The 71,777-nt window shown below is 46.3% G+C and overlaps 1 protein-coding gene and 1 pseudogene across 1 annotated transcript; both read left to right on the top strand.

Annotated features, from left to right (window-relative positions):
* Positions 1 to 23,403: 23,403 nt before the first annotated feature.
* LOC122676249 lies at positions 23,404 to 23,530 on the top strand (annotated as a pseudogene).
* A 10,333-nt stretch (positions 23,531 to 33,863) lies between these two features.
* ETS2 (ETS proto-oncogene 2, transcription factor) lies at positions 33,864 to 53,640 on the top strand. Its single transcript, XM_043873967.1, has 10 exons — positions 33,864 to 34,181; positions 38,669 to 38,740; positions 41,977 to 42,088; positions 43,321 to 43,440; positions 43,764 to 43,964; positions 45,779 to 45,862; positions 47,042 to 47,266; positions 48,308 to 48,571; positions 50,215 to 50,333; positions 51,483 to 53,640. The coding sequence occupies exons 2-10, from the start codon at positions 38,669 to 38,671 to the stop codon at positions 51,696 to 51,698; spliced, it is 1,413 nt and encodes a 470-aa protein (XP_043729902.1). The 5' UTR covers positions 33,864 to 34,181; the 3' UTR covers positions 51,699 to 53,640.
* Positions 53,641 to 71,777: the final 18,137 nt, after the last annotated feature.

Here is a 71,777-nt window from a genome sequence, read left to right as displayed (position 1 = left end):
CTTGGCTCTAGGACTCATTTATCCACTAGGCATCTGGAGCTTGAACATTTAGCCCATAACTTTTACAGGGGCCTGTGAAAATGTTTGAAAGCCTGGATGAGAAATTAGGAAATCAAAATGTCTTTGTTGAACGACTGCAAACTGTAATCTATCTCAATTCACCAATTGTTGAATTTTAAATAGGTACAAATTCCACTATGTTTAAAACAATTTGTAAGGTTGATTTTCTCAGTTTACCAGAATTCTTAGGTATGCACAATAGATTAAATTAGCTACTTGTAGCCAACTCATTTTGAAAGTAGTGTTATTTTTAAAAATTCTTCTCAAGTTATTTTACATTCAAGAAACATTTAAGATGGGAAATAGGTGCATTTTAATGCATGTGATATAATGCACTGCAGTTTCTTCAAAAGGGAGGGAGACTGTTAAAACAGGTCTGCTGGTAGATAAACAAGGACCTACTGTGTGGCACAGGGAACTATATTCAATACCTTATAATAGCCTATAATGGAAAAGAATCTGAAAAAGAATATACGTATGAATACATACATATATGTTGTGTGTATGTATGTGTATGTAACTAAATCACTTTGCTGAGCACCTGAAAATCAAGTATACTTTAATAAAAAATAAAGATAAATGAAAAAGAAAACAAAAAAAAAAGATCTGTTAGTTATGGGGCAGAAAGGAATAACAGCATGGCTGACAGAATAAGCACTTGTAATAATAACTGTGATTATTAATAATAATCACCACTTATCATGTACCGCCAATTCCTTTCATCTTTAAAAAAAGTGACTTGATATTTATATAACATACATTAGCCATTTTAGTCTACAACACAGTGGCATTGAATACATTCACTAAATGTTGAGCTACCACCACCTGTCTCTAGTTTCAAGTCTTTTTCATCACCCCAGAAAAATACCTCATCAAATGATAACTCCCCCTTCACCCTTCCCCCCACCACCCAGTAACCACTGATTGCTCTCTTTCTCTCTGCACTCGCCACTTCTAGACATTTCATAGGAATGAAATCATACAATATGTGACCTTTTGTGTCTGGCTTCTTTTTTTACAATAAAAACAACACGGGTTTGAACTGTGCAGGTCCAATTATACCAGAAGTTTTTTTTCCAACCATAAATACAAGAGTGCCACAGATCCTTGGTCAATTGAATCCATGGATGTAGAAATGTGGGTAACAGGGAAACATAGATACAAACAACATCATATACAGAAGGCCAACTATAAATTACACTTTAATTTTCAGGTCCACAGGGGGTCAGCCCCTTTAATCTCCACATTGTTCAATGGTCAACTGTATTTTCATCACCTCAGCAAAACTTGGTTCCTATTATTTATCACCTCATTATCCCTCCAGTCCCCCCAGTCTTAAGCAACCACTAGTCTATATTCTGCCTCTATACAATTGCCTATTCTGGACATTTCATATAAATAAAATCATGCAATATGGGATCTTTTGTAACGGGTTCTTTCACTTAACATAATATTTCCAAGGTTCATCTACTTTGTAGTGCTTCATTCCTTTTTATGACTGAATGATGTTCCATTGTGTGTATACATCACAATCTGTTTATCATCTGTTAATGGACATTTGGGTTGTTTTCATCTTCTGACTATGATGAGTAAATTTGCTATAAACGTTCATGTTCATGTCTCTGTGTGGACGTACATTTTCATTTCTCTGGGTCCATGCCTAGGAGTGGAATTGCTGGTTAATACAGTAACTCTTTACTTAACCATTTGAAGAATGATTCCTTTCATCTACACAATAGTAATATGCTGCTGCTGCTGCTAAGTCACGTCAGTCATGTCTGACTCTGTGAGACCCCATAGATGGCAGCCCACCAGGCTCCCCCGTCCCTGGGATTCTCCAGGCAAGAACACTGGAGTGGGTTGCCATTTCCTTCCCCAATGCATGAAAGTAAAAGTGAAAGTGAAGTCGCTCGGTCGTGTCTGACTCTTAGCGACCCCATGGACTGTAGCCTACCAGGCTCCTCCGTCCACAGGATTTTCCAGGCAAGAGTACTGGAGTGGGTCACCAGTGCCTTCTCCAAATGGCAATATGAAGAACTGGAAATAGGTATGATCACGTGCCCAAGGTGACACACCAGTAAGACGTAAGGCCATAATTTAAAATTGGATCAGCCTGAGTCTAAGGCCCCTGCCCTTCCACTCCCCTGAGACTCTTTCTTATCAGTACAAAGAGATAGATTACCGTGGGAGGAACTCATGAGTCATGCACAGGGCAGGACTGGAAGGAAAAACTGGCAAGTATTTGAGCTGCCCAGGTGTGTCCTGAATGCAGCAGGCAAATATGGATGGGGGGCAGATCCTGGAGTATGCTCAAAGTCAGGATGGTAGTCAAAGCCAGGTAGCCAGGGTTAGATGAGTTTTAAGGACAACATGGCCAACACATTAGGGTCCTTTAGGGACTTGGGTAATAGTGGTGGCCAAGAAGGGCCAGGTTCAAGAACCCATACTGGGGAACAGACCTGAGAAAAATGAGCAGCCCCATGGGCTTCCTACATTACTTTAATGATTAGATTAACAGTCTTACTGCAAAAGATACATGAATAAAACAGAGACAAATATAAAAGAAGCAACAGTAACCCCCATAGTCACAGCCACAGTGGCTGCAGCAATTAAGAAAACTAAATAAAGTTGAAAAATCTGTGTGACCAGCCAGAGAAAATTGTGAACCTGTTGAGATATGTGGACTCTCTCCCATGTGCACACAAAATTTTGCAATGTCAGGGGTCCCACTGATTTCTTTGAAGATCTAACCTGCCAACTGGGATCCTAAGTTTATTTATGTTGCTGTTTTTCCTCTTGTATATTAAGATAGATATTTAATTCATTCATTTTCAGCCTTTTCCCCCTTCAAATATGAGCATCCAAAGCTATGACTGTGCTTCTAACTTCTGCTTTAGCTGCATCCCCAATGTTTTAATATTTAGTATATTCCTCATCATTCAGTTGCAAATCATTATATTTCCTCTCATGAGTTTGTGGGTCATGAATTTGGGCAACTTTCAGCTAGATGACTCTTTTGCTCCCCTAAGTGTTGACTGAGGTAACTGGTAATATTCAGGTGGTAAACGGACTTATCTGGAGGGTCCAAGACAGCCTCCCTCACATGTTTTGCATCTTGAGAGGCCTTTGTAGGCTCAGGGTGAGACTGGTGTGTCCACATGTGGCGTCTGTCACACAGTACTCTTGGGATGTCTGGACTAATTCAAGTGGGCTCAGGGTTCCTAGAAAGAATGATCCAGGAGGAGGAAAGCTGCCAGTCTAAGATTCAGACCTGGAATCTGGCACAGCACCACCTCAGCCATATTCTGTGGCTCAAAGCAGCCCCAGAGACCTCCCAGATTCACTGGAAGGGACACAGACCCTGACTCTGGTTGGGAGAAATGGCAAGGAATTTCTGGTCATCTCTCTGGGCTGAATTGTGTCCCTCTAAATTCATATGTTGAAACCCTAACCTCTAGTACCTCATTTTGGAGATAGATTCTTTAAAGAGGTAATTGGGTTAAAATAGGGTCATATTTTTTAAAAGACCCTGATGCTGGGAAAGATTGAAGGCAGGAGGAGAAGGGGACAACAGAGGATGAGGTGGTTGGATGGCATCACCGACTTGATGGACATTCACCAACTTGAGTTTGAGTTAAGTCTGGGAGTTGCTGATGGACAGGGAGGCCTGGCGTGCTGCAGTCTACGGGGTCGCAGAGAGTTGGAGGTTCAAGAGGGAGGGGGTGTATGTATCCTCATAGCTGATTCACACTGTTGTACAGCAGAAACAAACTATTACACAACACTGTAAAGCAATTATCCTCCAATTGAAAATAAAGTTAAAAATAGGGTCAATAGGGTGGTCCTTAATTCAATTTGGCCGGTGTCCTTTTTCCTTCTTAACTTAGTTCGCAAGTTTAATGCATGTTTACAAGAACAGAATTTCTAAGTAGGTCAACCAAACCTTACGGTACGGCTGACTTACAATTATCCTGGGAAAAGTTGTCCAGACAGATCACACTATACTGCTTGTTACTTTACACAGAAAGTGTATAACGTATAAAATCTATATTTTATATAGTGTAATTTTTTTGGCTGATGCCCTTTTAAGAACAGGGGATTAGTACACAGACACATAGCTGAAAAGGTGACCAGGTGAAGATACAGAAAGAAGACAACTATTTCCCAGCCAAGGAGAGCAACCTCAGGAAACACCAAACTTGCCAACACGTTGATGTTGGACTTCTGGCCTTCAGAATTGTTAGAAAACAAATTATTGCTGTTGTTTGGGTTTCTTTTTTTTTTTTTTTAAGAAACCTAAGGAACTGCTAGAAATAACACCGGAACAACACTAACAGGAAAAGTAATACCAATTATACAGAAAGCAGTTCTAGCAACAGGAATCATCCTATTAATAAACTGTGACATTCTGAAGCAGAATTCCCCTCCCATCAAGTTCTAACAAATAGAGTTATGACAACTGATACAAAGAGAATAGCTAACAAAGATGGCAGCATCAGGCTGAAGCCCATAGGGGAAGTTTAAAAAGAACCGGCAACAAGCGTAGGAAGACAAGGACTTTTTCCCCATGTATTCAAATATATTCAGGATTTTGACTCAGTAGGAGCAATGACTAACTGCTTTGTTTTTCTTGAGAATTAGATCATAACAAGAGGGTTACATGATCTAGCTTCTAGGAAGAAAAGTTGTGAATTCCTCAAATTAATGCCAGGAGATGTCATCTCTCCTTTCTGGCAATTCTGAAGGAAAGTACAGACAGCTATTTTTGTTGATACTCAACATGAAATCTAGCTTAGAATCATGGTGCTCATTCTACATAATAATAATTATTCCTCTGCTGTTTTGAACTACAGCTCCCTTTAAAGACATAAGGAAGGATCTTCCATATACTTATATGTGTTATCTAATTTAATCTTCTCAACATGTTTACATTTTGTTTTTATTATTGTACTTCTTATGAGAAACGTAAAGCTCAGAAAGGCTAAGTTCCTTAGCAACCCTAAATATTCATTGGAAGGACTAATGTTGAAGCTGAAGCTCCAGTACTTTGGCCACCTGATGCGAAGAGTCGACTCTTTGGAAAAGACCCTGATGTTGGGAAAGATTGAGGGCAAGAGGGGAAGGGGACAACAGAGGGTGAGATGGTTGGATGGCATCACCGACTCAGGGGACATGAGTCTGAGCAAACTCTGGGAGATGGTGAAGGACAGGGAAGCCTGGCATGCTGCAGTTCATGGGGTTGCAGAGTCGGGCACTTAGCGACTGAACAATGGGGTCATCTGCCTATTAAGTGGTCGAGCAGAGGGGAAAGTCTAAGTTAGTTGAAATTCCAGGATTGTCAGTAGCAAAATCAACTCTGAGTACCTCAAGCAAAATAATACATGTAGTAGTCAGGGTTTTCTGGAGAAACAAAACCATTAGGATATACAGTTATAAGTTATAAGAGGAGATCTCTTACGGGAATTGACTCACACAATTCTTATATTCCCAATTCATATGGGCTGAGGAGTCCCACAATATATCATCTGCAAGCTGACAAACCAGAAAAGCCCGTGGTATAATTTGGTCTGAAGTCCAGAAGTTCTGATGTCCAAGGATAGGAGAGATAGATGTGCCAGCTCAAGAAGAGAGAATTTCCCTTCCCTCTGTTCTATTAGGGCCCTTAGTGGATTGGATGATGCCTGCCCATATTGGTGAAGGAGAACCTCAGTCACTCTACTGAATCAATGCTAATCTCTTCCAGAAACACCCTCACAGACACACTCAGAAATAATGTTTTATCAGCTATCTAGGCATTCCTTTGCCCAGTCAAGTTGACCCACAAGATTATGTATATAAATAAAAGAAAATGCATATTGATTAAACTAACTATCCAGTGGAAGGGTGTAGGAAAGGATAAATTTTTGATGCTTAAGCCACTGAGTTTGTGGTGAAAACCATAGCAGATAAGAATACCATCTTTGATCTTAGGATTGTTAGTCACTCAGTTGTGTTTGACCCTTTGTGACCCCAAGGACCGTAGTCCTCCAGGATCCTCCATCCATGGGATTTCCCAGGCAAGAATACTGGAGTGGGTTCCCATTTCCTTCTCCAGGGGATCTTCCTGACCTAGGGAGGTAACCCAGGTCTCCTGCATTGCAGGCAGCTTCTTTTCCATCTGAGCCACCTCTGGGCATCTATAAATTACGTGTAACTATGTTTCTTCAACTCCAATTATCCAGCCTGTAAAAGTAACCACGCCATATTTCAAGGCTGCACTTGCCTTCTGAGATGGCCCACACTCTGTTTGTGGAGTGTGTCTCTGTCTAAATAAATCCACTTCTTAGCTATCACTTTGTCTCTCACTGAATTCTTTCTGTGATGAGACATCAAGAAACCAAGCTTCATTAAGTCCTGAGACCAGGTGTGTGATCTCAGTTGGAAGACCGTGGGTTTTGGCTGGGTTTGAGTCCTGGCAACGTGGGTTCAAGTCCCAGTCTGAGGGGAATGGTTTCAGGTTTGTGGTCCTTCTATACCTGCAGGGTCAGGCAAAGGGACTCAAGAGAGGCCAACTCCCTTGTTACTGCCAGCTAGAAATAGTCTTTGCTTTTCTCACTCCGACAGTTTTTGTTTATTTTCCACACACATTTAGCTGTTTTGGTTATTTTAATCACCAACTTTCAGTTGTTTTTTAACATGTAATGTAGTCTGCTATTTCTCAACAGATGGTTTTTTCCCTCACCAATTTCCACAATGAAGAATTCGCTCTCAACATGGACTCAGCAAAACTTCTTTGCATCTCCACTCCCCTTACCTCACAGCCCTTTTCTAACTTGGCTTCCTGACAACAGGCATCCCCCCTTCACCTGTTCTCTATATAGTGGCCACAAAGATGCTCCTAGAATGAGAATTTGCTCACCTCACTGCCTTGACCCACCACCTCCAACCCAGTCCCCACCTTTGAACCTCTTATTGTGTACTTAGGAGACAACAGCTAAGTCTACACGGATTTCATTGTGTTGTGTATAAATCTGTGTTAATTCCCCTGAGAAAGGTGAGAGCTTCATAAAGGTAAAATTGACAGGATCATGGCTGTTTCTGCATAATAGCTGATGGTACCATCTGAAGCCAGGAATGGAGCACTGAGCCAAGTGCTGGCGTTCAGATTCGCCTCCCTGGCTCCCAAAATCTGACACGATGGGAACTCGAAGAAAGATGTCACAGTGTAACCAAAGTCAGACCTCCCTGGGAGGGTGGCCTGTCAATGGGCATTGCTCATGCTTCTGGGGAAAAGGCCAGGATGAAGAATCTGCCTGTAGGAAATGGAACTAATATTCCGGTGGCGCTTACACCGGTTAGGGGAGGAATGGGGATGGAGCAAGGTGGCCTTGAAATTTGCGAAAAGTTCCTTTCTGCTGTTGTAGCTACCCTGAGCATATCTTTCATCACCCACTGCCAGAAGCCTTCCTGGGTCACTTTGCTCAGAATGGAACCTTGTGAGGTCAGGGGGCTTCCTAGCTGGCACCAGGGGTAAAGAACTTGCCTGCCAATGCAGGAGACATAAGAGATGAAGGTTTGATCCCTGGGTCGGGAAGATCCCCTGGAGGAGGGCATGGCAACCCACTCCAGTATTCTTGCCTGGAGAATCCCACGGACAGAGGAGCCTGGCGGGCTACAGTCCATATGGTAGCAGAAGAGTCAGACATGACTGAGGTGACTTAGCACACACTCGCTGAGGTCAGGAAGGTCCTTTCTGTGAGGTGACACTAAGGATGAGACCTGCAGGAAGGGTCCTGGTTAGAAAGGAAAACTTTTGTCCAGGATTTCCAGCTTTACTGACTGAATGGCTGCAGGGTTCTGGTCTACCACTTCCTGTCTGAAATCGTAGATAGAAAACGTTTAAATGTAAGGGATTAATTTGGCATATTAACTTGAGTGTGCGTTAGTCAAATTTGGTTCTCCAGGAAAAAGACAGAGGAACTTCTCTCTGGAAGTTATCAGCCCAATCAAGTCCTTAGAGAGGAAGGCTTTCAGGACTGTAATTCATTTTCACCCCGTGGCTTACATTGGGCATGCCAGAAACATCACTCATTGCTAACCAAGCAGCAGGTTAAATCAAAATAGTTTCTATTTACACAACTTCAAGAACGCCTTCCGAGAAGGATGAAACAGGCTTTGTTCAAAGTATTCGCTCCAGCTGGCTCTGTGCAAACATTGTCTGATTAATCTTCCCCAGGACAGTAAAGGGAACTCAGAGTTGCTTTTTATAAGTGAGAAACAGGCTGAGTGCCGGAGTGGCTACCCATAGCCTGGGGGCTGTAATCTCTCACTTAAAACAGTAGGTTGATTCACACCATTGTCTAATACAATTAAAGTGAACACTTAAAAAATCATTTCTGAGTAGGACAGAACAAAGACCAGAAAAGAATACTTTATGGTTTCTTCTCAGTTTCCCATGTTTATTATGTCCTACTAGATTCTCAAATTTCTGTCAATCTAATAGGTTCTCAAGTTAGAGAAGTAAACAGTCCTACAAAAGCATAAAATCCTACAAGAGCATAAAATCGCAATGAGGTATCATGTCCCTCAACAAGAAAAAAAGTCCTCCATCTTCAAAAAGTCTACAAATGATAAATGCTGGAAATGGTGTGGAGATAAAAGAGCCCTCTTATCATTGGTGGAAATGTAAATTGGTGCAACCACTACAGAGAACAGTATAGAAGTTCCTTAAGGCACTAAAAGTAGGGTTCCCGAATGATCCTACCATCATTGGGCACATATCTGGAGAAAACCACAATTTGGAAAGATGCATGCACCCCAATGTTCATTGCAGCATTATTTACAATACCCAGGACATGGAAGCAACCTAAATGTCCATCAACACGAACAGATAAAGATGTGGGACATGTATACAATGGAATATTACTCAACCACAAAAAAGAATGAAATAGCGCCGTTTGCAGCAACACGAATGGACCTAGAGATGATCAAAGTGAAGTGAGTCACACAGGTTACACCGAGCAGGACCCTGGGGGGCCCCTGGGCACAGAAGCCTTCCTGCGTCTCCCATTCCTGGTTTGTAGGGAACAGATTCCAGCCTCCATGACCTTCCCTGAGTTCTGAAGGGCAGATTTCAACAGCTGCTCATCAGGGAAGGGAAGGAAGGGAGAAGCAACCAAGAGCCAACAGTGCAGACTCGGGGCAGGTCCTGGCTCTACCCCATGGGGTACACATAATGCTATCTTTGAGGTATTTACATATCTAAACCCCCCAGCAAATGACAGATGTAGCATTCTTCGTTCCAGAGAAGAGCACCTGAAGTCAGAGTAGAGGAACTAGAGAAACTCATCAAGGGATTATTTGAGGCCAGATTAAGGAGTGCAGGTCCTGTACACACCCTAATCTTACCAACAACCTTGAACCATCGCTGCAAAACGGGTCACCAAATCCTCCCAGGTAGGATACACGGTTTAGAGGGGCACAAGCCTGTTGTGTTCCCCTTTGTCTTGCAAAGCATCAAAGCTATTCTTCTCTACTTCACCTAACACTCTGTCTCCGAGATTCTATTTGGCACCAATGCACAGAGGCTGAGTTTTTGGCATCAAGGAGAAACACAAACATCATATGATATTGCTTATATGTGGAATATTTTGTTTTGAAAAAAATAGACAAATGTAATTATTTACAAAACAGAAAAAGGCTCATAGACATAGAACACAAACACAGTTACCAAAGGAGAAGGTTGAAGTGGTAGGGGTAAATTAGGAGTTTGGGATTAATGTATACACACGTCTAGACATAAAACAGGTAACCAATAAGAACATACTGTATAGCACAAGCAACTATACTTAATATTTTATAATAACCTATAAGTGAAAAGAATCTGGAAAAAAATAGATGTTTGTATCAATATATTTATCACTCAATCACTGAGCTGGTGACACTAACATATAGTAAATCAACTGTGTGTGTGTGTGTGTGTGTGTGTGTGAGTCACTCAGTCATGTTTGACTGTTTGCGACCCCCATGGACTGTAGCCCCCCAGGCTCCTCTGTCCATCGAATTCTCCAGGCAAGAATACTAGAGTGGGTTGCTCTGCCCTCCTCCAGGGGATCTTCCCGATCCAGGGATCAAACCCAGATCTCCCATATTGCAGACAGACTCCTTATCATCTGAGCCACCAAGGAACTCCCAACTATACTTCAATTAAAAAGACAGGGAGAGAAAGGGAGAAAAGCATAAAATCAAATCATTTGTAGATGCAGTGCAATCAGTGAAAGCATTTGTGTTTCCTGCACAGATTGGGCCAAAACACTGTAGCCTGGTCTATAGACTTGGTGATAGATAGGTAGGTGGATAGATGATAGATATCAATAGTCAGGGTGGCTACCACCCCGGACAACACTGCTGAGGCGGGTGCTATGATCTCCATGTTACAGCTAAGACCCAGAGACGGTCAGCACCTAGCCTAAGTTCACACATTAGGAAACGACAGAGCTAAGATCTGATCCATGGCAGGATCTAATCCACGCTGTCCAGCTGCCTCTCAAGATAGACCCAAAACAGAACTCAAGCTCCGTATCACGGGAACAGGGACTGGGTTGCTACCGAACTGAACCGCACTCTAGTGCACTGCAGACTAAAATATCCACTCTCAAAAAATAAATCAATACATATTAAAAAGTAAGCCAGCCTTTGGCGTATTAATCTAAAAGTGGCTGTTCTGGGGCCACAACTATTTCTTTTAAAGCTAGGTCCTAAAATTCAGTTTTTATCGGTCTCAAATCCCACATGTGGCAGTTTAAGCCTGCTCAATTAATGAGTTAAACAAGGAGGCCATCAGCCTGATACAGCTTCATGAAATGGCAGCTTCATAAGTAAACTAGAACCTCAGCCTGTAGATGCCTCAAGGTTCTGAAATCTAAAGCTAAGGACAACCAGTCAGAGACAGTCAGCGTTGCCTCTACCTACAACCAACCAGTGGTTCCCCATCTCTGCCTCCACAGGTACCCTCTATGTACGTATCTTTCTTCTCTGGGGCCTGTGGGTGAAGGGCTGCTAACCGTTTCCAGTTGGGTCCTGCCCAATTTGAATAGATTTTTGCTTAAAGAAACTCAAAAAAATTTAATGTGCCTTATTTCATCTTTCAACGTATATCCCAAAGGTATATGTTAAAAAAAGATTAAAGAGACGATTTTGGAGGAAGATGTGGGAGGAATTGGGAGATTGGGATTGACATATATACACTATAGATGCTCATGCTCAGTGGCTTCAGCTGTGTCTAACTCTTTGTGACTCTGTGGACTGTAGCCCACCAGGCTCCTCTGTCCATGGGATTTCCCAGGCAAAAATACTGGAGTGGGTCACCATTTCCTACTCCAGGGAGTCTTCCCCACCCAGGAATCGAACTGGTGTCTCCTACGTTGGTAGGCGGAGTCTTTACTGCCGAGACAACAGGGAAGGTCATACACTACCAATATTATGTATAAAATAGATAACTAATGAGAAAGGGAAGTCGCTCAGTCGTGTCTGACTTTTTGTGACCCCATGGACTGTAGCCTACCAGGCTTCTCCATCCATGGGATTTTCCAGGCAAGTGTACTGGAGTGGGTTGCCATTGGTACTGGAGTATAGCTCAGGAAACTCTACTCAATGCTCTGCAGTGAGCTAAATGGGAAGGAAATTCAGCAAAAGAGGGGATATATGTATACACCTATAGCTGATTCACTTTGCTGTGTGGCAGAAACGAACACAACAATGTAAAGCCGCTATACTCCTATGAAATTAAAAAAAAGGGAAAGAAGATAACTTAGATGATACAAGCACATTTATTTAACACTTTGTGAAGCGGACAGTCTCCATTAGGAAAATGACAAAATGGGACAAAAGGCAGGAGGCTTGTACATAAGAACAAATGCAAGCCAAGGACCTGAGTGTAGAACCCAGTGTGGGCTTGGCGCTGGGGAGTGGCTGACTTGAGACACCGTGTTTCTGGTCAAGCAGTGCATTTACAAGGCCACCAGGCTTATCTGTTTCCACGTGCTGACATGGTCCCCACCACACCCCCCACGGCCACAGCATCTCCATCTGGGGCCTGGTTATTTCAACAATTCCGAAAGCTACAGAGTTCAGCAGTCAGCTTGGGCCTCCCGGCGAGGGGTTTGGAGGTTCCAGTGGGACTCACGTTATCTTCCCCTGTGAGGGCCAAGCCAGATGCCTGGGAGCACAGCCGGGTTATGGTCTCTGCGTAACTTTCCTGAAGTTTTTCCTGAAATTCCTGCTCATCCTTTTATCAAGATGGGAATTTTCTTATAAACTTTATAGGTTAGTGACTTTGTAATACATTTATTTTTTCTACTGCAATCTGTCCCTGACATTCATTCAGTAATTATTTATGTGTATGTATGTATGTGCTCAGTCGCGCAGTGTTTTCCAACTCTTTGCGACCTAGTGGACTACAGCCCGGCAGACTTCTCTGTCCACGGAGTTTTCCAGGCAAGAATACTGGAGTGGGTTGCCACTTACTGCTGACCCAGATCTTCCTGAACCAGATATTGAACCCGCGTCTCTTCCTTTTCTTGCATTGGCAGGCAGATTCTTAGTGCCCCCTGGGAAGACCGAGAGTAAATACTTACTGACCATCTCCTACCTGCTGTGGAGAAGGAAGTGATAACTCACTCCAATATTCTTGCCTGGAGAATCCCACAGACAGAGGAGCCTGACGGGCTACAGTCCATGGGGTTGAAAAGAGTCAGAAACAACTAAAGTGATTCAGCACGCACGCATCTGATGGGTGAATTGATGCAGGGAGAAATAGGAACAAGCATCATTAAGAAGCCTACATGTTCTCATTCACCGTATTATACCACTGGGAAAAACCTAGTGTATCTGACTTGGTATATCTAGAGTGTTCTTATGAAAATGCTAAATTCAGTAAGGGGTCTGAGCCCTTAGGATGCATAGAAGATGGGCATTAACTTTGTCAAACAAAAACAAAAGCAAAGCTTCTCATCTTACATATCCCCACAATACTGAACCAATGCAGGAAGCTTGATGTCAGGGTATTAGATGAGTGTCTCCAATCATAGGTGATACAGATGAATGAATGTCACCTATGAGAATGTCCAGTTCTTGGGGACTTCCTTGGTTGTCCAGTGGTTAAGAATCTGCCATCCAATGCAGTGGATGCTGGTTCAATTTCTGGTCAAAGAGCTAAGATCCCACGTTCAGTGGGGCAGCTAAGCCTAGGCGTCACAACTATTGAACCCATGGGCTCTGGAGCCCATTAACCACAGCAGGTGGTTGAGCCACAACTAGAGAAAGCCCAGAGCTACAGTGAAGACCCAACACAGCCCAAAACAAGTCTAGAGACATAAGCATATTTAAAGGCCATGTCAATAGAAATAAGCCAATGGCTCTTTAAACCACTAATATTTAACATTAGCATTAAACATAGTGTAAAATTAGTTATATATTCTAACTTTCAGCTAGGTCATTTCTCTAGTTTATAGCAATGACTTTTTTTTTTAAGTTGTTATTCATATCGAGTCCTCTCATAAGACAGTAATTACAGGCCCAGATTTTCTCCATCTATGCTTAATTATAGTACAGCTTTAAAAGCACGCTTCCCTGATGGCTCAGTGGGTAAGGAATCCGCCTGCAATGACAGGAGACACAGGAGATTCAGGTTCGATCCCTGGGTTGGGAAGATTCCCTGGAGGAGGAAATGACAACCCACTCTAGTATTCTTGCCTGGAGAATCCTGAGCAGAGGAGTCTGGAGGGCTACAGTCCACAGGGTCACAAAGAGTCAGACACGACTGAGAGACTGAATTTAGTTTTTTCAGTTTAATCTTTTACAAGCAAAGTGCTGAAAATTTGAAAAGGGAAACGTGAAAATGAGTTATTTTGTAGAGTACAGTGCATTAAATGTCACCCTAAACTTACTCCAAAGTCTCAGTCAACATGGTAAATATTTACCAATTCAAATTTATGATGGCTGTAAAAGTCTTATCAACCAAATTATTTTATGATATCAAAAAATGTCCAAAGAAAAACAAGGAAGTCAAATCTTAAAATGTAGGTCCTTAGTCAAAGCTGTTTGTTGAAAGAATAAACTTCAAATCTCTGGAGCTGCTCTTCCTAATTCTAATAACAACTCATCTCTTTCTCTTGCAGTGCCCCCTTCCCCCGTCCCCAGAAGCCCCTCTACCTTGTCCCCATGTGGCTGATTTTATGTTTTACAGTCTAAAAGGGGGAAAGACCACCCTGAGAGACCAGAGAGGTCATGGATGAACATAACAGGTCTTGTGCACCAGCTTAGAGATCCAATTCCCTGGACCCCAATCAGCTGGTGCAGGGGTCAGGGGGCTACAGGGACACCACCTTCCCTCCAGGTGGTGAAGTCTTTGCTTGCACAATCCCTGGTGGGCTCATCGAGTGAAGGACACCATATGGACTTTTCTGTTTCATTTCTGTTTGTGTCATCCGTCTTTGATGGAGTTCAGTGACTCACTCCCAACGCAGTCAGGACTTTCTACATCTTGATAACACCTAGATGACTAATGCCTGCAACACTAGGGGAACTCAGAGAAGTCACTCTTTGTTCAGACCACACTCAGTCCAAGGGCCTGTCCTTCCAGGAATCGAAATCAAATGGTGACAATTAGCAGCTATGTCCCCACAGTCCCTGAATGAGAGGAGCTGACCCATTCACACTAGCTAGCTGTGATTAAGCTGACTTGGGGCCTCCTGGGACTGATGTTGAGGTGTGTCAAATGCACCTGTCCAGGACAAAGATGCCCTTCTAAGTGTGACCAGCTGACACAGAGCAGCTCATTACCTCTCCTCCTTCCATCAAGATTCGGCTTAAACCACCTCTGTTCCACTCATCAAAGGGAATAATTACTGTTAATGTAATGACTCTTCTTATTGTACACAAGTCTACACCTAAAATACACAAGCCTTTCAGAAAGCACAAAGGGACATTGTGCAAACCAGGGCCCAGTGAGATGGATGGACTAGTAAACATGCCCTTGACAGCTGCTCTCCGAGGGCCTGTATGGCTGACCTTGGGCTGTGGGTGGCATTGCATTGGTACTGTATTTATTTCAAAAGTGTGTCTTCATTTTGAGAGTGATTAAGTACCTAGACATTTGCATTGCGTTAAAATGACCAAGCAACAAATAAACCTTCTGCTGGGAGAGAATCTCGGACTCAGGTAAGAAGTTGTGCATCCCGTCCTCAGTAAGAGCTACTGATCAGCTGTGAGACCTCAGAAACTCACACTGGGACCCTGTTTTCTCATCTGAAATGAGACTGGAAGACACCTGAGGGGTGGTTCTCAAAGTGTGTTCCAGGGTGGCTATGGGTCCCTGAGCCTTTTTCCTGGCATCTGTGAAGTCAAAATTTATGTAAATAGTTGTTTATTTCACTCTCAATCTTTCACAATTGTCTAGTAGAGCTTTTCAAAGGCTTCATGATATGTGATATCGTAAGGGATTGAATTCAGAAGCAGATGAGGAAGTCCAACTGTCTTCTGTTAAGCCAGACATTAAGAAGATTCTCAAAAATATAAAACAATTATGTGTTTCACACTAGTTTTTTGTTGCTTTAGAACATAGAGCCATCTTTTATTAAGAAATGTGATTCAAATGATCATATAATAGGTTTGCTGTCATTTTAAAATAAATACGTACTTTAACACTTTTCCACTTTGATTTTTAATATGCTAAAAATGTATAGGACCCACATAAATGAGAAATTTTAGAATGTAAAGGTGTCCTGAGACAAGATTTGACACCCAATGCACTAGATCTAAGTGGTCCTTTGTCTCTCACAATTCGGGTTTCCTTGCCTCTCTGTCCTTTCTTTTCTCTTTACCCATCATGCACTTATCGTCATTTTATTTATTTGTATATTTTTTTGCTGCCCCACATGTGGGATCTCAGTTCTCTGACCAGGGATCAAACCTGCACCCCCTGCATTGGAAGCCCAAGAGTCTTAACCAGTGGGCCATCAGGGAAGTGCTGCACTTAAGGTCATTTTAATTACTAAACACTTCACTTCCTTGTTATGCTTCTTATTTGTCATGTGTATTCCCTTGCTGTTACATAAACTTCATGAGGACCGAGATATTTGTCAATTTTGTTCATTAGTGTATCCCTAGTTGGGGATCCCTAAAACTGGGGCTAGCACATGTCAAGCATCTGACAAACATTTCTGGATGGGAAGAAGAGGGGAGGGAAAGAAGACAGGGGTAATAACCCTTCCAGTGTCTGTGAAGTTGATGAGGCAGGTGGCACTATCTCTGTTTTATGGGAGAAACTTGGGCATCAGAAGTGAAGGGCCCCTACTAAAGACACCATGGTGGTTGGCAAAGCCCAAACTTCTTATCATCACTTCTTCTGTCCCAGGGCTCTATAATCTGATCCTGGAAAGCAGCTCCTTCCCCAGTAGAACCCAGGGGTATCTGAGCCCCCTGGAGTTGGTATTCACAGAGAGCCTGGGTCCCACTGACCCTGAAAGATGCTCGGGTCCCCAGGAGAGAACTCAGAGCCTTTTGGAAGAGGTCAGCAGGAAGGCTTGGATCCACGCAGTGTGAATGGATCCAGGCCCTGAAATCTACCGCGAGCCTTCGAGTTCAGGGCAGTGATACTGGCCAGGCCCCATTCACCAGCCCTGGCATGTTTCCAGTTATGCAGAATATGCCCTCTGAGGACCACCTGTGGCTTTGGTTCCTAGTAAGTCCATGACTCAGTAACCACAGCCACAGACCAGGCCTGGTTGCCTCTTCTGGAAACCTCTGGGAAGGAAGGGGTGGTCTTGCAACCAGCCAGCCAGGATCCTGATACCCACTGAACTGGTGGAGCCCATTTCAACCTCAGCCTCTCCAGCCTGCAAGTGCCTGCCTGTGACCCCTGTAAAAGATCCTGGTGCTCCCTTCACCCAAGGAGGCTCGGTGGAAGGGGACTCTCCGGGAACGTAAGGAAGTTTAGTGTCTCTGGGGAGAACCATTGGCAAACCAATGGCAAAACTGACCATTACAGCCCAGGAAATAAGATCCAGGAGTCGTCTCAGAGATCCAGTGAGGCTACTATAAGGACTGTGTGCAAAATAGCAGAGCTCTCATGACCCAATTACTTCCTAAGTTGCCCACCTCCAAATACTATCTCACGGGGGACTGGGTTATGAATCTGGGGGCCACACAAACACTCAGACCATAGCGATGATGATTCAGAAAGCCCTCAGTGCATTTCAGTTTACTCCCCTCTGTCTTTCCCTACTCTTGGCTGGACCTTGAGTCTCATGGGGTAGGTGGGAGGGTTAGTGGGAGAGGAGGCTGGCAGTGCAAACGAAAGTCATGCCAAGCTGTTTAGGTTTTATTTCAAGAGCAGTGCTCCAATACTTTGGCCACCTAATGTGAAGAGTTGACTCATCGGAAAAGACTGGGAAAGACTGAGGGCAGAAGGAGAAGAGGCAGGCAGAGGATGAGATAGTTGGATGGCATCACCAACTCAACAGACATGAGTCTGAGCAAACTCCAGGAGATGGTGAAAGACAGGCAAGGCGGGTGTGCTGCAGTCCACGGGGTCGAAAAGAGTCAGACACGACTTTGTGACTGAGCAGCAATAAAAGCAGTGCATATCATACATTAGCACACCTATATGGAATCTTGGGAAATGGTATAGATTAACTTATTTGCAAAGCAGAAATAGAGACACAGACATAGAAAACAAACGTCTGGCTCTCAAGGGGGTAGGAGCTACCTTGGTGACTCAATGGTAAAGAAGCTGCCTGCAATGCAGGAGATGAGGGCTCAAGATGTGGGTTCCATCCCTGGGTCTGGAAGATCCCCTGGAGGACGAAAGGGCAACCCGCTCCAGTATTCTTGCCTAGAAAATCCCATGGGTAGAGAAGCCTTGGAAGCTACTGTCCCTGGGGTTGCAAGAGTTGGACACGACTTAACAAACCCACCACCACCAAGGGTGGGGACACGGGGGAGGCAGGGATTGGGAGACTGGTATTGGCTTGTATATCCTAGGTATAAAATAGATAACCAATGAGAACCGACTGTAGAGCTCAAGGGACTCCACTCAATGCTCTGTGGTAACCTGAATGGGGAGAAAATAAAAAAAAATGAAAGGATATATGTATACGTACAATGGATTCACTTTGCTGTATGGAAGAAACTAAAATAACATTGGAAAGCAACTATACTAAAATAAAGCCAAGAGAGAGAGCAGAGCAGGGGAACAACATAATCAGACCAACAGGTTAGGAAGCACATCACTTTGGGCTGCCTGGTGTAGTACTGGCCGAGACGAAGGAATCAGAGGGAGGGCACCTGATTGGGAATGATCTGGCTGATGCTATGGTGCTCATCCCTGTTAGATCAGTAAAAATCAGAAGAAGAGACAGAGCGTTAGGGAAATTTCAGAGCTAGAATCCACAGTTTCAGTTGCAGATTGATTTGGAGAGAGCAAGAGATAGAAGAGGTTGAGGAATATCCCTGGGCAGCTGGAAAATAGCCTGGGGGAGGGACATATCTCAGGATTTATTGACAGTTGAGCCTAAGTCCCAACATCACTGAGCCATCAAAACCACCTTGGACCACCTTCCCTGAGTGTTTTGCCAGGGAAGAGTACATTGCTATCTCATTTTAACTCCTGTATTTGTTGTATCATGCTTCTGACACATTTAAGTGTCCTCATATGTAAAAGAAGAGAGTGAAAAAGCCAGCTTAAAACTCAGTATTCAAAAAACCTAAGATCATGGCATCCAGTCCCATCACTTCACAGCAAATAGATCGGGAAACAATGAAAAAAACTGAGAGACTTTATTTTTCGGGGGCTCCAAAATCACTGCAGATGGTGATTGCAGGCATGAAATTAAAAGACGCTTGCTCCTTGGAAGGAAAGCTATGGCAAACCTAAGCAGCATAATAAACAGCAGAGACATTACTTTGCTGACAAAGGTGCTTATGGTCAAAGCTATGGCTTTTGCAGTAGTCATGTATGGATGTGAGAGTTGGACCATAAAAAAGGGCTGAGCTCTGAAGAATTGATGTTTTCGAACTGTGGTGTTGGAAGACTCTTGAGAGTCCCTTCGACAGAAAGGAGATCACACCAGTCAATCCTAAAGAAAGTCACTTCTGAATATTCATTGGAAGGACTGATGCTGAAGCTGAAGCTCCAATACTTCCGCAACCTGATGTGAAGAGCCGACACATTTGAAAAACCCTGATGCTGGAAAAGATTGAAGGCAGGAGGAGAAGGGGACAATAGAGGATGAGATGGTTGGATGGCAACATTGACTCAATGGATGTGAGTTTTGAGCAAACTCTGGTGGATTCTTTACCACTGAGCAGCTAGAATTTCATAAAAGCAGGTTACATTGGTGGGAACTAGTGGACTTATTCAGTTCAGTTCAGTCGCTCAGTCGTGTCCTACTCTGCGACCCCGTGGACTGTAGCACACCAGGCCTTCCTGTCCATCACCAACTCTGGGAGTCCACCCAAATTCATGTCCACTGAGTCGGTGATGCCATCCAACCATCTCATCCTGTTGTCCCCTTCTCCTCCCGCCTTCAATCTTTCCCAGCATCAGGGTCTTTTCAAATAAGTCAGTTCTTCACATCACGTGGCCAAAGTGTTGGAGTTTCAGCTTCAACATCAGTCCTTCCAATGAACATTCAGGACTGATCTCCTTTAGGATGGACTGGTTGGATCTCCTTGCAGTCCAAGGGACTCTCAAGAGTCTTCTCCAACACCACACTTCAAAAGCATCAATTCTTCATTGCTCAGCTTTCTTTATAGTCCTACTCTCACATCCATACATGACCACTGGAAAAACCATAGCCGTGACTAGATGAACCTTTGTTGGCAAAGTAATGTCTCTGCTTTTTAATATGCTATCTAGGTTGGTCATAACTTTCCTTCTAAGGAGTAAGCGTCTTTTAATTTCATGGCTGCACTCACCATCTGCAGTGATTTGGAGCCCAAAAAAATAAAGTCTGACACTGTTTCCACAGTTTCCCCATCTATTTCCGATGAAGTGAAGGGACCACATGCCATGATCTTAGTTTTCTGAATGTTGAGCTTTAAGCCAACTTTTTCACTCTCCTCTTTCACTTTCATCAAGAGGCTCTTTAGTTCTTCTTCACTTTCTGCCATAAGGGTGGTGTCATCTGCATGTCTGAGGTTATTGATATTTCTCCCAGCAATCTTGATTCCAGCTTACCGGAAAAGCAGAAAAGGCAAGTGTGACAGATCTTATTTGTTCTTCAGTAGGATATTTCACCCAATGTCTTAGATCTTCCCAGGCAGTTATACAAAAAAAGTTAATCATCCCTAGGTTATTGTCACCTAAGGGGAGAGTCCTAGTGACATACCTAGTGACTCTTAGTCACTATTTGTTCAAGGACTTCCTTATCAAGGTAATAGGTGACTCAAAGTTGTTAGTAATGGAAGATACTTTGGATGGGAAGGCTTGGGAGTCATAAAGATCTGAGACAGGAATGGTGCCCTGAATTCAGCCAGATTCAGTCATTGATTCATGCACTGATTTATTCATTCATTCACTGAAGGCATATTCATCAACACTTAGAACACATCAGAGGTTGTCAAAGGTGTTGGGATATAGCAATAAGCAAAACAGAAAAGGGTTCTGCTCTCCCTGAGCTTGTGTTTCAGTTTACAGCAGAAGCTCTGTTCTGGAGACCAGAGGTGAAGGAAGGAGGGGAGTCTGGCGCAGAGAAGGACAGGGACCAGGAATGTCTCAGGACCCAGCAGTGACCCTGGCCAATCTCCACCAGACCATGGGGCTCCCTGTTGGTGTATCTTTAGCTCCTGTCCAGAAGTCTATGGGGCCAGACCAGTTCTCTTCCTGACTCAGGAACAGGGACTGGATCGGATTCTGAAGCTGAGGGGCTCAGAGACCCCAACAAGGAGAAATTAAGAACAGGGGAACCAATGAAAACCTTCTGGTTTTCTTCTAATCTTTGGGCCATTGACCCCTTCACGCCATTATCAACTTGTAATTGATCTGAATTCTAAGCTCTTATTCTTTTTATTTTGATGATTTTTTCCACATGAATAGGAGATGGTGCCTCACCTCTAAGACTGTACTTAAGATTTCAACATGTAGTTATCACCATAAATGCACATTGGCCCCACTGGCTGGAGTGTTCAAGAAAGCAGTTTCATGAGCCTCCTTTTCTCGTTTTCTTGTAGAGAAGGTCAGAGACACAAGTCACTGCCTAATTGAACTTTTTTTACTCTTTATCCTATGTTTTCAATGCACTCAAAACTTCCTTACTCCTACTGAGACCCTTCACTTTCTTAGAAAGATTCCCATCCCTTAACTTCAGCCCTGGTGGCTTATTTCTCTTCTTTCAGCATCTTGTCTCAGAAAAAAAGGTTGCATGAGTTTCCTGTGGCTTCTGTACCACAAACTCAGTGGCTTGAAAAAGTAAACATTAATTCTCTGACAGGTCTGGTGGCCAGAAGTCCAAGATCAAGGTGTCAGCAACTTCTGTGACTTGGAGCAAGTCATTTAAACTGGAAATAGTACTGCTATCCAAAATAAGTAATTTCATAGGAAGTAAGCCTAGGAAAATCATAAAGTAGTATGTAAACACAAGGTCTGCCACTATTCTGGTTTTCATTGTTTCAGCAGTGTACTATAAATGGCCACTGAACAACTAAAAATTGGGCTAACATATGACCCAACAATCCTGCTCCCGGGCATATACTGGACAAAATTCTAATTCAAATAATACATGCACCCTAATGTTCATTGCAGCACTATTTACAATAGCCAAGACAAGGAAGCAGCCTAAATGTCTATCAATACAGGAATGGTTAAAGAAGAGTGGTATATATGCAATGGAATACTACTCAGTCATGAAGAAGAATAAAATAATGCCATTTGCGGCAACATGGATGAACCTAGAGATTACCATACTAAATGAAGTCAGACAGAGAAAGAAGACTATTCACTTTCTATGTGAAATCTTAAAAATGATATAAGTGAACTTAATTTACATAACAGAAACAGACTTGCAGGCTGCAAAAAGGAACTTACGGTTAGCAACAGAGGAAAGATGGGGCATGGGAAAGATAAATTAGAAGTTTGTGATTAATGCCTACACACTACTGTATTTACAATAGATAACCAACAATGGCCTACTCTATAGCACAAGGAGGTCTACTCAATAATCTGTAATAATGTAAATGCTAAAAAATTTGAAAAAGAACAGATATATGTATATGTATTAATATCAATATAAATGAATCAATTTGCTGTTACACCTGAAACTAACTCAACACTGTAAATCAACTAAACTCCAATATAAAATAAAATTTAAAAACATGAACAATTTCACATAATGTATTTATTCCTTTTTATTGGTAAAACTTTTAACAACTGTATCCTTACGTACAAACTAACGTTATACTTGTTCCTCAAAAAGGTGACAAAATTTCCCTGGAATTCCCTGGAATTCATGAGTGTCGTTTACCCAACAAATATTTATTGAGTACCATGTTAGGATTGTTCTGCAGAAAAGTAGTGCCTGAAATTGACACAACCCTGCCCTACTGGAATAGAATTCATGCAGGGGAGAAGAAGAGTTGTTGTTCTGCCGCTCAGTAGTGCCCGACTCTTTGTGACCCTATGGACTGCAGCACGCCAGGCCTCCCTGTCCATCATCAACTCCCAGAGCTTGCTCAGACTCATGTCCTTCAAGGCGGTGATGCCATCCAACCATCTCATCCTCTGTCGTCCCCTTCTCCTCCTGCCTTCAATCTTTCCCAGCATCAGGGTGTTTTCCAATGAGTTGGCTCTTTGCATCAGGTGTCCAAAGTATTGGGGCTTCAGCTTCAGCATCAGTCCTTCCAATGAATATTCAGGGAGGGTGAACAGGGTAAAAAAGGAAAATGTCAAAGGAAAATTACATAACGACAAGGGCTTTAGGGGAAAAAAAAGCCAGGCTGTGTCAGATGAAAAATGGATTAAATTTTAGACGTGGGAAGAGGTTTCCCAGGAGAGGGAGGATCCTGTCTGGTGTTTGGAGGAGGCCAGCTGGTGCCCTGAGGATCAGCAGGACTGGGGCAAGAGGAGAGATCTGAGAGATGGAGGCCTCAGAGTAGGGAGGGGAAACTGGGGGGGCCTCAAGTTCTTCCTCTGAGTCACTGTGGGCCACTGGAGGGCTTCAGCTGAGGAGAGAAGGTCTGACAGATGTTTTAACAGCATCCCTCTGGTTGCTGTTTTGAGAACAAACACAGTGTTTAAAAGCCTTTAGAAATAAGTATTCAAATGTGCAAGTCATACTGACAAATCATTTTTAAAATGTCAAATTATATATGCAGCCAATTAAGCCAACTATGCTCCATTCCCCTTGGGGGCTTGGTGTGCACTGACTGCAAATGTCGGGTAGTATATGCAGCCTGTTGCTTGTGTGGGTTGCCCTAAGGGACCTTGGAAACAGCCCTTTCCAGGGGACATTTGAGACTGGCCTGCTGGCCTCAATCTTGGCTGCAGACAGGTATGCACGGTGCCTTTGGAAAGCCCCAGGGCACAGTGGCCAGGGTCCACACTGGCCAAATCATAAAGTCCACCCACATCAAGCTGCAGAACAAGGAGCATGTGACTGAGGCCCTCTGCAAGGCCAAGTTCAAGTTCCCTGGCTGACGGGAGGTCCACATCTCCAAGAAGCAGGAATTTGCTAAGATTAACGTGGATGAACCTGAAAACATGATGGCAGAAAAGTGGCTCATCCCAGATGGCCAAGGGGTCAAAGTGAAAAGTGAAGTCTCTGAGTCAGACACGATGACTCTTTGCACCCCCAAGGACTGTGGCCTGCCAGGCTCCCCTCTCCATGGGGTTTTCCACGCAAGAGTACTGGAGTGGGTTGCCACTTCCTTCTCCAGGGGATCTTCCCGACCCAGGGATTGAACCCGGGCCTACCCGCATTATAGGCAGACGCTTTACCATTTGAGCCACCAGGAAAGATATGAGGGGTCAAATACATCCTTAATTATGGCCCCCCAGACCAATGGTGGGCCTGCACTCATGAGAGCCTTGGTGCTTTCCCCTGCTCACTCACGCTCACCACTAAATCCTACTTCCCTGTCAAAATAAAATGTCAAATTAAAATGTCAAATTATGCCAACTCTACCTCAATAAAACTGAAATGAATGAGTGAGTGAATGAATGAATAAAAGGTCAATTTTTTTTTAATTAAACCAGATCAGGTGGTTTTTGTGGGGAAATAGTTTACTTGTTGTTCTATACAAACACCAAAGTTGAGGGTGAAAATAAAGGAACAAGACACAATCGGCTAGTTTCCTCAAATATTCTTCTCCCTCGTTATCGAGTGTGTTCAAGCTCAAAGAGGGAAGGGCTTCCTTGATCTCCTCCTCTCTCCCCAACGAGGAAGACCCAGCTGTTCCTGGGGTGGCCCACTGCTGGGACAGCCACCGTGGGAGAAGGGCAGAGGAGATCTGAACGCAGCCCTGTGACGGACCGTCTGGCACAGGCTGGGGCACCTCCTACCCAACTGGCTTTCTGTCTTCCTCTGCCACTCAGGCTGGTCCAGGAAAAGAGCATCACCAGTCAGCCCTCTCTAGGCGTTAAAGATGCTATAAGACTCAATCACAGGCCAGACGTTTCACAGATAGCTGCCAACAGAAACCAAACGATTGGATATAATAAAATATATTTTGGCCATAAAGAAAAACGAAATGCTGACACAGGTTACAACCTGGATGATCCTTGAGAAGAGTAGGCTGAGTGAAAGAAGCCAATCACAAAAGACTCTTGCTCCTTGGAAGAAAAGCTATTATGACATACCCAGACAGTGTATTAAAAAGCAGAGATCGTCACTTCGCTGACAAAGGTCTGTATAGTCAAAGTTATGGTTTTTCCAGTAGTCATGGACAGATGTGAGAGTTGGACCATAAAGAAAGCTGAGTGGTGAAGAATTGATGCTTTCAAACTGTGGTGTTGGAGAAGACTCTTGAGAGTCCCTTGGACTGCAAGGAGATCAAACTAGTCAATCCTAAAGGAAATCAATCCTGAATATTCATTGGAAGGACTGATGCTGAAGCTGAAGCCCCAATACTTTGGCCACCTGATGGGAAGAGCCAACTCATTAATAAAGACCCTGATGCCGGAAAAGACTGAGGGCAGGAGGAGAAGGGGACGACAGGATGAGATGGTTGGATGGCATCACTGACTCAATGGACGTGAGTTTTGAGCAAACTCTGGGAGATAGCTAAGGACAGAGAAGACTTGTGTGCTACAGTCCATGGGAGCCACAAAGAGTGATGGAGCAACTGAACAACCAAACAAAAAATGATACACTTCTGTTCATGGGAAAAGCCCAGAATAGGCAGGCAGAAAGCAGATTAGTGATTACACAGGGCTAGCAGGGAAGAGAAGGGCTGAAGGGGTGATGGCTAATGGAAACAGAGCTTCTTTCTGAGGTGATAAAAATGTCCTAAACTTGACTGGGGTGATGGCTGCACATATGTGTGAATATTCCTAAAACCACTGGACCATATACTTTACATGGGTCAATTTTGCAGTATGTGGATTATATCACAATACAGGTGTTTAGGTGAGTTTGTGTAGTATGTAGCTTGAAAAGACCAAGTCAGACTGACACAGAGGCTCTGACCTGCTGCCTTGGGAGCAGGCAGCTGATGGTCACCTGTCTGTTGTGTGTTCTGTGTGATAGAAGTGCCCTCTGGCTCCCTGCACGTGGGGAGTCATGGGAGAAATGTCTCACCAGGGACTGGCTACATAATTTGCAGAGCCTTCTGCAAAATGGAGGGAGAAGGCAATGGCACCCACTCCAGTACTCTCGCCTGGAAAATCCCATGGTTGGAGGAGCCTGGTAGGCTGCAGTCCATGGGGTCGCTAAGAGTCGGACACGACTGAGCGACTTCACTTTCACTTTTCACTTTCTGCATTGGAGAAGGAAATGGCAACCCACTCCAGTGTTCTTGCCTGGAGAATCCCAGGGACGGGGGAGCCTGGTGGGCTGCCATCTATGGGGTTGCACAGAGTTGGACACGACTGAAGTGACCTAGCAGCAGTAGCAGCTGCAAAATGGAAAAGAGCCTCTTATTTTATATATATATATATATATATATATATAATTAAGGAATTCCCTGGCAGTCCAGTGGTTAGGACTTTGCCCTTTTATAGATGAGACCACAGGTCAGTCCCTGGTGGGGAAACTAAGATCCCACAATTCTCAGGGCATGACCAAAAACATAAATAAATAAAATAAATGAAAATGTAATTTTTTAAAAAATGTAAAAATTTTAAAGTATTAAGAATTTCATGAACGCAACTGGGAACTGGTCCCCTCATTGTCCCCTTTTCCAGGTGTGGCGGTGGAGAAGGGGCATGTCCCTGTGAGTCATCTCTACTTTGTTTTAATAAGGGGGCAAATACAGGACTGTTTCTTTGCTCAGAGAGCTGGGGCATCTCCTGCAGAGTTCCCTGAGAACCTTCCAGAAGATGAGCCCTGGGGTTCTTCCCCTTGACAGCTGAGAGTGGTGGGTGGTCTCTCCGCTTCACCCTAAACCAGAACCAAAGAGGCAAGTTCAAGGTGACAAGTCTGGCATTTAGAGGTAAAGCCAGCATTAGCTGTAATGAGAAGAGGTGATTTATATAATGACTATAAATCAGAGACACCAACAACTCCATGGGTCTGAAATAGACATAGACACCGGAATTCATAAAAGTAAAGAAACGAGGGAAAACGTCTTGCAGCAATTGGAAGGCCATTCCTCTAAAGAACGTGAAACAAGAGGGAAGGAGGCAGGGCACAACCTTTAAAAGAATGGCATACCAGTTGAGGATATGACCTAAACTGGTTAGAGTCATCTAGGTCCAAGATGGCAGCAGACTGACCTTCCAGTGGGCCCTGAGCCTCGGTATACACTCATTGTAATACACTGCTGCTGTTTAGTTGCCAAGCCGTGTCTGACTCTTTGCGACCCCATGGACTGTAGACTGACTGGCTCCTCTGTCCATGGGATTTCCCAAGCAAGAATACTGCAGTGGGTTGCCACTTCCCTCTCCGGGGGATCTTCCCAACCCAGGGATCTAACCGAACTCTCCTGCATTATAGGAGAGTCTTTACCATCTGAGCCAGCAGGGAAGATAATGCATTACCATAAGCTAAATGACACACCCACAGGTGCCCTGACAGTTCCAAGGCTGATCATAAAAAGCCAAAAAGTGGGTGGTGGCCCAGTTCCTGGAAATCTCCACTCCTTCTCCAAAGTAGTTGGAACAATCCTCCCGCTCATTAGCTTATGAATTTTCCCAGCCCATAAAACTAACCACCCCATATCTCAGGGCCTCTGGCCTTCTGAGATGACCCACACTCTGTCTGTGGAATGTGTTTCTCCTGGGGCTATTTTTGCCTTTTAGATGGACCGAATTCTGTCTATGGAATGTGTATCTCTCTCAATAAATTCACTTCTTACCTATCATTTTGGCTTTCATGGAATTCCTTCCGTGCTAACACATAAAGAACCCGAGCCTCATTAAGTCCTGGGACCAGGTGTGTGATCTCAACTAAAAGGGTTCAAATTCTAATCTGGGTTTTGATTGGGTTCGAGTCCCAGCCTGAGGGGAGCAGTTTCAAACGGACATAACATAAATACCCGGTTTTAATAATTATTCTCGTGTTGCTTCTGTCACATTCCTGGGCTTTAAAATGCTAATCCAGGTTTTACATTTTCACCAAAAGCGGCAACGTAAATTAGCCTTCCTCAATCGCTGGCTGGACTGGCGGGTGCAGCAGTGACTAACTCTTCGTTTGTGTGAAGACTAGCAGCTCGGTGTCCAGTTTGCAAGATAAATAGTCAGACTGAGGCTCAAAGCATCATTCAGTCCAGCGTGTACTGTGGGAATCATTTTGTGATTCAGAACACACACACACAACTCTGAAATCCTATATCTCCTCAGATCTGACTCACACTGCAGACACATTTATTTAGGGATTATCAATTCTTCAGAATACAACGGGTCCCTCTTACTATTTTTGTTGCTCAGACTTGCCTAGAGCTGTCATCATGCAGCTTAATATCACAGTGGATTTTGAAGGCGGCTCATATACTCTGAGAGTACTGCCTTATAAGGAAATATGACTGCGTCAGGGAGGCAGCGGGGGCAGCTGGCCTGGACTGGGGCCCCAGGTCCACCAGGAAACAGTCCTAGGACCTAGGACCAACAGCAAGAAATTGATCCTCTGTAGGCTTCAGTTTCCTTATAAAGAACAGAAGTTGGTTTCACTTATTAACTGTCATTTTTTCTCAAATTTTAAAATTCAGTATTTATTCCTTGATATCCTGCCACCAAAGGCCAGAGAATTACAGTGAAACCATGAGTGCCTATGGACGGCATTGGTCTTGACCTTATTCCTTGCTATGAGTCAAGATCCTGCTTAGAATATAGAACTGGGCGGTCATTAGACGTGGCCGAAGGGGATGGTGGGATCAACCCTTGCAGGGTCAGGGGGGCTCTGGCTTGTTTGTCACAACCTTGTATGTGCCAGGCATTGTTCTAAGAGTTCAAGAAACTTTAACTCATATAATCGTCCAGCGGCCCTAGGAGAAAAGCATGGCTATGATGCAAATGATGGAGAAGGAAACTGAGGCCCAGACAGTTTATGTAGCTTACCAGGGTTGCAGCTGGACAGCTAATAAAAGGCTGAGCTGGGACTGGACCCCAGGGAGACTGGCCTAGCAAAGGATAAGATCACGGGCTTGCTCTATCTAGTTGTCCTGCCTTCATACCCACAGGGATCAATCACAAGGGACCAATTTTTGGGCTCCAAAATCACTGCAGATGGTGATTGCAGCCATGAAATTAAAAGACGCTTACTCCTTGGAAGGAAAGTTATGACCAACCTAAATTGTATATTAAAAAGCAGAGACATTACTTTGCCGACAAAGGTCCGTCTAGTCAAGGCTGTGGTTTTTCCAGTGGTCATGTATGGATGTGAGAGTTGGACTGTGAAGAAAGTTGAAGAATTGATGCTTTTGAACTGTGGTGTTGGAGAAGACTCTTGAGAGTCCCTTGGACTGCAAGGAGATCCAACCAGTCCATCCTAAAGGAGATCAGTCCTGGGTGTTCATTGGAAGGACTTATGCTGAAGCTGAAACTCCAGTACTTTGGCTACCTCATTCGAAGAGCTGACTCATTGGAAAAGACCCTGATGCTGGGAGGGATTGGGGGCAGGAGGAGAAGGGGATGACAGAGGATGAGATGGCTGGATGGCATCACCGACTCAATGGACATGAGTTTGAGTAAACTCCGGGAGTTGGTGATGGACAGGGAGGCCTGGCATGCTGCGATTCATGGGGTCGCAAAGAGTTGGACATGACTGAACGACTGAACTGAACTGAATTGACTAAAGAGAAGTACAGAAGCAAGTTACCTGCTCTCGAATAGTGCGGGACCACACTGGGGGTCGAGTGGTGCTGCAAGGGTGCTGGATCACCCCAGGCTGGCCTGGATTCTGGGAACCCGTGTCAGCAAATGGGCATGAAGAGAGGACAACTGCATGGTATACACATCGTGTGTCTATCTGCTGTGTGAGGTGAGGGGAGATGGGGGCGCTTTAAAATGTAATTTCATCTGTTCCTTTTTAAAATTGTTTTTCACTTATTTTTGGCTGTGCTGGGTCTCCAGCGCTTTGCACAGGCTTTTCTAGTTGCGGTGAGCAGGGGCTACCCTACTTTCGGTGCAGGGACTTCTCAGAGCGGTGGCTTCTGTTGCAGAGCAGGGCTCTAGAGGGCAAGCTCAGTAGTTGAGGTGCATGGGCTTAGTTGCTCCACAGGATATGGAATCTTCCGAGACCAGGAATGGAACCCATGTCCACTCCATTGGCAGGTGGACTCTTAACCACTGGAGCACCAGGAAGTCCTCATCTGTTCCTTGACCCTAACATGTATCAGTAGAATAACTCCTGCCAGACATGACCCAGTGACTGCAAGGTGAATGGTCAGTAAAGGAAACATAAGTGGTAGGATATTAATGAATTTTTTTCAGTCACTCAGTCGTGTCTGACTCTTTGCGACCCCCTGAACTACAGCACACCAGGTGTCCCTATCCTTCACAATCCCCCAGAGTTTGCTCAAACTCATGCCCATTGAATCAGTGATGCCATTGAACCATCTAATCCTCTGTCATCCCCTTCTCTTCCTGCCCTCAATCTTTCCCAGGATCAGGGTCTTTTCCAATGAGTTGGCTCCTCACATCAGGTGGCCAAAGTATTGGCGCTTCAGCTTCAATATCAGTCCTTCCAATGAATATTCAGGGTTGATTTCCTTTAGGATGGACTTGGATCTCCTTATAGTCCAAGGGACTCTCAAAAGTCTTCTCCAACACCATAGTTTGAAAGCATCAATTCTTTGGCACTCAGCCTTCTTTATGGTCCAACTCTCACATCTGTACATGACTACTGAAAAAAACACAGCTTTGACTAGACAGACCTTTGTCCACAAAGTGAATGAATGAATTAAATTATATCTATCTCTAAGTGCATTTTGTCCTCCACTGCCTACCCCCTTCTAGGATTTCCAAAGTCTTGCATTTGTGTATGGTATTTGCAGAACTGTGGACTTCATTTTTACTTCTTCAAGAGCAGGGACTAAGCCTTTACTCATCTGTCTTCTCAGCAGCTGACACTGTGTTTGCTGAATGAATAAATGATATACTTCAGACCACAGGACGTCTGTTTAGCTTGCAGCTGGAAACCACTTCAAACTGTATATTGCGTATTGATTAAGATTTCAAGGTAAATACAGACATGTTTCTAAGGAAGTGTTTTTGTTGTGGTGGTTTTTACAGGATGACTTGGTAAGCTAATCATTTTAAATAATTACGTCTGGATTCTAAAGAACTCTATGTGCATTCTACTCTCTAGAAATTTAGTATTTATAATGCATTCATTCTGCTATAATTCCTCTTTCTTCCTGTCTTCAATGAGCTTCCTTCTTTCTTAAAGGAAGAGTTAAGGCTGCTCCTACACTCAGTTTGACATGGTGTATCTGGTCATTTCAGCCCAAGCACATCCCAACTTTTAATTTCCTTCTAACACCTTTGACTTTTGATCTTGAAGCACAAGGGTCATACTTTTATTGGGTTTAATTCACTGGAAAACCCGATGTTCCTTATGAATCAAGCCATAATAGTCAATGAATAATCACAGGCTGCAGCCATGCTGGGTTTTAGTTCTGCTGAGTAGCTAGGAAACCGACTAATAACTGGAAGGTAAAAAGTGTTAGGAACCCCGGTACGGCCCCAGAACCAGGATAAGCCATTTAATTACAGGCCGGTGACCCAGCCAAGCACAGAGGGGGTTAGTTACTGAGTAGGACCCAGGGTGAGGGGGCTGCTTGGCTGAGCCCAGGGCTCCTGGGAAGAGGAGCAGGGAGGGGCAGAGGTCTGGGTGGGAGTCAAGAGTCCAAGGTGTGTGTAACCTGAGCTTCCTTTCCTTCTCTCAGCTGCTGTACTTTTTCCAGCTCTGCACTTATGCTCCTGCCTAGATTACTTTCTATAAGTTTTCATGTATTTATATCTGAGAGGGTAGGAATGATTTTTTTTTTCATATATTGATGTACATATTTTAAAGGATTTTTCATAAAATGCTCCCAGAGGGGAGCTTGGAAAAAGACACGCATTAGCTACATCATTTTGAACCTCTCTCTACCAGGTGCTGGACAAATTTGCAAATTTGGCTCTGTGTTGAGCTCCCATCACAGCCTTATGACATAGGTGGCATAATCACCCTTGCTTCTATACAGCTGAGAACCGCCCCAAGGTTTAGCCAGTTGGAGCACAGGGAAATATGGTTGTCGTGAGCGGACTGTCTTCAAAATCCTGTGACCCTTCTTTTGATGTCCTTCTGCTCAGGTGTGCTGGAAACGTCCCTCCTCTCTGAGCCCTTCAAGGAAGACAGATGTCTTCCCAAAGATCACTGGGTCTCAGGGGGCAGGGGCCCTGAGGTCTCAGGGGCCCCTGATCACCTAGCACTGATACCCATGGACATGGGAGCAGCTGCTATGGACAAGGCAGCCCCACCCCGGGCAACTGAACTTGACCTAATGGCTGTCTTTTCCAAGTTTCTCAGATGCTTTCAGTAGCCTAGGGGGAAAGTCCCTCTATTAGCTGAAACTGCAGCCTGAATGAGTCAGTATTTTCTGGTATAGTTAAAAAAAAAAAAGGTAGCATACTCTTCATGTCTCCATGGTAACTTATTATGGATCTGTATACCACTTATGAAATTCCTTCCTGATCTATCTATCTATGATTTCTGATCCAGGCTTGAATGTACACGGAGAAACCATTAGAATCAATTCAATCTGCTGAAAATATCAATCATTTTTTCTCCTGGTGGTTTGAGCTGGATAGACCCAGCCTCTGACCTATGCAATGGCGATTCCTAGAGACCCTCAGGTACCTGAAAACATTAAGGTGCAATACTATCTCAATTATCTGAACAACTCCTGGGTTCAGAGTTGCCATGGAAACCGGGAACCTTGGCAACAGAGAAGTGAGGCCCGTCTCCCTCTCCCTTCACAGCACTGCGGTCTCTGAGATGCACCAACTTCCAGTCCCTGGCCTTGCCTAAGCTGAGATATTTTATTCTACACCCACCTTTGGGAATCTATTCCACCAAAATATTGAGAATCTGATCTGAATCGGAAATGTGCACATTTCTAGCCAGAGACTCAAGTATTTCCTGCTAAAAATGGAAACGGGAGGTACTGGTGACAGTTTTTACCATAGTTGGAAGTCAGATAAGCTGGAGTTTCAACCCTGAATTTCCCATTTATACGTCTTCTGACTGGGCAAGTTATTTGCCCTAAGGGTCAATTCTCTCATATTTAAAGCGAGGACAATGAGGCCTTGGAGAATTATCCCGGAGGATTAGTCCAGGCGCAAGAGGTAAAGAACCCGCTTGCCAATGCAATGTAAGAGATGCCGGTTCAATTCCTGGGTTCAAAGATCCCCTGGGGGAGGAAATGGCTACGCACTGCAGCGTTCTTGCCTGGAGTACTCCATGGACAGAGGAGCCTGGCGGGCTACAGTCCATGGGATCACAAAGAGTCTGCACGACTGAAATGACTTATCACAGTCCAGGGAAGCCGAGCCAAGGCTGGTTATCACCAAGGCACCGCTCAACTCTAGGGGCGCCACTCACACGAGGCTGCAGGATTGGGGCGGGGGGGCTTCCCGGAGCAGGGGGACTCCGTGACCGATCGAGGGTCCACTTCGTACCTTTGTCATCTCAGCGTGTTTCACGACAGAACGCTCAGAATAAAAACGATCGGAAATCATAAGTCCATAAGCGGGTCCAAGAATGGGGCTAGAATGAGTCCCCCGGTGGACCAAGACCCGCGGCCACTCGGTGGCACCAGCGCTAGCTAGCTACTCCGGTCCTGCCAGGGCACCTTTGGGGGTTAAAGCGGCGGATCCGGGAAAGAAATATAAGAAAGATTTGTCCTGAGCTCCTGGGACACACACTGCCCGGGGCGCCGGACGTCGGAGGTCCAGGCCCGTAGCGACCCTAGGAGATCAGCCGCCGAGCGACAGCAGGCGCCGGGCGAGGTCCTGCCGGACAGGTCCGGCTCCGCCCCTGGCTCCGTGCTCCTCCCCTCCCCTCCGCCCCTCCTCTCCGCGCGCAGGCTCCCCGCCGGGCCCCCTCCTCCGCCCCTCCTCCTCTCTCCCTTCCCCCTCCGCCCCTCCTCCTGTCCCGATGTCCCCTCCCTCCTCCCTCCTCCCCCCGATACCCCGGCTCCAGAAGAGCGCGCGGCGGAGGGGACCGGCCGGTTACTTCCTCCGGCGGCGGCGCAGAGCGCGGTGCAGCCACAACCGGATCGCCCCGAGCCCGCCCGCCGTCCCCGGCCCGCCCCGGCCTCCCGGATCTCCCCGAGCCCGCCCGCCGTCCCTGGTCCGCCCCGGCCAACCCCGAGCGCCCGGAGCCCTCCCGCCCCCCGCGGCCTCCCCGAGCGCCCCACTCGCGCGCCCGCGCCCGCGCGCTTGCCGGCTAGCACCGAGGAAGCCTGGGCCCCGAGCCCCCGGCGGCCCTGCCGGAAGCGGCGAGGTAAGAGCGGGGTCTGGCCGGGCGGGGTGGCCCGGGTCCGGCGGGGGTCGGCGGGCGGGGAGCGCCCTCCGGCGCCCACTTCTCTCCCAGGGAACCCAGGAACCGAGTTGGGGACGCGGGTGGCGCCCCAGATCCCCGGGGCGCAGCTGGGGTGCAGGCAGGGTGGCGACTATTCGTGGGATTCTGGGGTCGCGCGTCCAGTATCGGTCCGCTTGGGGCTCTTGTTCCCGGGGTGGCCGAGTGGCTTTGGGGGTAGGTGGGTGGGCGGCGAGCAGGGTTCGGGGTGGGCCTGGCCGTGACCCGCGGAGCCGGCTCCGAACTTGGGCCGCGGGGCCTGGGGTCGCCGAGGCGGCTGGGGCGGGCGGGGCGCGCCGGCTCGTTTCACTTGCTTTTGTTTTAAAAGGAAACACGGGCGTGAAGGCGGGGGTGGCTCCTGCCGGTGGGCACCCGGCAAACCTGATTTCGCCAGGGGGCTTGGGGGACGCGAGAGAAGGTGTCTGAGGGGCCCTGGCGCGCCCCGGTTTGCCGGTGACTTACCGGAGGGCGCCCGGCCCGGGAAGATCCGGGGCGCCTGGAACACCTGGGGGACTGCGGCTCCCACCCCCGCTCCCGGTCACCTGCGCTGTCGCGTCCGGGGCCCGGCCAGGGCGGCAGACGACCGGGGCGCGGGGAGGGTCCGGCGGCTCTACGGAGACCCCCGCGGGCTCCCCAGGACCTCTGCATTCGGGCCCCTCGGTGCTGGGAGGTGAACGTGGGGAGAATGTCGGAAATGGGGGTATGGGTGCGAAGGGCTGCCTCTATTTTTGCGATCTTACAGCATGTTGGACGAAGGGGTAACAGCGTTTGTGCGTATATGGCTTTTTTTTTTTAAGCACTCAAGACTTTTGTGTTGGCCTGTATTCAATTGTAGGGTATCCTAAAATAGTATTTGACCTGCAGTTTATTTAGGAAGTAAAGAAATGAGCAGCCCCCATTGGAGATAGGGGTAATTTATTTTAATTTACCGGTAAGAGATTCATCTTGTTCCGTGCAGTGGAAGCGCCTGTGCGCTGTCTGCCATCCCACACCGCCACCAATCCCAGAGATAAATCTCTAAGTTAAGGTTTATTAAAATTCTGAATAATATCATAGTACAGTAAACTAGCGCACTGTGTGTCCCGAAGGGAAATAGTCAAACACCCATTTCTGGGATTAGTCATTCCTCTCCCTAAATTGATAGCTTTCAAACGAAAAAGAAAACCAATCTTCAACAGTGCGCTTAGGGTTTGATTTTTTTTTTTTCTTTTTCAATTTGTCTAAATGCAAACCTGTGCTCTAATCTCGCAGAAGCAATCACTTGTTCCCATAAGGGTACTGTTGTTGGGCAAGTTCTACTTGTTTTAAAATTGAACATGCCTGCCATTTACCCATTTTTTTCCTGTTGTTTCTCAAGAGCAGCGATCAATAGGGCAACCACAAAAAGACCTGAATGTGAAATTGACTTATGTGGACTGATTTGGCCTGTCTGCTATCTTCACAAGCCCTGTTGAGTAGAACTGTTGTTTAGAGGCTAAGTCCCGTCTCACTCTCTGCAACCCCATGAACTGTGGCCCGCCAGGTTCCTCTATCCATGGGATTCTCCAGGCAAGAGTACTGGAGTAGGTTGCCATTTGCTTCTCCGGGGGGATCTTCCAAACCCAGGGATTGAACCTGGGTCTCCTGCGTTGGCAAACAGATTCTTTACCACTGAGCCACCTGGGAACCTGTTGAGTAAAACAGAGGAACTTAAATTTGATTAGTTAGGTGTTTGCCAGAAACCATTGGTAGAGCACTTTGACTCTACATGGTTTTTACTAAACAAATTAAAAACCGGACAACACAAGAATTCTGTTCCGCAGCTGGTAATTACAGCTCTTTATATGGGAGTGGCAGATTGCCTTTCCTCTCAGAATTTGTACTCAAAAACCAGGCGGGCTGCTCCGTGGCTTTCCACATCTATTCTCGGCCCATCTCCATGAAACTCAAGGATGTGGAATAAAGTCTGCAAGTCAGGAGAAGGAGATGGGTAACTGATGACACCCAAGATGTCCTTTCATTTTGATCTCCTGTTTTGAGGCTTGCTGATGTCATCAACAGGTGACAGGGCTTCGTTCATGCAGATCAGTGGCATAAAGCTCTCACATTAAGGAGCATTTTGCATCTGAAAAGTCGAGAGCGGGAGCCTAGTCTAATGGTATCAGTGTGTGATCTCTGCTCTTCACTGCTGGGAGGAGGGTCCAGGCCTCACCATTCAGGGGATCCTGGCTCAAGGCAGAGCTCAGGAGGTCGGGCCATACACCCAAGGGGATTTGGTCTGCTCTATGCCCCTGAGCCCCCCCACCCCCACCCCCGCAGTAGCCCTGTGATCCTGGGCAAAGTCCTGGGGTGGGGGGGGGGGTGTCTCTGTAGCCTCTCTGTCAGATGGCTTAACATCTACCTCTCAGGGATGTCAGATTGTTGAGTAAGGTGGCAAGGTGTGGTCCCCCAGCTCAGGCTTAGCCCTTCGCAAGTAGGAACCTACCAGGCCAGTGGTCATCCATACTGTATATTGATTTTTGATTGTTTGTGGATGACGGGATTCACCAAGTGGGGATTCTGAGCAGACGCAGTCCCTTTTGATCCTAGACAACACCCCACCCTCTCCCTACCCCCCATTATTTACTGTCAGACCTTTTCAGCCTGCACTGGCCACCCTGATGATGACCTGCCTTCAGAGATTTTTAACAACTCTCCCCACCCCCAGTGCCTCCGGGGGGCTTCCCAGGTGGCTTGGTGGTAAAGCATCTGCCTGCCAATGCCGGAGACACGGGTTCCATCCCTGGGTTGGGAAGATCCCCTGGAGTAGGAAATGGCAACCCACTCCAGGATTCTGGCCTGGAAAATTCCATGGACAGAGGAGCCTGGCGGGCTCCAGTCCACGGGGTCATGGAGCCTGACATGACTGAGCGTGCACACACACCCCCCACACACACCCCGTGCCTTTGGCCTCCCCTGTGGCAGGGAATCTCCTCCCACACTGCCTTTCTAGCCAGGGGGTGTGTGTGTCTGTATGCTGAGTCCTTAGCGGGTCTGGTTTAGCCATAATGTTGACCATAAAGAGAAAACAAGAAAAGACAAACTCGAATTAAGTAGTTACAGGAAAATATGCTGTTTTCCTCTGCTAGTCAGCCTTATCCATTGCACAATGTTTTAATTACTCAAAGTTTTGGTTGAAACAGGTAGCAGCACCCAGTGGAGACCTCAGAACGGGCAGTGAGAGGTACCCGTGAAGTTTCCTATTCTAGACCTCCAGTTCCCTGTCCTGAAGCCAGGAGGGTGGGCTTTCCCAGGGTATTTGAAAATCAGCTTCAGTTGCTCTGTTTTTTTTCATCTAATGCTCTGGCAGGATTATCTAAGTGCTTTTCTCAGGTGCTAATATTTAACCTACCCTGGCAAACAGTAACGTTTTAGGGCCCCAGATAGGTTTTCAGTTGATTACAGCAAATCACAGGTCACTTAGGGAACTGTCCAATCGCAGGTCACACATGTAGCTCTTAAGTTTTCTAATAGCCACAGTTAAATACCGTGAAGTAGACGAAATTAATTTCAGTTAACCTAACACATTCATTATATTACGTAAACACGCAGTAAACACAAGAGTCAGTACTGAGATAGTTGACTTTGCGCTGTGAAATCTTTGAAATCGAGGGCAAGCACATCTGAGTCCGCCCTAGTCCCCAGGACCAAGCACTCAGGAGTCACACGTGGTTACCACGCTGGGCAGCGTAGGTCCAAGGTAAAAGCCTAGGCCATCCAAGCAAGTAAGGCAGGTCCGCAGTCGGAATTACTTAACTCGAAGAAACGCACAGCTGAGCAGCCCGCAAATGCAGTATTTTGAGCTTGTGTGCTCCACACTGGAGAATCTGAGATAATGCAGGAGGGTTTGATCTCAAGACGAGGTTCTTCCTTTTTCTGTGCTTCCTGAGCTTGGAGAGGGGAGGGGGCCTCCGAGGCGGGTCTTCCAGCGGGCTTTCCAGGATTTGGATCTGCCCAAGAGCGGCTATGGCGGCTGGCCCTGGAGTTCCCAGGTTGAGCTGACTGCCCCTTGCAACGCAGGAGGTGGTCCACGGCCCGGCAGCCGGCCCACAGCCCCCAACAGCTCCTACACCCCTAGCTGACCTTGAAATTGGCGATGAAAAACAGGTCCTCCCCACGCCTGTCCTGGAAGGACCCAGGCCCCCAGCTTTGCTATGCCAGCCAGCCGGAAGGCAGCTTTATCTGTGTGCCTCAGATCCTAAGGGAATTCTGCAGGCGGCATTATCATTTAATTCCTTGAGTAGCCTCACCTTTGTGAGAAGAATTCCTGGCATTCGGTTCTGAATGACCTGTTAGGGCTGGAGCACTTGAGCTGAGGTGTGGATGTGGACTTAACAATCAACTTGGTTTGTTGCTTCTTTCAACTCTTAATTTTTCTTTCTTCTTTTTTAAAGATGAATGATTTTGGAATCAAGAACATGGACCAGGTGGCCCCTGTGGCCAGCAATTACAGAGGGACACTCAAGGTGAGTGAACGAGTCTTAATAGAAACTTAAAAAATTGGAAAACTCAGTTTCTAGGAGGGAAAAAACAATTGGGTCCCAGGAGACCGGTTCTAGCTGTGAGACTGGTTGTGTGACTCTGGACTGTTTGCTTAATCTCTCTGGGTCTCAGTGTTTTCATCTGTTAAATGGGTTTTCTGGTGTGTGTTTGACTTATCCTCCAAGATATGAAGGAAACCACTCAGTTTGTGGATGGTGAGGCCTTGGTAGTTGATTTCTGAGGCTCCTACCAGGTGGAATGTTCTATAAATTCTCAAGAGAACTGGAGGAGGTATCTGTTCTAGCCACCCAGGAAGTTTCCTCAAGTAGTAGAAAGAGCTGAAAGAGCTTAGAGGAGGCAGGCAGGCCCAATTATTGGCTGCTGTTCCTGCTCCCATCAGAAGGGTCAGTGCCCGTGGGGTTCAGGCAGTCTGTCCTTCCTGGGACAACTGCGGCTGTTTAAAAACAAAGAGAAAATCAGATTAAACAGCCTCCTCCCTGGTAATAAACATTTCATGGAGCTTCTATCTCACTCCCTTTTGGGAACATTCTTTAGCAACACAAACTGATGATTTGCCATTTGCCTTCTCCAAATGTGACAGACAGATTTGATTTTTTTTTAAGTGTTCTGTGGTAAAGATGTCTCAGAAGCAGTGGTTTTAGATTGGTAGTGTTTTGTACAATATTGTGTCTCTGGCATGTTCCGCTTTTCTCTATCGTTAGGAGGTTGTTTGTCTGATCAAACCCCAGGAGGCAAAAACTGACATAGGTCTTTCCAGAGTATCATGAAACTGATCAAATTTCAAGCCAGTGAGGTTTTTGTTGTTGTTCAGTCTGGTCAGGCGTTTTCATTGTGGCCTGGCAGAAACCATATAAGAAATTACAGTAATATTAAGTTTGAAATGACACCTCTAGAGAAAATTTCTCCCATAAACTTGAAGAGCTTATGCCTGTGTGATTTCTGGGCTTGGAGAAGAAACCACTCTTGCTGAAACTGATGTGTTGAAATACCCAGCGGGAATTTATCTTGTCTTGTGGTTTCTTGGTTTTAAAAACAGAACAGAAAGGCAGTCAGGAAAGGAAAGGCACTTCTTAGTCACCTGGGCCATGCTTTATTGTTCAGTTGCTTAGTCCTGTAGGACTCTTTGCAACCCCTTGGACTGCCTCACGCCAGGCTTCCACGCCAGGAATTTAAAAAATCTATCGGGTATGTCACCAAAATTAGCATTGCTATAAGCTATTTTATAAGTCGAGATGAGTATTTCATACGTGCATGATTGGCCTCTACCCGCCCCCCGCCCCCCTGTAGGTCTTGGGCAGTTGGGTATCCCTGCTTTGGGTTTTTTGGGGGGCTGGACGCCAACATCCCTGGGCCAAGCTCCAGCTTCTGCCTACCCTCTTATGTCATGCGTCATTCACTGTTCGGCATTTCTAAACAGAAAGCACACCAACCATTGGATCTGTAAATGTGTTACACACTTTTGACTCAACAAATGGGTCACTGTATTACACATGACATGGGTCCAGCTTATGTTGGAAAAATATAGCTGTTCTTCACGTTTTTCTTCCACAAGTTAGGCAATGATGAATCAGGCCTTTGTCTGTTACTTACAAATGAGTCTTACAGTACAGGCTGTTCCATTTGTATTTGAAATTCTCACAGCTCCAGGCTTATCTTTCTATGTATGTCTCTTCTCCTAAATTGTAGGTAGTTTAACTTTAAATCTGTTTTCTTTGGAAATCTTTCCCCTTCATAGGTGATGGGAGGCAGTGAAGGAGTGACCTTTTCGATACACTACAGTTTTACAAAATTAAATCTTAAGGAATGTTCTCATATGTATTTTGTTTGATTTTTGTTGTTTGATTTTTTTCTTTCCCTGCCTTTTGTCTTAACTGCAGTGAGCTGAAGCTCTTTTGCCAAGAATCATTTTTTTGGTTTCTTTTTTTTCCCCCTTACTAATTTTCCTTCTATATTGAAGTATAAATATTGTAGGGCTTCACTGGAGGTGCAGTGGTAAAGAATCTGCCTGCCAAGGCAGGAGAGGCAGGAGACACAGGCTTGATCCCTGGGTCTGGAAGTTCCTCTGGAGGGGGACATGGCAACCCACTTCAGTATTCTTGCTTGGAAAATTCCATGGACAGGTGCCTGGAGGGCTACAGTCCATGGGGTTGCAAAAAGTAAGACACAGTTACCTGTATACACACATAGTTGATTTACATTGTTGTTAATTCCTATTATACAGCAAAGTCATTTGGTTATACATATATATATATATATATATATATATTTACACATACATACATAGATATACATGTACATTTTAAAAATATTCTTTTCCATTATGATTTATCACAGTTTTAATTAGGGGATAATTTTTCATTGTTGTGTTAGTTTCAGCTTACAACAGCATGAGAGTCATTTTCCTTATGCACACGGCCGGCGTGTCTCACCCGTTTAGCTGAGAAGGGCCAGGTGTTTGGATTGAGGTGGTCTCTTGAGTCCCTCCAGGCACTGTTATAAGACTCTCTTGGTTTTAGGTTTGTTTGCTTAACTTATACATTTAACTTGATTAGGCCATTAAAAGTAAATTCCCGGTCATTCTGATTCTGTGGTTGATGACAGGCAGACCTTGATAGACTGCACTTTGCTATGCTGAGTTTTTTACAAATTGAAGGCTTGTGCTAACCCTGCAGCCTGGCATTGATTGGCACCATTTTCCCAACAGCATTTGATCAGTTCATGTCTCTGTGTCACATTTTGGGAATCTTTGACATAGTTTAAACCCTCTGCTAGCAAAAAGATTACAAAGGCTCAAATGATGGTTAGTATTTTTTAATTAAGGTATGTGCACGGTTTTTAGACATCATGCTGTTGCACACGTAATAGTGTAAGAGTAACTTTTATATGTATTGGGAAGCCAGGAAATTTGTGTGACTCTCTTTGATGTGATAGTCACTTTATTTCGGTGGTCTGGAACCAAGCCTGCAGCATCTCCAAGGTGTGCCTGTAAGTGACCCAGAGTAAAGAGATCCTTTGGGTCACTTGGATCTTCTCAGAAGTTTGCTCAGAGTACCGACTGGTCGATTCCATGCGTGGCTTTATAACTGGCAAATTGAATCAGGGTGTCTTGGTGAGGCTGCCCATGGACCACTTTTAAAACAGGTCATTAACTAAGTGTAAATGCCAACGTTTCTGTTTTCTTTCCCTCTTGCCTTTGCAGCGCCAGGCCGCCTTTGACACCTTTGATGGGTCCCTGCTCGCGGTTTTCCCCTCCCTAAATGAAGAGCAAACACTGCAGGAAGTGCCAACCGGCTTGGATTCGATTTCTCATGGTAATTGGTTACTCAGACTTGATGAATTGAGCATGATGTCCCTAAGGATCTCAGTGCATAGATGACCCTTCGTAAGGGATGCCTGTTGTTGTCTTGAATCTTTGTATGAAAAGTCAGGCAGAGGCTGGGATCTGGGAGAAAACAGTTCTTTTTTATGCAGCTGGTGACTCTGAAGTCCTCACCCACCAGATGCACCCCAGGGAGAGGAGGCGCCCTGCTGGGGGCAAACCGCAGGGGGCCCTGAGCGGCTCCGTAGGCTGCCCCAACTCTGCAGCCAGCCCAGGCCCCATCTCCCAGTCCCCTCTATGATGCAGACCAGTGGACCTCAGAGTGCACCCCACCTTTTCATCCTAGGTTCATGTCCCTAGCTTAGATCTCCCCCCGCCACCACCAGTTTTGGGGCAGCAAAGTATTCCTGCTCATCTTTACCCATCTGCCTTCGTGCCTGCAGTTCTTCATATCAGTGTTCATTCTTTTGAAAGGAATAGCACATCAGGTGATGCCTCTGTGATTACTATGATAGAGTTGTTAGCAGGAGACATTCCAGAGATGACTTTGTCATATGAAGTCAGTGCTAAAGAATACAGCCCAGAAAATTAATTAAAACGCGTGTGCTTGCGTAAGCGTGCTGTCACGTGACCGTCATTCATCATTCTTGAAATTGCTGAGGGAATGCAGAGAAGGTTGTTTTTCAAACAAATTGACATCCCAGGTGCTAAGTGCTGTGTGTTCCTGTGACATCTGCTGTCTCTTTGCCTGCAGCTTAGTTTAATGGATGGAAGTCGCTTCCAGATTAGCCATTTATAACCCCTTAAGGCTTTTGGTGAAAAACCATGCAGCTTCCTCGGTTGTCAAAAATGTAAGACTGGCCTGCAAGAGAAGCCTTACCTAGGCGCCGATTGCTGCTTTATGAAGTTTGGCAAAAATTCAACTCGAGTTTTACTTTAGTTTTTTTTCAGATAAGGGTAGTTATTAAATTGTAAGAAGTATAGTTACATAATGATTAGAATAATACATGTATTATTAAATTATAATATATTTTCTCAGTTTCATTCAGAAACCATTTTGGTTCACATTAATATTTACCCTCCTCTGGAGAGTGATGCTGAAGACTGAGGATGCTCATTGTTCTTCCGTAGGAGCTAAGACTCCCTCCCCGCCCCACCCCTCATCCGTTCTCCCTGTGTTGTGGCCAGCTGGAACTTAACGTCCCCGTGGGGTTTGTTTTTCAGACTCAGCCAACTGCGAGTTGCCGCTGCTGACCCCATGCAGCAAGGCTGTGATGAGTCAAGCCTTAAAAGCCACCTTCAGTGGCTTCAAAAAGGAGCAGCGCCGGCTGGGGATCCCGAAGAGTAAGTGCTGCTTCTTGGAGCCGCGTTCTGCCCTGCGCTGTGCTAGACCGGGGCGTCGGGCCGCCATAGCTTGAGATGGCATCATTTCAAGCACGCGCCTAGGGTGTCTTGCAAAGAGGGGCAGAGCTCTCATGAAGCCGAGCCAGTTTTTATTTCGAAACCCACCCCGCTGAACACTTCTTCCAGCACTGCTGTTAGCCCCTCAGCATCGTCCTGGGTGTCTGCTGGCTCATCACTTTGAGCCCTGGTGCCCATCGGGGCTCTGCAGGTAAGTCAGGAGTGTGTCTGGCCTCACCGCCTTGCTTTTCTCCCCTCCCTGCTAGATCCCTGGCTGTGGACTGAGCAACAGGTATGTCAGTGGCTTCTCTGGGCCACCAACGAGTTCAGTCTGGTGGACGTGAACCTGCAGAGGTTCGGCATGACGGGACAGGTGCTCTGTAACCTTGGCAAGGAGCGCTTTCTGGAGCTGGCACCCGACTTTGTGGGCGATATTCTCTGGGAGCATCTGGAGCAGATGATCAAAGGTACCTGTGAGCGACGGGGCGATTGTGGTGGGAAAGAGTGATGGGGGAGCTGTGCATGCTAACTGTCGGGTCGGTGATTCAGTGATGGAGGGCAGACGGACCGAAAATGGCATTGGCACGAGTCGGCGCCAGGGTGGCGATTATAGATTTTGATTCCACTTAAGCACGTGTGTGGGGAGCATTAGCCACAAGGCGGGAGCCTTCTTCACCAAGGTGTTCAGCGTCGCCAGACCTTATGAGTCGGAGGCGTACGTGTGGCTCTGATGTCAGGGAGCTGGGATGCCCGTGTTTGGAGGCTCACTTTACAGAGCCTTAAGAAATACGTTGGCCCCAGCCAAAGCAATAAACTGGGAATTTTATAGTTTTTCTTCCCTACAGATGGGATCCCACAAAGACTTTTTGTTTTGTGTTTATAAACAAATGTAGAAGTAATTGATGTACATTTTACACACTTGAAATATTGTACAGAAACTGGCCTTCAAGCAAAAGAACTCTTATGTAGAAAATGTTGATTTAGACCTAAAAAGAGCGTTGAGAGTAGTGTTAAAAATATATGAAGCCTTACTGGCATGACGCCCTCCCGATGAGCACAGGCCTCTTGCAAAGTATCTCCTTCATCCCTCTCCAGAAGAGAAGAGGAAACAGGAACAAGTGCCTTGTGCAGAGCCCCAATTCCTGTTTCATGGATGTGAAATGCCCAGGATGCTATAGAATCACCCTGTATCTAGCCGTGCACAAACCGTAGTTATATGTGTTCAGTGTTCTGCTGTCCTCGGCCAGCCTTCAGGAGGAAGAGCAACGCTTACAGAAGGCTGCTCTTTCAGATGGAAGCAGCGCTCAACGTACCCTGTGTCAAGATGAATGGGAAACCATCCCAATACACATTTTGGATAAAAGAAAAAAAAGTACATTGAGTTAAAAAAAAAGCAAAACATAGGACTCCTTCAAGTTAAAAATATAAGAAAATAAGCCTGTTGGTAGAGTTCAGAGAAAATTTCTCATTCAATTGATTTTAAACTCTGAGTTTCAACATCTATTACATACTCAGCATCTTAAAAAGATCTCAGGGCCTCCCGACCAGTTCTTTGTAGTTATGGCTTCTGAGGGGAAGGAAAACCTAAGGACCCTTAAATTTTTCCTGAACCTGGACAAGTCTGATCTGACAAGTTTCTGTTTGAATCTGTTTGTTGGCATGTTGGACCCATTTTGCCATTTCTCAGTGCGTGTGTCTGGATATGTGGATGTGTGTGTGGTTGTGTGTTTGGAGAAGTAAATTCACACAGAGAATGCTAACTTTTTCCTTTTAAAGTTCTTGGACACGTGTCCCCATTCGGACGCCCGTGGCACTGTTTTGACCTCTCTATAGCTTTCGCCACCCATGGACACACCCTAGGGTTTGAGATGATGGGTCAGAAGTATCACCAGGCAGAGAATCTGTCTAGGTCCCTAATTTGCTGTGTTCCCAGCCCCTGGTGAAGGGGGTACTTCATAAGCATTTAACCCTTTGTGGGCTCTATGGATGAATTCAATACATCATCTAGATCGCTCAAATTATACAATTGAAAATTTAACTTTGCCAATGGCAGCAGTAATTTTAGAAGTCTTTTTCTAGTTATTAGGAAAATATGTTGCTGTCTCTAGTACTTTTAAAAGACATAATGACAGGGAACACCATTGGATTAAGTATGCAGCTAAAATTCATTTCTTTATGCTGGAATAACCGTAGAACAGTAATTCAGAAAGGAACCTTTTTTTCTTGAGTCGTTTAAAACCTCTCGATTTGTAATTTTGTGTCTCCTCTGTCAATTTTTCAGAAAACCAAGAAAAGACCGAAGATCCGTATGAAGAAAATTCGCACCTCAACTCAGTTCCTCATTGGATTAATAGCAATTCGTTAGGTCAGTGCAATGAATTCTGCGCTTAAGAGCTTGGTCCTAAGACTTCCTGTTAGATTCACGAAAAGTTCGAAGCCAGGGTCTAGACCTGCAGTGTCCCACACAGTGATCACACTCACAAGTCCAGGCCACTGGTCACTTGAAGTTGTTGCCGGTCCACATTGAGATGTGCGGTGAGATAAAACTCAGGCCCACCAATCTGAAAGTCTTAGTATAAATGTCTCCTTAATAATTTTTAAAATTATGATTACATGTTGAAATGATAATGGATTTCTTGCATGCATTCGGATCAGTCGTATCTGACTCTCTTGTGACTCTATAGACTGTAGCTCACCAGGCTCCTCTGTCCATGAGATTCTCCAGGCATGAATACTGGAGTGGGTTGCCATTTCCTCCTCCAGGGGATCTTCCCCACCCAGGGACTGAACCCACGACTCGTGTCTCCTGCATTAGCAGGCGGGTTCTTTACCATCTCTTGGGTCAAGTGAAATGTTTGAACTTGTTTCGCCAGCGCCTTTTTAGTTTTCCAGTGGGGCTGTTAGAAAATCTAACATTGCATTGGTGGCTAGTGTTAACCTTTGCATTGGCCAGCATCGGTCGAGGCAATTTATAACTCGAGGGGGCAGAATAGAGTGAGCTGATCGCCGGGGTCAGATCAGTGTAATAGAGAAAGGTGGCAGGTGCAGGAGGTGTGCGAACAGCAATACCCCATTTGCTCTGAACTTGGGATGTTATGGAATTTGGGTTGGTGTTTCTGGTGGTTTGATGCTGGTGAGCGTAGCTTAAGGTGGTCCCCTCGGGCGTGGTCAGGGTGACTGGAGATGCTCAGTTATGGGTCATAGGCTGGATGGCAGATCGCTTAGTTGGTCTGGACCTTAGTTTCCTCGGGAGTCGAAAGAGCCAGTGACCCTGTTGTCCTGAGGCTCCCATGGAAGCACTAGGAATATTCACCTGCAGCATCGCCCCCAGGGTCCAGAGGCCGCAGGCCTTTAGGGAAATTTAGATAAGAGGAGGACTCAGAAAAACTGCCCGTCAGAGCCTCAGCGTGTCCAGTGAGGTCTCGCATGGAGGGCTGGAGTGGGTGGGTCTGCTCGCGTTCCCTCTGGTTGGAGGCGTGTAGGGTCTCTGGGTATCATGTCGATGCCTCCTAACAGCTGTGTGGTCCGTGGTCCTGTGTTGTAGGTTTCGGCGTGGAGCAGGCGCCATACGGCATGCAGACGCAGAGCTACCCTAAAGGCGGCCTCCTGGATGGCCTGTGTCCAGCGTCCTCGGCGCCCAGCACACTCGGGCCAGAGCAGGACTTCCAGATGTTCCCCAAGGCCCGAATCAGCACCGTCAGCGTCAACTACTGCTCCGTCGGCCAGGACTTCCCAGCCGGCAGCCTAAACCTGCTCTCCAGCGCTTCTGGTAAGACCCAGGCTCCTGAGCGTGCTTCTCGGTGGGGCTGGGGGTGTGATTTCCCGGGGCCACGGTCAGACCGTGACCTGAGTTTCTTAATCAGTTGGCCCATGCTTTGCCCCTGGGGGAGGTCAAGGACTGGACTGCCGGGACACGGCCACAGCAGCGATGCTCAGCGAGCTTACTCCTCACATGCCTCCTGCTCTGGTCCGGGGCCCGGGGGTGTCGGGGAGCCAGCAGAGTTCCTGCTCCTGTGGCTGGAGTCCTCCACCCACCCAGTGGGCTGTTGGGGGAGGCAGTGTAGGCAGGTGACGGGATGTCTTGGTGGAGGTGAAAATGCGTATTCCCAGGTGTTACAGTGATAAAGACTCCGCCTGCAGTACAGGGGACATGAGACTTGGGTTCGATCCCTGGGTGGGGGAAACTCCCCTGGAGGAGGGCATGGTAACCCACTCCAGTATTCTTGCCTGGAGAATCCCACGGACAGAGAGGAGCCTAGTGGGCTATGGTCCATGGGGTCGCAAAGAGCCCGACATGACTGAGCTACTGAACACACTCGCAAGTGTGCGGTGGACTAAACTCGGGTTGGATTTTTTTCCTTAAATACCCCTGGGTGACCACCACCCAGATTGAGATTGAGAGGGTGCCAGCTCCCCACAAGGCTCCCTCATCCCCCCTCCCAGTCAGTAGCACTCCCCCTACCCCCAGAAGATCCAATTGTCCTGACTTTTCTCATCACTGTCTTTCCAGTTCTTGAACTGGATACAAAGTGTTCTCTTGTTGGGCTTTTGCTCACTTTGTGTCTGAGATCCACGCACATTGCTGCCCTTTCCCATGCGGTGCGGCCCTCTGCTAGGAGCTACACAATGTCTCTGTCCTGCAGTTGATGGGAGAGGCGCTTGCCTAGCGTGTTTATTCATAAGGAGCGGGTGGCTCAGTGAGAAACCTGAGGGGCTGTGGGCCGGCAGGGTGAACGCCCGGAGGGGTCGGTGGTCGTGCCTGACCTTGCGTCATCCTGGAGGGGTCAGAGCCCATGCTTGTGTCTGCCAGGGAAACCCAGGGACCACGACTCGGCAGAGACTGGCGGCGACAGCTTCGAGAGCTCGGAGTCGCTGCTGCAGTCCTGGAACAGCCAGTCGTCTCTGCTGGATGTGCAGCGGGTACCCTCCTTCGAGAGCTTCGAGGACGACTGCAGCCAGTCCCTGGGCCTCAGCAAGCCAACCATGTCCTTCAAGGACTACATCCAGGACCGGAGCGACCCGGTGGAGCAGGGCAAACCAGTTATACCCGCGGCCGTGCTGGCCGGCTTCACAGGTGCGTGCACCCGCCTTGTTTACCAAGGGCGTTTCTCGCTGGACGACCTCGAGTTGGCGCTCCAGGTTTAATGCGTGCAGTGTCATCCTTAAGCCGAGCGAGCCGTCTCCCTGCATCCGAAAGAGGCCACATGGACAGGGATGAGCTCAGCGTAGTGGGTGAGAATCCCCAGGCTGCTCCCTTATCTGGTCAGTCCTGGCCAGTCCCCAAAAGGAGAGGAGAACAGCGGGGGACACGGACCGTAGAGGCTGAAGCTCTGACTCAGCCATACCTGGAATTTCAGAGACTGTAGCCTGGCCAGGGGAAGGGGCACAGAGCCGGGTTCTAATAACACAGGGACTGTTTACCTTCTTCTGCTTCTCAAATCCATCTTATTTTGAAGTTTTGGGTAACAGCTATTCTAGGCGGGGACAAATATTAAAGCTGTTTTTAGAACCAGATATTTCCAGTACTTTAGCAAAAATATGAGGATTTTTTTTTTTTGGATTGCTTTCTGTGTCCTTCAGTGTGCTTTTTTTTTTTTTCCCCATAGTTTGACCATATGGAGCCACTGGGAATTTAAAAAAATACCTGCTTTTAAAAAATCCAATAGGCTAAAATAAGAATACACAGGCATCCCGTTTCTTTTCTGTCCTGTAAAACAAACAGCCATGGAAATTACTCAGAGTGAAAATGGCTATCATTTTCATACATGGGCGTGAGGGCCTGATCTGAAGGGAAACAGCCACAGTGTGGGTGGGTTTTTGTTTTAACGTTAGTGACCATCCATTGTCTTGCCAGCTCTGTGGTTGACAAGGACCATACTGGGACCCCAGGGCAGCCTAGCATGGCTGGTATTGACCCATTTCACAGACAGGGAAGTGGGCTTGGAGGATGCTGGCTGTGGTCACTCAGATCACAGCTGTACCCACGATGTGGTCACTGTGGCTTGGGGGATGGCTCTTGGATGAGCTTGTGATCCAGGGCGAGCCACACGGCTGCTGGGCCCATCTTTTCCCTCTTCATTTTTGAAATATCAATGCAGTCATACTTTACAAGGTGGTGGCGGTTCTGAATATTAATCAAGAAAAAGTATATGGAGAGCACTTTGCAAAGCATCTACCTCACCGAACAGGTGTTGAGGCCCTGGCTACTCCCCTAGGTGCCCCAGTGACCTCTCAGTAACCTGAGTCTTGGATCAAGCAATTTAGCCACTGTCATCCGGTCGGAAAGCTACGCGTGGGGTTCCGAGAATGACATGCCTCACCCTGTGTTGAAAGGCCCCTTCTAACACCCCCACCCCTATCCCACGAGGTGTTTCTAGAAATAAACCTTGAAAGTTATTACATAAGAAACAATTAAACAGAGGGAGGGATTTTGATGCCAAGGAGATGCTGGCCCAGAATTTTTTTTTTTTTCCTCCAAAAAGACCAAGCCCAGTGATCTCTTTCCCAAGAGCAGGAGAGGCGTGGGGAAGAAGCCCTCACCTTGGGGTCTGGCCTCCTACCATTAAAGCATCCAAGGCTGTCCCCAGCACCCAGCGTCACACCTTCACCTTGATACCCACTTGATACCACTTGATCTCAAAGTTCTTGCTTCAGGAGAGTGACTCTAAAGCCTTGCTGTGTTTAAGAACGTCTAACCCACCCCCTTCTCCCCTGCAGGAAGCGGGCCTATCCAGCTGTGGCAGTTTCTTCTAGAGTTGCTCTCCGACAAGTCCTGCCAGTCATTCATCAGCTGGACGGGGGACGGGTGGGAGTTTAAGCTCGCTGACCCCGACGAGGTACGTCCAGACCTGGGGACTCAAGCCTGGGGTTCTCAAACCTGATCACATCACTTGGGCTTTGCAAACCCAATTCCCCGGGTGCAAGAAACGGGTCCCAAGTATATACAAATGAGAGCACTTCTTCTGCAGGAGGCATTTCTGGCCCTTTAGGAGCCTTATTGCGATGATACACAGTTTAATATGCTGTACTCAGTGGCCCAGCCGTGTCCGACTCTCTGCAACCCCATGCGCTGTGGCCCACCAGGCTCCTCTGTCCGTGGGGTTCTTGAGGCATGGATTGTGCAGGCGGTACTGTCGGGCTTCCCCGTCTTGCTCTGTCATTGAGCTGAAAGGTGCAAGCTGTAAACTGAGGCACTTGCCTGACCGTCGGAACATGTCGTAGGAAATTTGCCTTTTTCCCTTGTGGGGGGGCAGATACTGAGCCCCAGGCCTCCGCTGAGGTGGGCGGAGCTGTGCCAGCCCGTCTGGATGAGAAAGCTGAGGGCAGGTCCCCTACCAGCCCGTCACGGTCAGCGCAAGGGGCGCCCTTGGTCTCTGGCACCTGTGGGGTGTGGTGCGTCACCTCCCCGCTAACCCTGGGCGACAGAGGCATTGAGGAATGCAGACGGTCACGTGGCCTCCGTCCCACTTCAGTGGCTGTGGACGTGGTGGTCTTGGAGTGCAAACCCAGGAGGTGGGGGCACATAGCCTTTCCTTTGTCTCAGGACCAACCCCTAGGCTCCCAAAGGTTTTTCTGAGGGAGAAGCCTCAGCAGACGGGGCTGTGGGTCGGGGGACCCGCCTCCCTCATCTGCCTGTCCCTCCATCCCCAGATAAATAGCCAGGGCTGCAGAGGGGGAAGGCAGACGGCATCTCTGCGTTCCCATTGGTGCTTCAATAAGCATGCGTCCAAATTGTCATAAGGGGAAAAGGGGTGCTTTTTCTTTCTCTTTTTTTTAAAAAGTTAATTTATTTTGATGGGAGGATAATTTTCTTTACAGTGTTGTGATGAAAAAGGCGTGCTTTTTCTTTCTTTCTTTTTTTAAAAATTATTTTGATGGGAGGATAGTTTTCTTTATTGCGATGGTTTTTGCTGGGACGAGGGAGACACGTGTGCTTTTTTTCAATCGCGGAATTAAATGGCACTCTTTCCCATACCCCGCCACAGGTGGCCCGCAGGTGGGGAAAGAGGAAAAACAAGCCCAAGATGAACTACGAGAAGCTCAGCCGGGGTTTGCGCTATTACTACGACAAGAATATCATCCACAAGACGTCGGGGAAGCGCTACGTGTACCGCTTCGTGTGTGACCTGCAGAACTTGCTGGGCTTCACGCCCGAGGAACTGCACGCCATCCTGGGCGTCCAGCCGGACACGGAAGACTGAGCCCACCCGGGCCGGGAGCGGGGCCGTTGAGACTCGTCCCAGGACTCTGAAAGGCCGGACCGGCGCATCCGGCACGCCTCTTGGAAGCAGTGGCCTTACTCCATCGGACACCGCGGTTCTTCGCTGAAGGCAGCACAGTTTCTCACTTCTGAAAGCCTGCTGCCGGGAACCCGCCACTTAATGATGCTATTCCATTCGAATGGCCCAGGAAGAAGCTTGAGGCCCCCGTCCTAGCCCTGAGCGGGCTGTGTGGTGGCAGGATCGTTCAGGCTGTTGGGTCTTCTCAAAGGAGCGAGCGTGTCACGGACGCACACTTCTTGGATTTTTTCTTTTGCCTTTTTGCAGCCAGGAATCACACAAGAGCTCTCTTTGGTTCTGAGGGGGAGCAGGGGGCAAAGACACATGATGTTTCAGAAGTTAGTTTGTATATATGACTGTAACCTTGTAATTGTTATCAGAGTCCCCTAACAGACCTATTTAACAGAAATTGTATATTGTAATTTAAAATAATTATATAACTGTATGTGAAAATAGGAATGCAGATGGCATTTTGCTACGTTCGCTGGTTTTTAAGAGCACTGACTGGCGTCCTTTTGCGAACATTTAATCTGCCGGAGCAGATTAAGAGAAGTTGTAAAGTGTGTATTATTTACATTTAATATGCCTACAGGAATAAGGTCTAAGAAGGTTCATTCCTGTTTTTTGTTTTGTTTTGCCTGGGTTATTATCTATGGCAAGGACTTTGTACACTTGGGAATTTTTATAAGAAACTTAAAGTTATTATCTGGAGGCCTCTCCTGGCCTCTCTGCTTCTCCTTTAATTGTAATGTAAAAGCTATAAAGCAGTATTTTTCTTGACAGATGGCATATGTTTTCCATTTCTATGCATGCCTTGAAATAAGTTTATATACAAAACTTACTTTATTTTTTAGTTCAACTGTGTTTCCCCCAGCGACTCACCTCCCCTGACCAGGCATTTCCTTCCCGAGCCCCACCCCCACGCCCCAAATTATGCTGTATGATTAAAATAGGAATACTATTTTTGGAAATATGTGACTCCTTTTCAGAGATCAGGAGGGATTTATGTAGCAGCTATTTTTACTGCAAAAGTAATTCACTGGAAAAAAATAATGTAATTTGTAAGAAAGTTTTATTTTTACTGCAGCGCCTAAAGTACAGAGCTGAAGGTGCAGGGGGAGGGGAGGCTTAATTAATGAACCTCTCGGACATGAGTGGAGCCTGATTTTGTCCCATCTTCTTTACCTGTGGAGTCTCAGGTTTTCCGGACACCAAGCTGCTCCTTTCTGTTGGGTGTCCACAGTTTTTATTTTCTTGCAGAAAGCCCAGAGGCAAAGAGGGTCAGCAAGGTGGGAAAGAGAAGGCATTGGGGTCGTTCATGTGAAGAAAACGTCTTCATTGTGATGGAGACTTTTGTAGTCCTTTCGAAGGAACCCCTGGTTCACCCTGTGTTCCTGGCTTTTGTAAACGATCACGTTGGTTTCCAAGTCAGACAGTCTTCACTAGCATTGTAGGGGGACCAGTGGTGAGGTCTTTGAAGACAAATCCTCCATGTGATGAGACGAGGGGAACTGGGTGGTAGGGTGAGCAGAGGAGAGCCAGAAGGGGGACCATTGCCTCTTGTACCCACACAAGACCGTTTGCAGTATCGCTAAGCACAGGATGTTCTTCTCAAGCAAGACCTGTTTATCTGCCGGACAGCTGTTTATAACATCAACAGACAAGCGGCTGGGAACATCTTGCCGCTGAAAAAAATCAGCCATCCGCTCGCTCGTTTTATATGGGCTTTGACCGCATGAATTTGCCAGTATTTGTCTGTTTTTATCCAGAGTTGGCAATTTTACATGGCTCGACCCAAGAGTCATGGAAAATCAAACCCATGGTAAACCTTTGGCATGATAATAAACAGGACTTATCTATCAAAGTTTTGTAATCTGGCCTTTTCTTTCTCAAATAATAAAGTATTTTGTTTACATCAATCCCTCCTTTTAAGAGCCTTCATGCCTCGCCCCTCTGCCTCCCTTCCCCAGCGCGGAGGCGGTGGGTTCAGAGCACTGGGCCGCCCCTCGGTGACTCAGCCACTTCAGGTCACAGCCCCTGTGAACTGACTTTATGCACCCCTCCCCCAGCAAATCAGGACCAGGCTGGAACCAACTGTGAACCTTCCTGAAGCAATTCCCAAAAAGTGTTCCTTAAAGAGAAAGGTTTTCAAGGAGAGATTAGAAAGATTCGGGTATCTTATCTTCAACTGGGCTTTGGCAGTGTTCACAGAAGAGACTTCAGGATGCTTCTGTTGAGAATATTAGGATAGCGACGTCCCTGAAGGTCCAGTGGTTAAGTCTCTGCTTCCAGTGCAGCGGGTGTGGGTTTGACCCTTAGTCAGGAAACTAACATCCCACATGCTGCATGGAACGACCAAAACCCCAAATAAACAGGTTTTAAAAAATCAAATTAAAGAAGAACCTTAGGATTGGAAGCTCAAGGACTTTTGTAACTGAGGCCTCGACTCCCCTGGAGTTCTGACATAACCAAGATGAGGGTGGTGGTCCTGGGACGCCTGAGCACAAACTCATTCTTGGACCTCCTTTCCACTCTCCAGAATTAGTGAAGATTCCAGAACCTTAGAGGGATTATATCCAAGGTGTGCTGGAGCTGGCTCGCCGTGGGCTAACCCAAGCTGATGGTGTGGGCCTCTCCCCAATGCTGCATCAGTGAGGTATTGGTAGCTGGGACTTGGTTGGGATGAAAGCAGTTATACACCACCAAAATTAGCATCTGGCATGTCATCAGTGGTGCAGTGGATAAGAATCCCCCTGCCACGGCAGTGGACACGGGTTTGATCCCTGGTCCCAGGAAGATTCCACACACCTCAGGGTAATTAAGCTGGTGTCTCACAGCTCCTCAGCCTGCACGCTGCAATCACCAAAGCCCACGCACTCCAGGTTGAGGATAACCCCTGACTGCTGCAACTATAGAGAGCCTCGGTGTAGCAACCAAGACCCACCCAGTGAAGCTAAAAATAAATATACATTTATTTAAACAAAAAATCAGCATCTGCTACAAATTAGGGCTCCCCACCAACCCTTTTAAGGGAGCTGAAATATGTTTAACAGCACATCACTGATCATCAATGTTAACTATATTAGAAATTAAAGAAAATTTTAAAATACGACTCAACATTTCTGAAATAACAACTGATATTAACATTTTTATGAAAAATAACTTTCCAAAAAAGGAACAATGGCATTGTTTTATGTGTTTTCTAATCTCTTTGATGTCTGATTTAATGAAAGAGAGCTGAATTCACATGCTGGCTTCTGCATCAATCTGTTATGATACACTTTAAAGAAACTCAGGCCTCACACAAATCTGTAATTGGAACAGGGAACATGTTTCAAAGCTGTTTCAGACAACTGGATATTGTCTTATTCTACACCTAAGCTGACACATGGTAGTTTCTTAAACATTAATTGCAGTTGGAATATGAAGCTATATCAATAAACTTGTCAATAGTGAAATTCTGTTGGTCCGTCTTGCACTTTGAATGAGTCTTTTTACCCATGTGTGATTTTGTAACATTCATTAGTCATCGGAAAATACTGCCTCAAAATGTTGACTCATTTCAACATACACTTTAAAATGATCACATTAGTTAGTATCCCCACCAATTTCACCAGAAAAGTCCCAAGAAGCTATCAAGCTCCCAGTGGCAGACACAAATTTTCAAAATTTCAGATTTTCACCTGAGAGCTCAAATTTTACCATCAGCAACAAATAAGCTGTTGTTCTTTCGGTACTGACCGACAGGCTCCTTTAATTTTCCTTTGGGAAAATGCTTGTCAAATACACAAATCTGAATAAACATCATTTGTCAGTTGTTCTTTCAAAGAACTGATGGTGCTTACGTATGAAGTAGTTAGTTTAGCTTGCAACTCAAGTGCATTCCTCAACTGCATTTCCCAGGACAACAGAACAACCTCAGTAGCACCAGATCTTCTGTATATTTTCCATGTTGTTAACCAGAAACTAAAAAGATGTATCTTTACTTATTAAGAAAATTAATTTTTACTGCTTATTCAAGAACATTTTTAAAGGAAACTGGTGCTTTTCCCCTGTAAGTCCATGATGAAAAAATGCTAGGATGGTTTAGTGCTACGGTTTCAAGGGTTTTAAGCACCATCAGTGCAAGTGTCAACACAGTAAAAAAAAAGAAAGAAAGAAAAATGAATGTTTTAATGTTATTATAAATATCATTTTGATCCTGAGGATTCCCCTGAGAGGGTGTTGTCTGTGGACCTCACTTTGAGAACTATTCTAGAAAGCGGAGAAACTCACCCAGAACAAAAGAGCTGGAACTGGGGCAGTGAGGGTGTGCAGGGAGGGAACATTTTTCTTTTGTCTGTGTCCATGCTTACAATCTTACTCTTTCACAGCCAGTTTAGATGAAGCATATTTCATTTAAAGCAAAAAGAATGGTCTGATGTCTCCATGACAAGGAAAAAGTTCTTTCATGCAGGCTGAACTGGATCTTTTCAAAATCTTTCTATCAGCACCACTCTTCTTTTCCTTGTCCCACTCAAATTCCCAACCTTTTTAAAAAATGTATATATTATCACAATTTTTAAAAAAACAATGTTTTTCCTAACATAGTCAGATCTGAGGTCATAAAGAGATGAGGTGTCTGCGGTCCATATTCCAGCTTTTCCCTAAGGTGGATAAGAAGCAGAACTAGGAGCTGCCCTTAGGGCCCCCCGTCCCTGAGTCCTGGCTACTCCTCGCATGAGGGGCCAGACAGCCCCATGTGGGGAGCGCTCAGAGGGTGGGGATGGGAGCTTGGTGGCTGTGGGAGTCCCAGGATGTGGCACCAGAGGACATGGGCAGGGCCCAAGGGTGGGGCAGGGTGGGCTGTTCCATCACCTCTTTGGAAACATCGAACAAGCTGGCCGTGGGCTTTTTGTACTTAGGCGCTAAACCTCGAGTTACCACTCTCATCCAGCTTTTGGGGCACTGGTGTGTGATCCTGGCTGCATGACTTACTCCATGCCTCAGTTTCCCCCCCCATAAAGCGGGGGAGTGGGTGGATGACCCACCGTTAGTTTAGGGCTGAGGGAAGTCGGTGGCCTGGAGGTTCCACGGAAGGCATGAGCAAAGCCTTCCAGCAGGAGTTCTGCAAAGAACAGATGGCTTTTGACAGCCAGGCTGTGTTTCCAGAAGCAGTGTAGGTTCAGAGTTCAGCGATAAAGCTGACACTGAGCAGAACCGGGACTCAGACCCAGGTCTTCTGTTTCCTGATGCTGCTCCCTTGCCAAGATAACCAGACCGAGTTTTGTTGATGTCGTTGAAACTGCTACCCAGGACTCCCCCAGGCTTCTGTGACTGCCCTTGGCTTTGAATTGTAGATGACCCAGGAGCCTCCAACCAGAGCATGCAGAGTCCTCGGACACACAGCAGTTGGCAGCAGCTCAGTCCTCTGAGCAGATGAGAGAGTCCCATAACCTGGGCCAGATGTTAACCTGCCTTTTCTGTAAAAACACGACAGAAGGGTGAGACTTAAGCAGGCAAGGAGGAAACCCCTTATTGTGTAAACTCTTTTGCAATTCCTGGGCAAGGTTAGAACATGTGATGATGCTTGGGACCTAACTTTAGGGGAGAGACCATTTTTGGTCATAGCTGGTGTGTTGACACCTTTGCAACTGGAAATGGCATGGCCTTTGTCCACGTGCTATGAGTAACTGACCCCTCCTGCTTGCCAAACTCGTGTTCGGATGGCAAAACAGCCTGAGGTTGCCACATTGGATCCCCGCCAGTTGTTCGTGTGCCTATGGCTTCCTATGCTGTGTACATATAACCAGGGCTTAGCATGCACCTGTGTGTGTGCGCGGCAGGGAGCCAGCGAGGCTGATTCAAGGTGGACCCATGGCCTGGGCAGGCTGGAAGGACAGAGACAGTAATGGAGGGAAAAGGGTAAATAGAAAATGAACAAAAATATTGTGTATCAGCCAGGATTCATCTCCACGTAAAGCCCTTCAGAAACAATTTTATCATTTGTGGGTAAACTCCACCAAATAAGCTCTGGAAGAGGTCATTCATCATCACAATGCAAATAGGACTGGGTCTCACCACTTTGCACTGACTTGCTCTTGCGCTCTGACCCCCAAGGTTCACTGTAGGGCCAGGTGCACCTAGACGGCCCAGGTCCAAGCTGAGATCAGCTGTTTGCACCTCCCCCAGGGCCTGTGTAGGTGATTAGATCACTCTCTATCTCAGAGCACTTGGGGAGAACTGCTTCTTAGAACCTGGCTGGCCTCCCCTCCCCCGCCTAACTGACCAGCCCTGGTTGTCAGGCACCTGTTTACCTTGGAGACGGAACACTTCTCAGGGTTCTGACTGGTCAGTTGAGGCCCCTGGATCTCAGAGGCAGAGCAGTGTAGCCCTCGCAGACATGGAGAGCCTGCTGCCTGCCCTGAGGCCCGCCTTCCAGCTGACGCTGGAGCATCTATGGGGCACTCTGCTGGTGGTTTCCGAGAGCTGGACACACGTCTCGGGTCTCCCTGAGTTTCCCTGGGAGATCCTGGCATGTGCTGTGGTGCTGGTTCTCACCGTAAGGAGATGGCACGATTTCAGAAGTGTGAAGCTGCGAGGGAAAAGGTCTTCTGCCCGTGAGGAAGTCTGCGGGAAGTGTAGTGAGGATGTTGGGCCACGGGCTCAGGCTGATGGAGACCTCAAGCCGCCTCCAGTGGAGGCCAGCCCTCCCGCCTTACAGATCTTGTGCTTGTCGGCGATGAACGCAGACCTGAGCAGGTCCTCGTTTCAGGACTTGGCGGACTTCCTGGAGAACGTGTGGCACGGCCGGTCTTCTCCACTTTCCCAAGTTACTGATGGAAAACACACCTTACAAGCATCAGAGGATGATGGAGAACAACCTCGGAAGAAAGAAATGAGTGATTTGAACAACAATGTTGATTTTCCAGAAAGTCCAGAACCGTCTGACCAAGAAATCGAGAGAGAAGAGCAGCGAGTCCAGGAAAAGGAGGGGCTGGGAGGAGGCCCGGAGCCGCCCGAGGCCCGCAAGGAGCGGGTCCTGGAAGACAGGGTCAACCGACTAAGATCCACAGCCGAACACCTGCTGACCACCCTCCCCTCCCCTGAGCTCCTTGGAGACCGCCGGGGTGACGGGGCCCCAGACGTCCAGCAAAAGAAGGAAGCAGAAAACGGCCATCCCCCTGTCCAGGGGCCGGAGGCTGACCTGCAGGGCGTCAATGACGATGCTGACGGCGGGGTGTCCCTGCCACGTCCCGAAGGGGAACAGCAAGCGACCGCCAGACACCCGAGGGGAGATCAGCAAGGGAGGGAAGAGCTTCCAGGACGAACCACAAGCCTCCACATTGAGGAAGCGTCCCTGCGGTGTGAAAATTCACGGCTCGACTGTGAGATCCAGCTGCTGAAGCGGAAGCTCCAAGGCCTGCCTGATTTACATGACAGCTGCTTGATGGAGCTTCACAGAAGACTGTTCGCGGAGGAAGCGCGCTGCTTGGAATCGAAGAAGCAGCTCTTCAGCGTGTGTAGAGAGCTGAACTCCGAGTGTCAGATCCGCAACCTCTCCAAGAAGATAGCTGGAGACGTGCGCAAAGAGCTGGAGAGAACCGCTGCCTTCCATCAGCAGGAGGTGCGCGTCTGCGAGGAAAGAGCTCGGGAAAGCTGGGAGGCGGCCGTGCGGATGGAGAGAGAGCTCAGCGCGCTGGCCCGAGAGAACGCCCGCCTCCGGCAGGTGCTGGCGCAGGTCGAGTACAACTCCCAGCTCGCCCCGAGGGGCCTTCATGCTCCACCTGCAGCCCACCGGCGCCCGGAGGGGTCGGGGGAGCCCCTGGGTCACGTGACCCCCTGGGGAGGAGGAGGGTCCCGCCGTGAGGACTCAGGGACCCGCGGTCACCTGCAGCCGTGACTCAGCTCAGCACAGCCTGGCCGGACACTCACGACCAGGGCTCAACATCGGCGTGTGTTTTCCCTTTTTAAAGTAATTTTGATGTTTTATCTTTTTAGTTTAGCTTCTATTACATGATAGATTTTTATTCATATAGATGGTGCACTATAATTTGTAAGATTTTTTTTCCAAATAAAGTTTTATTTAATACATTTCTGAGGAATAACTTATTCATATGTCTTGCACCCTCTAGAATAAGTTAGTATAAATTCTAGAATAAGTTAGTATAAATAATGTATTTTAAGTCAAAAGTCACAGTTCCTTAAGCCGTCATTGAATTTTAACATAGAGATGTTTGAAATAATAAAGACCATGTCTGTTGTCTATGAACAGTTGTTAGAAATTGATACAGGTAATCTAAAATTTGCCCCAATAAACTGGATTGGTTTTAAAGCACAATGCAAAAAACAAAAAACAAAAAAACAAACCCACAAATACACTATCCCTGAAACTTCATTATTTTTATCAAATGGTCTAAATTCATTAAATCATTTAGAGGAGCTGACATTTTGCACTCATTTTCGGTATGTTTTATTGTATTTTCAGGCTTCCCCCAGTGGTTCAGCAGTAAAGCATCTACCTGCAATGCAAGAAACACAGGAGATGTGGGTTTGATCTCTGGGTCGGGAAGATCCCCTGGAGAAGGAAATGGCGACCCACTCCAGTACTCTTGCCTGAAGAATCCCATGGACAGAGGAGCCTGGCGGGCCACAGTCCATGGGGTCACAAAAAGAGACACAGCTGAAGCGACTGAGCACGCACACATGTACTTCCTGCTGTTGAGACATTTCTCTATTTTATGAAGTGAAAAGTTTCTGATTGGTGTCAATCCCATACACACATGTACACACACATACACACATATACACAGACACACAAAGACTACGATGCAGGTATAAGACAACGTTGTTATTCCAGCACCTAGGGGAAAGCATACAGGAAAAGGAAAAAAAAATTAGTTAAAAAAGGAAAAATTAAAATCACACTTTCTCATGAACCTAGCTCAGGGATGCCTCAGCTTTGGGTCTGCCACCTGCCACCTCACTGGACCACAGCTTGATCATCCCCTCTAAGTCAATGCACCGAGGCAGGCTCCCCACCAGACTTTCTGGATTTGAGTTTCAACTCTGCCACTTGCTGGCTTTGGGTCCTGGGGAAACTTATCCACTTGGTGAACCTCAATCTTTCCATCTGTAAATGGGAGGCTTCTTCATACCTACCTCACAGTGTAGTTGTGGGGAGTCTCTTAACTCTCGTAGGGCTCAGCGTGCAGAGCTGGCACTTAGGACCTGCTGTGACTCCCGGGGAAGGCTGGTGGAGATCAGGGGCCCCCTCTCAGAATCCTATTTCTAGACACACAAAGTTCAGAGGATGACAAATGAAACCAACTGTGGTACCCTGGATTATAGTTGTGGAAAAGTGATCTACACTTCTTTCTAAGCATTTTGTAGAATAAGATCACTATTCTAACCTATCACTAGGTCTCCTAACTAGTTACTACAATTTCGAAGCAGTATTTCAAGATTTCACAGCCGCATCCATGTGGGATGAAATATGTGTCATTTAGATTGACGACCCCATCAGAGGTGCAGCTAATGCTGCTATAATGTGTGGCCTCCATTCAGTTAATGAAGGAAATGCTGCATTTTAGTTAGAAGCCAGTGAACATTAAACATTTTGTGGTTTTTTTGGTTGTTGTTGTTTAATGTTCACTGGCTTTCAACTAAAATGCAGCATTTCCTTCATTAATTGAATTCAAGTTCAAGTTCATCCAACTTCAACTTCATTCAAGTTCATTAATGAGCCCTGAAAAATCAAATCTCTGGGTTCTCTGCGGCTCCATCCCAGGACCTCAGACTGTCAAGGGAGGAGCAGAGGTTGCTGGCCACCCAGAGAGCTGTGCGTGCAGGGTGGGTGGGCTGTGGATGATCTATGGAGGAAGGGGACCTCCGGGAACTATGGGGACTGTGGAGGGTGTGAGATAGTCACCATGGTGACCTTCTCACCATCCCGTGTCCTCCCCTCCCATGTTCACCTGACGCTTCTGCTTCCAGAATGCACGTCCTGAGATGCCCTTCCTTCAGGACGTGGTCCCGGGCTAGTTTTCCTGCCTGTTTGCAGAGTGACAAAATTGATAGACACACTCGGTGCTCATGCTAAGTTGAAGAGCATCTCCCCAAATTCATGTCCACCTGGAGCCTCAGGAGACCTTATTGGAAATAGGATCTTTGCAGATGTCATTAGTCGAGATGAGGTGGCACTGGGTTAGGGCTGGCGCCTCATCCTGGGTAACTGAGGTTCTTACAGAAGGGCAAACAGACAGACTCATGGGGAGGAAGCCACGTGAAGATAGAGGCAGAGCTTGGGAGGGTGCGGCCACCAGGCGCTGGGAGAGAGACCTGGAAGCGCCTTTGCTCAGGACTTCAGAAGGAACCAGCCCTGCCCGACACCTTGATTCAGACTTCCGGTCTCCTGAACTTGGGGGAGAACACATTTCTGTTCTTTTCAGCCTTTCAGTTTGTTACAGCACCCACTGTAGACCAATACAGTGCGGCCGGATACTTCAAAATATACACCTTGCAAAAACTCGAAGCTGGGATTCAGTTAGCCAGAACCTGCAGTAATATTAAATATGTATGTATGTCTGATATCCACACCTCATACTTTTAACAGAAAAATAACATACACATACATCCTTAAATATTTTAAAAATAACCTTCCAGGCAATGTGCTGGGATTGACACTGATTCATCATGAATTCCGCCAGGGACCTTGAGTTCATAGTTCGCATCTGCGTGTAATTCTGTAAACGCTCCATGAAAACAAATTCCATTCTGTTTTCTGTGCTGGCTCCTGGAGTGGGGGCGGGGTGCCTCTGTTGCAAGAAGGGTGGGAAGGAAAGGTGTGGAGAGGCAGGCCCGTCACACCTGCGACCCCCATCATGCAGTCAGTTCAGTTCAGTTAGTCGCTCAGTCGTGTCCAACTCTCTGCGACCCCATGGACTGCAGCACGCCAGGCCTCCCTGTCCATCACCAACTCCTAGAGTTTACCCAAACTCATGTCCATCCAGTCGGTGATGCCATCCAACCATCTCATCCTCTGTCGTCCCGTCTCCTCCCACCCTCAATCTTTCCCATCGTCAGGGTCTTTTCCAATGAGTCAGTTCTTCGCATCAGGTGGCCAAAGTATTGGAGCTTCAGCTTCATCAGTCCTTCCAATGAACACCCAAGACTGATCTCATGTTTTCACAAAGGGTGCCTTGTCGATGCTTGCTCACAGTCTGTCCCACTGAGTTTCCTGCGTGGCCCTTTGCCTCCCTCAGGGGTGAGCGCGGAGGCGGCGCGAAGTCAAACCCCCAGGAACTGGCGTTCAGGGACCGGCCGAGCCTCGTCGCCCCATTACCTGATGGGCTGCGAGGTGCTCCACCTGTGCGGTGATGGGGGCGGTACCCGGGCGGGCGGGCCCCGGCTGAGTCCACCCCTCTGCCCTCCACAACCCCTGAAACCTGGGGAAATTTCCGAGCCTTTCCTGGGGACTGTCGGAGAGCAGCATAAGTCCCAGCCCCTAACGGGAAACGTTCACCTGCTTGGAGACCCAAAGGAGCCGCCTTGGCGTTCCCTCCTTCACACGTCCTGCGTCTGCTGGTATCCTGTGCACCATGCGGGCAAGGACGCTTTACTTGGCCGAAGTATGATGGGGATCCCCAGTGTTTGGTCCTTAAGGCGGGGCTTGGGTTCACCTAGAAAGACCGCCGGGACCCCGGTGGGACCAGCTGACCCTGGGGCGGCATCTCCGCCTTCCGGTGAGCAGGATGGGTCTCCATCACCACCAGTCAGCCCGTGTCCCCGGTCTCCGCAGTGGGAGTCTCACACACACACCCCCAAGGGGTGTCACCTCAAAACACGCTGACCTCAGGGATCAGCCCGGGGCCAGGTGAGCCCACAGTTAGGGTCCTGGGCTTTGGTGGGAGGGGATGGGGAGCAAAGTGAGTTTCTAGGAAGGACTTCAGTACATTCTGGAATGTTAATCCTCTTCAGGGCCAAGTTTAGAAGGTGTTATGGTTTCACTTCACTTGGTAGCGGTCGGCTGCTGGCGTTAAGGTTCAAGGCCAAAGGATTCCCGGTCTTTTTTTGTTTCTTTCTGTTTTCCTTTTTTATTGAGATACAACACTTCCACTGCAGGGGTGTGAATCTTTGGGGTCCCATTCAGGGACCTTCAACATATACTTCCAGCATGTGATACCTTCCCCAGCAACATGCAGAACATTCTAAGTCCCAGTGGGCCCTCGACGTGAACAACCAATCCCCATCAATAATCCCCAACCTGGAGATGACTGCTCTATAGACCCGCAGCCACATGTTACTAAACTTCCTGCAGGTGGATTCACACAGTACATACCCTGGGATCTGCCTTCTCGAATCTGCACTGTGTCTGTGATGTGTCCTTGCCTCTATAATAGCTTTTTTATTGCCGTGTACCATCCATCCCATTATGTGAATATACCACATTGATTCACCTTGGGCCCACAACTGATGACCATTTGGTTGGTTCATGCTTGGGGCTATGGTACCTAAAGATGTCATGAGCATTCTCACAGGTGTCTCTCAGTGCCCTGAGTCTTCACCTCTCTTGAGTCCCAGGAATCACTGCTCATGGAGGCACGTGTGTTTATCTGTAGTGGATACAGCAGAACTGTTTCCAAGATGGTACCAGTCTGAACTTCAGCCATGAGTGCTGAAGCCAGGAGCCCCAGTTACCCCATCATTGTCACAGCGGTCAGGCTCTGGGGTTTTCCCCTTTCTAATGGGTGCATAAGGGTGTCTTACTGTGGGTTTGGTTTAACATCTTCCTCTTGGCTAATAACGTTCGGCACCTTTTCATATGCTTATTGAACTCGGATTTCTTGCAGCGGTCCCCAACCTTTTTGGCACAACGTTTTTGTGGAAGACAATTTTTCCCCGGACTAGGGTGAGAGGTGGTGGTTTGGGGATGATTCAAGTGCATTGCATTTATTGTGCACTTTATTTCTATTATCATTACATCAGCTTCCCCTCAGCTCATCAGGCATTCGATCCCAGAGATTGGGGACCCCTATATTACAGGATTTGCAGATTTTTCTGAAAGGGGCTTATATGTTCATAGTAGCACTATTGACAATAGCCAGGACATGGAAACGACCTAGATGACCAATGACAGATGATGGATAAAGAAGATGTGGTACAGATTGACAATGGAATATTACTCAGCCATAAAAAATAATGAATTTGAGTTAGTTCTAGTTAGGTAGGGTGGCTTAGATGGTAAAGCATCTGCCTGCAATGCAGGAGACCCGGGTTCAACCCCTGAGCTGGGAAGATCTCCTGGAGAAGGAAATGGCAACCCACTCCAGTATTCTTGCCTGGAAAATCCCGTGGACAGGGGAGCCTGGTGGGCTACAGTCCATGGGGTTGCAAAGAGTCAGACACGACTGAGTGACTTCACTTTCACTTTTAGTTAGGTGGATGAACCCAGAAACTGTGATACAGAGTGAAGTTAGCCAGAAAGAGAAAAACAAATATCATATATCAACACATACACATGAAATCTAGAAAAATGGTATGGATGAACCTATTTTCAGGGAAGGAACAGAGATGAAGATGTAGAGGATTGTGGACACAGTGGGGAAGGAGAAAGTGGGACGGATGGAGAAAGTGGCATCGACATAGATACACTGTCATATGTAAGGTAGCTAGCCGGTAAGAAGTTTCTCTATAACACAAGGAGCCCAGTCTGGTGAACTGTGATGATCCAGAGGGGCAGGATAGGGAGGCGGGAGGGAAGCTCAAGAGGGGAGGGGATATATGTATAGTCATGGCTGACTTGCCTTGTTTTATGGCAGAAACCAACACAACATTTTAAAGCAATTTCCCTCCAATTAAAAAATAAAAAATAAAGTAAATAAAATAAAGTAGAGAAAGTAAAAAAAAAAGGAGGGGGGGAGCGCTGAGAGTAAAATCTCTGGTTTACAGGCCACATAAGTCTCTGCCTCAACACGTCAGCCCCACTGCTGGAAAGAATGACACCCTTTACTTACCCTGTGGGAGTGAAGCGGGTCGGGGCGGGGGGTGGCTTTCTTCCAATAAAGCTATTGAAGGGGAGGGGTGGGATTTGGCCTATGGGGCCTTCATTTGCAGATCTCTGCTCTATGGTAAAGTACTTGCTCAGGACTTTGACCCAATTTTTAACTGGTTCTTTTGTCTTTTTTCTTAGCGGTTTGTGCAGGTTCTCTGTAGGCTCTGGATCTCAGGCTTGTGTTCTTAGTTATCTACCGTGGTCTGGAAATTGGAAGCAATGATGGTATTATAATGGACCACTGCTCCAGCCTTGCTTTGGAAGTTTCTACCCCAAAGCCCCTGAGGGATAGATGTGGGTGGTCACAGGGAGATGCCCCCCTGACATGTGGAGCCGGGAGGGCCGCCCCCTGCCATTCACCGCGAGGGGCATGCCTGCACACACCTGCACATGCCTGCACACACCTGCACATGCCTGCACACACCTGCACATGCCTGCACACAGCAAACAGAGCCCGAGTCCCTCTGCTCCTCCTGTCTCAGAGCCAGGATGGGCCGCGTGATAGAAGGCCCTGACGTATTCAGATGGACACATTTCCCGAAAGGAACGTCAGCTCTGTGTGGATAATGAATGTTCGAGCCACCAGGAATTTTTTTCTCAGCTGAAGGGAATTTTGCAGCTCTTCCCACCACAGATGAGCAGAATGAGGCGGGGGGTGGGACGCCTTCTCTGTTGTGAGCCAAACCTTCTTGGGCTGGGCCTTGGCTGACAGGGTGTTTGGAGGCAATTGCCCACTTTCCTGGTCGCTTCACAAGCAAAACGATCATCGTCTTTGCACTGCAAAACCTTTTTCACAGTTAAGCTCCCCCGGGGTAGCCACAGCCAGGTCAGTAGTGGAGGGGTCGCTTTGCTCATGGGGTCTCATTTGAGCAAGTGTGATCATCTCATGTTGCAGCAAGAAAACAGAGGCTCAGAGAGAAGTTAAATGACTTGATCAAGATCAGAGATTCGATACTGAGCAACCCAAATGCTTTAGCTCAAAACCTGGGCCCTTCCGCACTGGACTGTACTCAGATATCCCCTTACAAAGATTGGACCAGAAGGACTGTAATTGGAAATCTGGTGAAGTTTTCACACCCAGTATATGAGACCTCTAGGTCTGGGTTGCAGGGGTGGTGCTGTCAAAGGACTCGTTACTCAGGGGCCCCCAAAAGCTAGCTGCAAAGCAGGGATGAGAACCCAGATTTTATGGATCCAAAGCGTTCATCATAGCTTTTTTTCTTATTTAAAAACTTTGAGTGTATGACATCAACCACGATGTAAGCTGCTTAACAACAGCAATTTATTCTGTCTTTGTCTTATACCTAATGGTGTCTATAGGGCATCCATGATGGAGCCACTCCATATCTTGAACAAATGGATCATAAGAAAATAAGTAGTACACTGTAAGTGGATTCGGACTTCCCTGTAGCTCAATCGGTAAAGAATATGCCTGCAGTGCAGGAGACTTGGGTTCAGTCCCTGGGTTGGGAAGTTCCTCTGGAGAAGGGAAAGGCAGTTCACTCCAGTACTCTTGCCTAGAGAATCCCATGGACAGAGGAGCCTGGCGGGCCACAGTTTGTGGGGTTGCCAAGAGTTGGACACGAGTGAGCAACTAACCCGTTGTGTAAGTGGATTGATTTCATCCAGCAAGAAAGTGTTTTTCCAATTTTGGGGGGAGCTCTTCTGGGCCTCTGTTGCTGCACATGGGCTTTCTCTAGTTTTGGAGAACAGGAGCTACTGGAGTGGGTAGCCATCCCTCCTCCAGGGGATCTTCCCGACCCAGGGATCAAACTCAGGTCTCCTGAATTGCAGGTGGATTCTTTACTGTCTGAGCCACCAGGAAAGCCCAAGAATACTGGAGTGGGTAGCCAGCCCTCCTCCAGGGGATCTTCCCGACCCAGGAATCGATTGTTGCAGTTCCGGGGTTTCTCACTGTGGGGGCTTCTCCCATTGTAGAACACGGGCTCTAGGGAAGAGCGAGTGGGCTTCAGTAGTTAGGGTGCATGGGCTTGGTTGGGCTTCCCTGGTAACTCAGCTGGGAAAGAATCTACCTCCAATGCAGGAGACCTGGGTTCGATTCCTGGGTTGGGAAGATCCCCTGGAGGAGGGCGTGGCAACCCACTCCAGTATTCTTTCCTGGAGAATCCCCACGGACAGAGGAGCCTGGCGGGCTGCAGTCCATGGGGTCGCAAAGAGTCAGACATGACTAAGTACAGCACAGCACGTGGTCTTAATTGCCCCACAGCATGTGGGATCTCCCTGGACCAGGGACTGAACTCATGCCCCCTACTTTGGCACGCAGATTTTAACCACTGGACCACCAGGGAAGTCCCACCATCCTCCAAGACAGTTTTGATGCTGTTCCTCTCTCTGGCTCCCTCTCAGGTCTCCACTCAGACAGAGAGGGTGGCTGGATGCCCAGACGTCAGCCTGGACCAAAGGCCAAAAGGAAACTCATGTTACCAGGCCTCTTTTCCTTGTATCTTACTAAAATCATAAGCACGAAATCATTTGTTTCCTTGACAGATCCTCTCATCACAAAGAGACGTATAGAAATATGGGAAATTCTTCTTGTCTCATCCAAAGTGGCTTTAGATGGTCAACTGTTTTTCACTTGCAATTCTACCCACTCAGAACACTCAGCTCCTTAGGAATGAAGGAAAGCTGTTCTCAGTCCCTGCATGTGGGGTTTATCAACTCAGTGTATTGCTTATTCTTGTGTAATTAGCAACATCATTTCTGTGAAAAAAAAAAAGAAAAAAGAAAAGGACTTTCAGGGCTGAATAAACTTATCTGTGTCATTTTCGTAGCAGCGATTATGCTTCTTTCTGCCTGCTCTCATTTCATACCAAACTTGGTTTACGGGAAGTTTGGGTAAACAAAGCTCTTATGAGTAATTAGTATTTAATTAGGCTGAGTTTCACGTCTGTGTAGTCAAGGCCTCTTTTTCCAACCTCTGGGAAGAATTAAGTATGTCAGGGCTCTGTTTACAGAGCAAGGCCCAAAGCGGACTGCCCTGGGCATTTTACAAGTTGTTCAGTGGCTGGACCCCTGGATTAAGCTACTCGGTATTTTTGTTGGCTTTTGCTGCTGGTGAAAGGCTGAAGACAGGTCACCCAGTGATCTAGGTCCTTCTCTGTGTGTGTCTTACAGGAGGTTCCACAATCCACCAGCATCTCCACCAAGCTTCACCCTGACACAGAGGGAAGATCACAACACTGCCTTCTGGGCAAAAAATGTCATGACCCTGCCTTTCCCACCATCACCCTATTTCAAAACAAGAATTTGGAGTGAGAGCCTTTCGGCTGACAAGCATTTATGCCTGGTCTATTTCTCCCAATTTTGAATTATGAACACATTCAAAGATACAGAAAATGTACAGGAAGAAACATGGTGGGATCTCCCTGGGGGTCCAGTGGCTAAGACTTTGGCTTCCAAAGCAGGGGGCTAGAGCGGGGTGGGAGTTCAATCCCTGGTCATAGAGCTAAATTCCCACATGCCTCGCAGCCAAAAGGCCAAAACATCAAAAAAAAAAAAAAAGAGAGAAGCAATATCGTAACAAATTCAATAAAGACTTTAAAAATGGCCCACATCAAAAAAATCTGAAAGAAAAAGGGAAAGAAATACACTCACCAATTAGATTCAAAATTTCACCCCACCAATTGTCAAAACCGTCCCAAACTGTTTGAAAGTGAGCTGTGCTTCACATATTTCTGCCTGTATATCCTAAAAATAAGGATATTCTTTAATACACTAAGTTATACTGTGACAAAAATTATCATTTCATTTACGTTACTGAAGTAACTGGTGTAATATTGCTCATATTTTCTGTTATCCTTTTAAAGCTTATAGTATCTAGTGATGCTTCTATTTCGTTCCTGAAGTGGTCATTTGTATCTTCTTTTTTCCTGAATAAGTCTAGTTAAAGGTATATCAATTTCATTGCGTATTTTTTTTTCAAAGATGCAACTGTGGGTTTCATTCATACTGTTATTTTGTTGTTTTTCATTTTGTTGATTTCTACTTTTATGTTCATTATTTCCATTTTCCTATTTTTGAATTTAATTTGCACTTTCTCTTTACTAGAATTTTAAGGTGGAAGTTCAACTCATTTTTAAAAACTGTACCTCACAAAGTTTGCTTGCATTTTTATTCCTATTTAGCTCAAAATATTCTTAACCTCCCTTGTGGTTTCTGCTTTGGGCCATGGGTTATTTAGAAGTATGCTGTTTAATTTCCAAATATTTGAAGATTTTCCAGATCATCTTCTGTTGCTGATTTCTTATTAAATTCTGCTGTTATGCAAAGCATAAACTTTGTATGATTTCAGTCCTCTCAGAGTTTGTTGAGGCTTATTCTGTGTCTCAGCACATGGTCTATCTTGTCTGTCCCACTGGCACTTGAAAAGAATGCTTTATTCTGCTGGTGTGGGGAGACATTTTTTTTGTCAATTACGTCAAGTTATGAACAATATCCTACTGAGTTTCTGTTTACTTGTTCTATAAATTATAAAGAAAGGAATGCTAAAATTTCCAACTAAAATGGTTGATTTGCCTAGTCTATTAGGCCTGTTCGTTTTTGCTTTATTTACTGTATATAAACACATTTAGGATTGTTATGTTTCTGTGGTAAATTGACCTCTATCAGTATGAAATATTTTTCTTTATCCATGTTTATAATTCTTCTTCCAAAACCTATTTTCTTTTATGTTAATGAAGCGAAGTGAAGTGAAGTGAAAGTTGTTCAGTCATGTCCAACTCTTTGCAACCCCATGAACTATACACAGTCCATGGAATTCTCCAGGCCAGAATACTGGAATGGGTAGCTGTTCCCTTCTCTAGGGGATCTTCCCAACCCAGGGATTGAAGTCAGGTCTCCCACATTGTGGGTGGCTTCTTTACCAACTGAGCCACAAGGGAAGCCCAAGAATATTAGAGTGGGTAGCTTATCCCTTCTCCCGGGGATCTTCCGGACCCAGGAATGGAACCAGGGTCTCCTGCATTGCAGGCAGATTCTTTACCAACTGAGCTATAATAAAGCTGCACAATTTATTTTGTTTACTATTTTCATGATCTATCTATTTCCATTCTTTTTACTTGTACATATCTTTGTCATCACATTTAAAGTAGGTTTTTTGAAGATCATAGGTTTGTCTTTCTTTTTTTATCTTAGAAGCTCTGTCTTTGGAGTGTAGACTATTACACTGTTGAATTTAAATTTATTATCTTGCTGCATTTTCTGTTTGTCCCATCCCTTCTATATTTCTTTATTCTCTTTTCTTTCTTTCTTTTGGATTATGTGTATTTTTTTTACTATTCTATTTACATGCATTATTGCCAATAAGCTATACTTTTCACGTTTTATTGTTTTTAAAGTGATTACTCTTAAGGTTTATAATATTCAACTTTAACATATCACAATCCACATAGAAATAATATTATGCCACTTCATGTATAATGTGCAATTATTAAAACATTATACTTCTATTTTTTCCCTGCTATTTGTTATTGTCACATTTTATGTTTCATATACTAAATACACAATACGTTTTTATATTTTTCTTAAATATTCAATTATCTTTTAAAAGAATTTTTAAATGAGGCTAAAAATTTATATTAACCACATATTTGCCAATTTTTTACTCTCTCCATTTCTTTATCTAGATCCAAGCTCTTGTGTGATTCCAAGTTTCATGTTCCTTTTATACAAAGAACTTGGCTTTAATTTATTGAAGAGCAGATATACTGGAAGTGAATTATTACAGTTTATGTTTGTCTGAAAAAGATTTTATTTTACTTCCACTTTCAAAAGATTATTTTCCCTGAATATAGAATTATAGGTTGACAAGAATTATCATCTATTTATCTATCATCACTTTATCTCTTTTCCTTTAATATATCATCCCTTTGTCTTCTGATCTGCACAGTTTCTGGCAAGAAATCTGCAGTCCTTCATACCTTTGCTCCTTTGTACATATGCCCATCTTT

Source organism: Cervus elaphus, chromosome 19 (genome assembly GCF_910594005.1).
Source record: "Cervus elaphus chromosome 19, mCerEla1.1, whole genome shotgun sequence".
NCBI classification, from domain to species: domain Eukaryota; kingdom Metazoa; phylum Chordata; class Mammalia; order Artiodactyla; family Cervidae; genus Cervus; species Cervus elaphus.
Note: the sequence above shows the minus strand (reverse complement) of the source record. Positions and strands in the feature narration are given on the sequence as shown.

Bases quoted from the DNA above. Each gene is read 5' to 3' on its own strand.
- ETS2 (XM_043873967.1), top strand. From the start codon at position 38,669: ATGAATGATTTTGGAATCAAGAACATGGACCAGGTGGCCCCTGTGGCC. The intron at 38,741-41,976 runs GTGAGTGAACGA...TTGCCTTTGCAG, and splicing joins ATTACAGAGGGACACTCAAG to CGCCAGGCCGCCTTTGACAC. The intron at 42,089-43,320 runs GTAATTGGTTAC...TTTGTTTTTCAG, and splicing joins CTTGGATTCGATTTCTCATG to ACTCAGCCAACTGCGAGTTG.